Genomic DNA, 72089 nt, shown 5'->3' with positions numbered 1-72089 from the left:
AAATTCCGGATGATCATATATCACCTCTGCACATAGAAGAAAGGGTGATTGTACCAGATGTGAGAAGACATCTAGTTGCCATGGTAAAGGCTTCTAAGGCTTATGCAGAAGCTTTGAGTTCCATAGTCAAGTTCTGGATAGTAGAGAATGTTTGAATGGCAAAGGACTTGCAAGAGGCTAGGTAGAAAATATAGCAGTATGCGGGATCCTCTATAACAGAGATGAAGAAAGAAATAGTGGCATAGATATCGACTTTGGAGGCCACCATGCAGACAGTGTATAGCAGATTTGTCACTGTGCACAAAGCAGTTGTCCATATATATGGCTTTCAGCAGAAGTGCACGCAGAGAGGCCAAACTCTCAAGGGCATTCATGTTGCTATTGTGCACATGAAAGAGTGGATAATGAGGTAGAAGGGAGCTCCACTTTACTTGCATAAGAAAATGAAGCCAAAGGCTGAGCTAGACAAAGCACAGATTCAGATGTCAATCCAGAACTACAAGCAACTCCCTCTGCTCATCACTAGCATCGAGGCTTCCTATGCATGATTTTTCAGGAGTCTGGATGTCATAGTGCAAATACACAAGATCTCTTCCATGAGAACCCTCACAAGGGACAGGAGGAAGAACCAAGTCATGCAAGATGTCAACGAGTACATAGATTAATTGATGCGCGAAGCCACCAGTGATGACTTGCAGCTCAGTGCAGAGAACTTAAAGAAGTACATCGGTGGTCCAACCACACTCAAGACAATGCTGCGCATGCTTTAGGATGAGCTTGACAGAGGTTTCAAAACCATATACCTGAAAGCCATGGAGGCAAGAGTTCGCTTCGACAAAGACATCATCAAATGGTACAGGGACACTATAGTGTAGTACCAAGCTTGATATCAGTTCATCATCGAAGATCACCGCGAGGAGGTTACTGAGTTGATCTTTCCACAAGACCCCGAGTGATGTTGTTTGTCTTGTCAGGCCACTCATGCCTATTTTGTCCCACATGGGTATATGTGGAAATTGTATTATTGTAAATATGTTGTTAGTTAAATTCCAAGTGTCATTAGTGGAATTTAAACAATCACTATTGTAATGTGAAGAGTCATGAGGGTAGTCCAAGAGTCAAAGGGGAATGTCAAGGGTCACCCCGCCCTTTGTTATATTTAGAACCTCATAACTCATAGTACAGGCTTTTGGGAGCCAAGCTTTTGGCAGGCATTGATTCGAGAGGGCTTGGAGAGTATTGTAACGAGTCTTGGCTTCTCCAAAATGCAAAGAAAGTACATCTCCTTGGAGGGGCAGGCAGTGTTGACTGTAATGTTCCACTATTGGGGCTAGTGGATGTCATGCTGTATGTATGGATGGAAATTTCACTTTATATAACATAATAGAGCTAGCACGTTTTCATGCATATGTTGTTATTGTAGTTGGACTAATCTGGTTGCGTTAGAAATGTATGTTATTTAACTTACGCATTCGTGTATGAACTATTTTGTATATGATTGTATGAATCTTGTTGGAGACGTCTTGTTGGTTTAACCTGTCACCTTGAATTATGGACTACTCGGCTTCCATCCCGTGATGTCAATCTTCTCGTGTGATCCTTTCACGATGCATACTATTAGAGTGTTCTAAGGGACACACTTCCTTTTCCCCTTCATGTGTTATAACCCCCATGCATCTCTATTGACTCGTCGCAAGGTCAGACGCTTGCTTCCGGCAAAGTTATCTTACTTACCTTTGTGCGCTACCGCAGTCAAGGCACTACTATACTACCCACTACTGGGACTCATACTCCAAACAATGTGAGGACTAGTTGGGACTTCTTACCAAGGAGATACCCTGACATGTTGGCAAGTCCAACACCATCAACATTTCTGGCGCTATAAGGAGGGCCAGATAAAAAGCTGAGTCCTGAAATTTTGTTTTGAATCTATGCACATCTTTCATGACTTACATTACAATCAAACCTATGACATGTTTGTCTCACAGATGTGATTTTGAAGTGTCGGAGGATCTCTACAATGAATTGTCACATAATACATATGATGGTGAAGGTGGAGCAACCTTGCTTAGACACGGAGTTGCCTTCATGGGATTCTATGAAAGGAATGAAATCCATGAGGATCACATTTCCTGCTCACTGTTCACATTCACGTTCCGAGGGCACACACTGCAATGGTGTGTCACATTACCCGCAACATCCATTCACTCTTATGATCATTTTATCAGAGAGTTGGCCCATGCTTTATATCGTTATGATCCTAAAGCAATCAATAAGAAAATTCTGGAATTACGGAAAGCACCTGATGAATCCCTTTTTCACTTTTGTTTTTGATTTCATAATCTCACATTTCAAATCCCTGAAGATGAAATTGATTGGAAATTTCTTAATGAAAGGTTTCAATATCTTCTTCACATATCTAAAAATCCACATATCTTAGAATAATTCGAACCTCTCCCAGTATACCTTGGTGTTAGAGCTTCTAAATCCAAGATGGACAAGGTTGTTGTCACAGGTGACCCTCTGCCCGCTTCTCATCAAACAGCTCTAGCTCCACAGTGCGAGGTGGGAGAAGTCTCATGCACATCTGTTGAACTATTCTCTCAACCTATGTCCTCTCGTTCTATTGATCCTCTAGATTGTACTGTGTTCTTTTCTCTCGTTCCAGTCTTCACATTCGTTGTTCATAAGGATCAAGTTTTCAACAGAGTTTGTGTTGCGCAACCAACCTGCGCTATCATTTATGATGAGTATGTGTGGGAATCTGAAGAAGAACCCGCGGTGAAGGATGACCTCCTTCTATCCGCACCTCATATGTTGTTTCCTGATATCTTTCGTGATTCTGCCATTTTTTATTTTCCTTGCGAAAAATCATCATCAGATGTACCTACTTCTGATCATTTACAGAATATACCAGATGTCAGATTGTCATTCCACTGTGGAGAGGACACATATTACTTTTCAAATCCAAGCAATCTTTCATCTATCATTTTCGGAAACATAGAGGGTGAACATCCTTGTTTCCCATCAACCCCTTTGTATGATTCATCAGATTATGAGGATGTCGATGAACATATCGAATTTTCTGATTGTGGTTGTCATGATCTCTTTATTCCTTCATTTGATCACGAGGTTGATTCATTCATCGTTGATCTTTCTAAGCCACCGATCTTTATTGATCTACCTACTGATGAAGTGGAAACCCCTCAAGATGTCAAGGTACTTCAACCCGAGCTAATGGTTATGTCAATTTCTTGTTGTCTCAAGGTTAATCCCCTTCCGATCATAAATATGTTGAAACACCCCAGGCTCCTCATCACCCTCCTGTTTGCATTAAAGATCAATTTGATCCATAGATTTTACATCCTCCACTTGTACTGCATGATCCAGTCGCTCATGCATTGCAGGAATCATACACAATGAGCACTCTTGCGAAAATTAATTTGTCTTCCTTTTTTCATGTTTTCTCATTTTTCATGGTCAAAAGAGTGTAAATGCTCATCGTCTACGCACAGTGTGTTGCAACACCATGGTACGTCCGCAGAAAAGTTTGCTTTGTGCTTTTACTCTTTTATTTTCCGTGGACACATTTAAACCTCGAATGTGTGCTAGTTTACATGCTTATGTTTCTTTTCAACCATTCCTTCACCAACATGGGTCAACCAATGCGTCGGTGGCTGCATTAGAAATACCACTTTATGTGAGTAGGCCCATGCACTGTTTAGTTTAGGAGTAGGAGTAGTGTTTGACTTGTTGTTTACTTTTCTTTCTTGCTTTTCTTTGCTTTCATGTTTTTCTATACTTACTTGTTTTTCTTTTGCTTTACTTCTACCCTTTGCTTTCTTATTGGTTTTCTTGTTTGCACCCATAGGTTTAGCTTCACATGAAACTGTGTTTGGCTCTTGAGGCAAGAAAGGCGAAGTTCAAGAGGACTTGTACAACTATCAACACTTGGTTATCTATTGTCCTCTCTCTTTATGAAGAGCTTGTTGTCTTTAGTCGATGATACCCTGATGGAAATATGTTATGTTCAGAGTGAACCTTGGTGAAAAAAACAATGCTTGCGATTTTAACTAGTACCGCCTACTCTAATCGTGTTTTTATATTCAGTTAACCCTTGTCAGCTCAGTCAAGTAGAGTAAGGTTAGGTGAAAAACCATAACAAGTATGTTAGAGTTATATATAACATACTTCTTTGAAGGGACAACCTCTTCTACTCTCAATAATTCGGGATCCCTCTTCTACCTCAACCAAGTGTATTCCTTTTACAAGCTTGGTGTGATGTGTTTTTATTCAATTTTTTCTTTAAGTTGGTTTGTTTTAGAAAGAACGTCTCTTTAAATTCCCATAGAAAATTTTTTAGATCAACAAGGTAGATTTGTTATCTCTATTAAAAATCCCCACAAAAGTACCAGTGTACAACAATCACAGGAGGAAAATGGGCACACTTGGCTTAACTATTTAACTCCCATAGCTAGCTCTCTTGCCAAAAAAAAGTTTGAATCTTTTGTTGAGGGGCCTACGGTCATGTAAGCCTCATCTTCTATACAAATAGAGATATTATTCCCTAAAGGATAGATAGAAGGATAATTCCATTCCAAAGATTCGATCCTTCCTAACTCTCCCAAAGAACCTTCAGAGGAAGTGGGAAAATTTCATTGGCTCGTGAGGATCCTATTAAGGAGGAGGCATCCACTTTTGAATTTCCAATTATAGAATCATAAGAAGGAACTATATAAATAATATATTGTATTCAATCTTGCCCAACTTCCATTGCTTTTATAAAGAAGATCCAGACACCTTCCTCTTCGAGCTCAATGTTCTCTATAGATGCTATGATTATGCATAAGATGCCAAAAAGTTGATATTTTTCTTGTCGTTCTCAAGAATTATGCATTGCAGCTTAGTTCATGCATCTTGGTAGAGATAGTATCCACATTTGGGCATAACTGAAGGGAAGTTCCTAGAAAAATATCAATATTATTGTAAGGACAATGATTGGATGGAGGAAGTCTTCATAATGACTCAAAATGAATATGAATTCATGGAATACCATGTTGAATGATTCAATTACGACCTAGAGTAATAAAGAGAAGGAAAATTGGCTCTAGAAACACTATGTGTCTTGTAGCTGTGCAAAATTTATGACGATTGTATTGATCTTTTGAACGCGATGGGTGGGGATATGTATCCAAGTAGTATTATGATGTCATTCTTGAATTGTGTCAAAAATATTTTGGAGTGACATCAAAGAATAAGAAAGTACTAAGAGATATATTGGATTATTATTATTATTATTATTATTATTATTATTATTGTTATTATTCTTTTATGTCTAAAGGAACCGACAATTGAGCTAGTCTCATGCTTGCATGTCATGGAGTTGATTCCAACCACTACCATTATAACCCTGTAGATGAACCATGTCACCCTGTAACTGATGGCCATAGGCAAGAAACTAAGGATTTAAATATGGGACCTTGTACTCACATTCCATTTACATTTTCATAGGCTTGCTAAGTTACCTCCCTCGTGAGGGGGCTTATTATTATTTTGTTTTGTTACAGTAACACCCACGTGGGATTTGAATCAACGATATTTTTAGGAGTGTCTTAAAAATGAACCCATTCACCATCAATCTAAAGACCCATGGACAACATATTGGCAAAAATTAAAAGAGGTGTTGGTAATGAAATAACTAGAGTTAAGATTTGGAACATGCTATAATAATTCAAGAATATTATACTTAATGCGCTAAATTCTCCATTGGACATGCTACAATTGAATAAGAATGAGGAAGGAGAAGAGTTGTATTTGGAAATATTTTTCCCAATGTCTAGGATAAATCACCCATTGAAGGAATTCCTACTAGATCACATTGAGGTTTGTGTGATTTGTAGCCAGGACCATGCCACATGCAAGTGTTTGTCTTTACCTACATTGAAAGATGTGTATTAGGAAGCTGATGAACCTAAGCAACTGTATTTTGTATCTCAAAAGCACCCATGGTAGTCCAAGCCTCAAGGAATGATCCAAAATCAATATCAATATTATAATTTGTGCTGATTTAGTCTATAGTTGATGATGATGTAGTCTATAATTGCTAGGTTACATTGTTGCTTAGTCCTTATTTCAAGGATTTTTTCTAATTCTAGTATGATTTTCCCTTCTTTATTTATCTTTGGTACACTTCCCAAGTACAAATGAATAACATGGTCATGATCTTGTTTAGGTGGAAGACCCTTAGGCATTAATCCAAACACCTTGGGATGATTGTTGAAAACATTATGGATATTCCCTGACATAGATGATAGTGATGTTTGAACATTTAGTGAACATAATTGTGTTATTACACCCTAGTTCCCATTTTGAGTAATTTTTTCATTCCATTAGAGATTATAGATTTAGAGGATTTCCCTTGGATTCCTCTAAGATCAGTTTAATTTCCTTCTGAGGTAAATCTTATGAAGAGATTTTGAAAATTAAAGGTCATTGTTCCCAATGATTGTAACCATTAGCACCACCCATTTGTATTGCCGATCCAGATGGTTCCAGAGAGGCTCAAAAATCAAAATCTTCAACTCTCAGTAAAATCAAGTCCAAGTCATAGATCTCGTCATTTTGAATCTGGAGGCACAAACAACACTCAAATCCGTGTTCGTATAACCAACTTAATGCTGTTAAAAGTTCACAAATTAAAGCATAAAAATGGTACCCATAAAGCATACATGGTAGTTTACTAGCCAATTTACCAATGACACATGACACTCTATCATTCACTCTTGTCCCTACCGAAAAGACAAAAAAATAATATTAAATAAATCCTATATAAAAACAAAACTATTTAAAAATGGTTATTAAAATAAAATAACCATATAAAATCGAAAACCCATATGATAACAAGGTCATTAAATAGATATGATCCAACTCATATAAAAACCACAATTCAAAAGAAAAAAATATTAAAATAAAGCATAGGGGGTGGCATGTGGTTATAATACCAACGTATATACATATATTCTCGTCTATCCTTTCGGTCCAAGCCTTGAAACTCATAAAATCCGTAAGGACTTAGAAATTGAAACTTAAATTGTTTTCACTGTGTAAGACCAGAACAAGGATTCTCTGCCGAATCTTTGGCCACGTGGAGAACTGTGCGTGGAGCAGTTCGAGATCGAGATCGAGATTTTTAGCCATCAATGGCAGAGGCAGCATTCGAGAACCATAGCTTTGAAAAAACCCAAATGTTGAACCCATTGACTAGGAACCAGATGACCTAAAGTGCGCATAAATTTTATCACTTCCCAGCAATCTATTATTAAAAAAAAAATAAGGGACTTTATTTGGTATCATTATTGTACTTAAACCATCTAATGTTTTATGAAATTGCATTTTTCTATTAATTAAATTAGGTTGTTAATTGTATAAATATATTCAAAGGTTTTGAAAATTTTCATTTACATTTAAATGTTACAATCTCAATTATTGATATTTATTAGTTTAATAATTTTTGTAAATTTTTAATATGATTTTAAACAAAATTGATAAAAATACACTTACCAAAAAATGTGAAAATTAAAATATTTAAATAAATTCAAAAATTCAAAAAAAAACAATTTAAACTAATACCAAAACAAATTGATTAAAAAAATTGTGAACAAAAAATATCCACTTGAAATTAAAAACACCTATACTAAATTAAATAATAAACATTTAATTTTTAAAAAATATCCCATCCTATCTTATCCTTTCCTTCCCATATAAAATTCTAGACGAAATCTTTAAAAACGCCATTTTATTATAAACAAAAATATATTTTATAATATTATTTTGATTATAATTAATATTGATTTAAAATTCTCATTTATACTTTAAAATATTAGTATTTTATTATAAATTATAATAATTTTATATTTATTAATTAATATTTTTAATAAATTTATATTTTAAATTTAAAAATAATATATAATACATGATATAATTTAAAATTTGAATTTAATCAATTATATTATATAATTGTTTTCAATAATATTAATTAAAACATTAATTATAAAATTTAAATTTATTATTCATTGTTTATATATATCTCTATTATTTACCATTTATGTCATCGTCTATCACCTTTGTGATGTTATTAGGTTCTTAATTTAGTCAATGAATCATAGAAACTATTTGCCCTGAATGACTATCCATTTTTATTTCATTGTCTATCAGTTTTGTGATGATAATTATTAATAAGTTCTTAATTTAATCATAACATTTAAATTTATTATTCATTGTTTATATATATCTTTATTATTTACCATTTATGTTATCTTCTATCACTTTTGTGATGTTAATAGGTTCTTAATTTAGTCAATGAATCATAGAAACAATTTGTCTGGAATGACTATTCAATTTTTATTTCATTGTCTATCGCTTTTGTGATGATAATTATTAATAAGTTCTTAATTAATCAATGAATTATAGAAACATAAATTTGTCTTGAATGACCATTCAATTTGGTAAATGATTTAATAAGAAAAATTTACGTCCAAACTAAGACAAGTTGCACCCATAGATCCGATTTAAGTTCAAGTTGCGCCCATAGCTGTTGGAAATGAGCTTGGCTTCAATCTCTTTCAAAAATGACATCGCTTTTTTGAAAGGTTATAACAACACCTTTCGGAAAAAATCACATAAGAGATAATCTCGTCGAAGCGTTCTGAACGAGCCAGTATGGTTCATCTTCAGGACAAGATGAGGAACCAGATCTAGGCAATGCAATAAATAGATGTCTAAAGCTAGTTCGACTTAAAGCATAAATTAATGGAGTTGTCTTTAGTGTGACTTTTTGAAAGCTTTTCAGATGGATTTTTCCAGTCTAATTTCTCTAAAATCCGATAGGAATTCATTGAAATCACAAGATTGATGGGTAAACCCTGCACAATAGAAGTGCCCTAGGGATTTTTCATGGTGTTGAATCCATATATACAGTCAAAAAATTAGTTTAAATAACACAAATCAAGATTTGACCTCAAAATTTTCACCGGATTCTGATCTAATAATCACCCTATGAGTGACCTCAGTTAAGAATTATTCATTGGAGGTATTACAGACTCATGTGCTCGTGTGTGTCTAAGTTATTTAAGCAACGGATCGATCAGATTGCAACTACATAGACACTTGAAATGGAAGACAGCAGAGAAATACAGTAAGCAAATATAAGAACACAAGAAATTAATAAGGAGTTCACCCTATCCTCCAGGGCTACATCTCCGGTCCAGCTTTCAGTGGTGGCCTTCTTTTATTGTGTCTTGAAGCAGAGAATTACAATGAAGGAGCTCAATATGAGTCTCTTGAAACAGATTGGCTTGGCAGGGTGGTTCTTGGATTCCCCAAGCCACTAGAGTACACAAACTCTTTTCCTTACCAGCTCTTTGACCTCTCTGGTCTGACAGATCCTCTCAGGGATGGCTTGAATCTCTCAAGCTCTCTGGTTTTCGACGCTGCATTTGGTCAGCTCGGCCCTCTCTCCTCTTTCTGCTTTTTTCTTCACTGGTTCTTATCATCTTTGTCTTCTGTCTTCGGTGTTCCTCTCCGTGTCCTTTCTATTCTCTGTTCATGGCTTTAAAGCCATTCGAGCTCATGGCAGTTCGATTCCTCTTCCCCTCCGTCGATTCGCCTGCTACAGCTTTGCTTGGAGTTCCCTGTCTCAGCATCATCATTGGACTCACATGGAGTGGCCACTTGTCCTCTTGCGAACTGCGCCAGCCTGTTTCGTCGGTTCGGTTCCTCAATTACGACATGGGGTGAGTCACTCGCCACCTTGGCAGTCAAAGCGGACCTCAAATTATTCTAAATTGCAACTTGCTCCCTTGTTAAATCCAGTCTTACCGTCGAGCGCGATATCAACCGTCAGATCTAGATCCATTAGATCCAACGCCATCCGCTCATTTCGCGCGATGGACTTGCTCGACCGTTAACGCGCGATGAGCGGCAGTTTTCTCTCTCCTCCACTTGCCACGCGTCGGGCGCTGAGTGGAATCGGTCCATTTTCACCAAAACTATGTACCGCCCAAGGATGCCCCCAATCAATACCGCCGGTTTTGGAGCGGGTCCCGCCTTTAGCTCTTAGCCTTTTATCCCATGGTTTTCCTGGCTCCCACGTGACCGAGTGCTCGGGGCCTCTCCTTCTTGAGGGTTTTTGCTAATCGCGCATCAAAAACTCCCTCTGTTTCCCAATCTGGGCTCCCCAGGGGCTAGTTTCGCCTCCCGCGCAGTCTCCATGGGCCTCGGTCAACACGCTTTGACCGAGGTCCTCGTCGTTCCACGCTGGCTGCTAACTGCCACTGTTTTAGAGGTGTTTTTGATTGTTGCTCTCAATTCTTTGAAGTCTGTCCCAACTTGGTACAACCATGGTTCTTTTGATTATTCTTCATGGATCCAATTCGGATCACGACCTTCCCACTGAAAAGCTTTTGGACCACCAAAAGTTGGTTTTCAAGCATCGACTAAGTGAGGGTACTGTTGTCTCACTTGTCCAATCTCAATCCACTTTGCACTGCTCGGCTTTGAACCTATAAGCCTTATTATGAGGTACTCAATATCTCCTCTGCGCGTTGTCCTCATCTTCTTGTCCAAGACTGTGTCTTCCTACAATTCATTCAGATATTCGGGTAGCAGGTCATCAATAGAAGGCAACTGACTTTGCTCTTTAGGATCCTCAATCGTTGAAGGTTCAAACAATCTCAAGCAATCTGCATTTACAATTGAGTAGATGTGCATGTAAGCTAGTAGATGAAGGCAAAAAGGATTTTCACCAATCTTCTAAAGTATTTTGAAGGGTCCATACCTGATAGGCTTTAGCTTTTTACCTTCACCTTGCATCCTGTCCTTGCTGATATACAACCAGACCTGGTCTCCAACTTGAAAACTATGCTCCATCCAATGCTTGTCATGCCTAGCCTTGTATTTGGCTTGGCTCTTTTCTAGTTGTTCCTGTACTGCCTGGTGGATCTCCTGGATCTATTCAATGAACCTAGTTGCCTTGTCCACATCACTGTGTCCATCAACTGTGGTATCTTTACCAAAGACAAAATCCAAAGGAGACCTTGGTGTGAAACCAAAACAGGTCTCAAAAGGAGATCTCTGTGTAGAAGAGTGTTTTTCTCTGTTGTAAGCATGCTGCACATAACACAAATGTTCATCCCAAAGCTTAGGATGTTTGCTGCAATATCCTCTGAGTAACTAGATCACTGTCCTATTAACTACTTCTGTCTGGCCATCAGTTTGTGGATGAAAAGTTGTGCTTTTCTTCAGTTTGGTGTCTATCAGTTCCCACAGACTTGACCAAGACTTACCCACAAATCGGGTGTCTCGATCAGATACAATGTAAGTGGGTAATCCAAAATGAACCCATACATGTTCAAAGAATAGTTTTGCAGTTTGTTCAGCTGTAATCTGTTTATTACAAGGTATCAAAATACACATTTTTCTGAACCTATCCACAACAACATATAGGTAATCATGACCTTTCCTAGATTTAGGCAGACCTCCAACAAAATCCATGGAAACACTTTCCTAAGGGTGAGAAGGTACGGGTAATGGAGTGTACAACCCTAGTTTTCTGTTGCTAGGCTTGCTTTTAGCACACATAGTACACCCTCTTACATATCTAGAAACTGTCTCTTTCATTCTTGGCCAATAACAAAATCTTTGTAGCTGTGCAACTGTTTTACTTACCCCAAAGTGACCTGATATCAGAGAAGTGTGTGCTTCTCTAATTATCTTTACTCTCTCAGTGTGTGGAATGCAGAGTTTCCCACAATGATATAAGAGTCGGTCCTTTACATGATAATCCAATTCTTCTACCCTTTTGCCTTGACTCAAATTTGCATACACATCTTTAAAGTCTATATCTTGAGCATATTGTTCAATGTAGCTTTCATGTAGTACAGAATTATGCTTAAGTATAGTAGATGCATTTATAATGGGTTTAGATAACATGTCTGCAACTTTGTTATGTATGCCCTTTTTATATCTGATGACTAAATGAAACTGTTGTAGAAAACCCATCCATCTGTAGTGTCTTGATTGCTGCAACTTAGTTTGGGAGTGCAGATATTGAAGTGGTTGATGATCAGTATGTATTACTGTCTCTTTGCCCATTAAGTAAAGTTTCCACTTTTTCACACTCTGAACTAATGCATACAATTCTTTATCATATGTAGGATAGTTAACTACTGCAGGATTAAAAGTCTCAGAATGATAACATATGGGTTTACCGTGTTGTGTCAACACTGCTCCCATGGCATAGTCACTGGCATCTATTTGGATCTCAAATGGTCTTTGTAGATCAGGCAGTGCTAGTACAGGTGTTGTACTAATCTTTTCTTTCAAGGTGTCGAAGGCTTTCTGATGTTTTCCTCCCCACTGAAACACCTTGTTCAATCCTGTTAAAGCATGTAAGGGAGCTGCAATTGAGGAAAAATTAGAAATGAACTTCCTCCAATATTGTGCTGCTCCTAAGAAGCTTCTCACTTCTGTAGCAGACTTGGGTTTAGGCCAGTTTACAATGACTGCCACTTTAGAGGGATCTATTTTCAATTCACCACCCCCTACTATATGACCCAAATAATTTAGAGATGTTTTGCCAAATTCACATTTTGAGAGTTTAACATGAAGTTTTTCTCTTTTGAAAACATCTAAGGTTTGCTTAACATGCTTTAAGTGTTCTTCCCACGTTTTGCTAAAAATCAGAATGTCATTCAGATACACAATAACAAAATCATTAAGAAAAGGTTTGAGTACATCATTCATTAATCTCATGAAAGTAGCAGGAGCATTGGTCAAGCCAAAAGGCATAACCAGCCACTCATACAATCCCTGCTTTGTTTTGAAAGCAGTCTTCCATGCATCTTGTTCTGCAACTCTGACCTGATGGTATCCACTGTGCAAGTCTAGCTTGGTGAAATAAACAACTTCCTTTAATTGGTCTAAAAGATCATCTATGCGAGGAAGGGGATAACGATTTTTTATTGTTATCTTGTTCAGTGCTCGGTAGTCAATGCACATTCTCCACGAGCCATATTTCTTTCTCACCAAAACGATTGGTGACCCACATGGTGATGTGCTAGGCCTGATGAACCCCTTCTCGAGCAACTCCTGCACCTGTTTCTTGATTTCTGCATTCTTTAAAGCAGACAACCTATACATTCCAATGTTAGGCAATGGAGCATATTGCTGCAAAATAATATCATGTACTATTTCCTTTTTGGGTGGCAGACCTTTAGGTTCTTGAAACAAGACATCATACTCCGAAACAACCTTTTCTCTATCATCTTACTGCTTAGCATTACAACCCTCAAATACATTGGTTTTTTCAGGTTTCTTTTCCTTTACAATAATCAGTAAGAATTGTTTGCAGGAATTTATCATTCTTTTCATCTGCCCTGAGTTTATGAGAGTATAATTATTCTTGAGCTTATGAGCTCTTACAAAGTATTCGATTCCATCTTTAACAAGTAGATACTTGTTTTCATCTCTATAGAAAATAGCCTTTCTATTATACAAGTAAGGACTTCCTAAAACAATTCCACATATATCCAAAGGAGTTATGTCTAACTCAACCTCATCTACAAATGTTGAACCAAAAGAAAACTTGAGTTTGCACTGTCTAGTCACTTGTAGTTGTGCTTTATCATTCAACCATCCTAATGGGTATGGTTTCTTGTGAGGTGTAGTTGCTAATCCCAATTTCTTGACAATTGCTTCAGAAATCAAATTTACTTGTGAGCCACTATCAAACAAAGTATCAATCTTTTGTTATTTGGAAACAACTCGAATATGGAAAAGCTTATGTCTTTTTCTCTCATGTTCTTCATCAATAATAGATTGAGCAGAATTACTAGTAGATACTTCAGAATTCTTACCTTTTATACCTGTGGTTGCAATGGCTGTTTCATCTCCTGAGTCTGACCCCAAATCTTTCTGGATAGCTGCAGAAGCCTTCTTCTTCTTGCCCTCGGACTTCTTAGGTCTCAGCTCTGGATGCAGAATCTAGAAATGCTCATCATCATGCCCATCCTTTTTACAGTGAGTGCATGAAGCTTTTCTTTTCTGTGCAGTGTTTGCCTTCCTTGCTTTCCACTTCTGCTTTCTTTTCTCCTTGCTCTTTCTTGCAGTGGGTTGGGATGGTCCCCCAACTTCTGGATTTCCATTCTTTCCTCTAACCTCTAGATGAGTAGCTTGTACATATACCTCATCTATACTAGTGGGATTAAACATGAGGATGGTGTGCCTCATGTAACTGTGTAGACCACCAATGTACTTCAAAAGAGTCTCTGGTGAGTCTAATGAGATCCCTAGAATCAATGCTCTCTTTCTAAATTCTTGAGTGTACCCCTGCACACTTTTTCCTTTCAACTGCTGAAGGGTTTGCCTACTCATCATGGCTTGTTGCATGTAGACCAATGGATAGAATTGCTTCTTAATGGTAGAAACAAATTCACTCCAGACAGAGATAGTCTTACCATGTCTTTTCATGTCATCTTGGGTTCTGCTTTCCCACCAAACCAAGGCAGTGCCTCCTAGGCATAGGCTTTCCACCTGAATTTTGCTCTTGTCTGAATCGATGTTTTGTACTCTGCAATACACATCAATTTGTCTAATCCAATTGTCCAACTTTTCAGCATTTAGTTCTCCATCATATACAGGCAAATCAAATTTAACATCTAGCTTGATCAACAATGCTTTCTTATTATGCACAGGGCTATTAGGAGGTGTGAGAAAGTTTTCCTCTTTCCCTTTTCCTTTTGAGTGGTCATGGGAATGAGATTCATCTTCTTCTTTATCTTGTTTAGAGCCTGATGAATCTTCATCCTTATGCTTTCTAAAGTCCCTATACATTTCTTCTACCATAGACTTTATAGCTAGGAAACTCTCTATGAATTGAGGGTTTGGCCCCACAGAACCTTCCTCTGACATGGTCTTCCGAGGATAGACTCTCCCAATCTCAGGATTAGTTTCGACCAACTCTCCTTCTCCTAATTTGAGCTTTGATCTAGTGAGCATTCAACAACTAAACCAACACAAGCTTGTCTAACCTTACAGCCTAAAGCTCTGATACCACTTGATCTGATAATCACTCTATGAGTGACCTCAGTTAAGAATTATTCATTGGAAGTATTACAGACTCATGTGCTGGTGTGTGTCTAAGTTATTTAAGCAACGGATCGATCAGATTGAAAATACATAAACACTTGAAATGGAAGACAACAGAGAAATACAGTAAGCAAATATAAGAACACAAGAAATTAATAAGGAGTTCACCCTATCCTCCAGGGCTACATCTCCGGTCCAGCTTTCAGTGGTGGCCTTCTTTTATTGTGTCTTGAAGCAGAGAATTACAATGAAGGAGCTCAATATGAGTCTCTTGAAACAAATTGGCTTGGCAGGGTGGTTCTTGGATTCCCCAAGCAACTAGAGTACACAGACTCTTTTCCTTACCAGCTCTTTGACCTCTCTGATCTGACAAATCCCCTCAGGGATGGCTTGAATCTCTCAAGCTCTCTGGTGCTCGACGTTGCCTTTGGTCAGCTTGGCCCTCTGTCCTCTTTCTTCTTTTTGCTTCACTGGTTCTTCTCTTCTCTGTCGTCTGTCTTCGGTGTTCCTCTCCATGTCCTTTCTGTTCTCTGTTCATGGATTTAAAGCCATTCGAGCTCATGGCGGTTTGATTCCTCTTCCCCTCCGTCGATTCGCCTGCTACAACTTCGCTTGGAGTTCCCTGTCTCAGCGTCATCATCGGACTCACAGGGAGCGGCCACTTGTCCTCCTGCGAACTGCGCTAGCCTGTTTCGTCAGTTCGGTTCCTCAATTACGACGTGGGGTGAGTCACCCGCCACCTTAGCGGTCAAAGCAGACCTCAAATCCTTCTAAATCGTGGCTTGATCCCTTGTTAAATCTGGTCTTACTGTCAGGCGCGATATCAACTGTCAGATTTGGATCCCTTAGATCCAACTCCATCCGCTCATTTAGCGCAGTGGACTTGCTCGACCGTTATCGCGCGATGAGTGGCGGTTTTCTCTCTCCTCCGCTTGCCACGTGTCAGGCGCTGAGTGGAATCGCTCCATTTTCACCAAACTGCTAACCGCCCAAGGATGCCCCTGATCAATACCGCTAGTTTTGGAGCAGGTCCCGCCTTTAGCTCTTAGCCTTCTATCCCACAGTTTTCCCGACTCCGACGCGACCGAGTGCTCGGGGCCTCTCCTTCTTGAGGGTTTTTGCCCAGCGGTGTGCATCAAAAACTCCCTTTGTTTCCCAATCTGGGCTCCCCAGGGGCTAGTTTCGCCTCCCGCGCAATCTCCATGGGCCTCAGTTAGCGTGCTTTGACCGAGGTCCTCGTCGTTCCACGCTAGCTGCTAACTGCCATTGTTTTAGAGGTGTTTTTTATCGCTGCCCTCAATTCTTTGAAGTCTGTCCCAACCTGGTGCAACGATGGTTCTTTTGATTATTCTTCATGGATCCAATTCGGATCAGATTCCGGCACCAGAAACTCCAAAAAGTTGCACTCTAGACAACTCCTAAATTAATAATTAAGATTTGACCAAAAAAGGGAAGGGAATCAAACTAAATGGATTTTAATTTATAAAAATATTATTAAATTAAATTCTACTGATATTATAAATAAATTCAATTTTTTTTAGTTATTAAAATTATACTATTAGAAAGGTAATAATATTATTAATAATTAGTATTTTAATAAAATAATATTATAAACAATATAGTTATAATGTGTTAACTTTATTATTATTTAATAAAATAACTATTTTTATTAAACTTTATAGTCTTTTATAACACTATTATTATATATAATATTCTAATAACTATTATTAATAGGTTTAGCCGTATTCTTAACCCCACTTATTAATATATTATTATTATTGACAATCCTAACAATTAAATATAGAATATTAAATAATTCATAACTAAATTTAGGATATTAAATCATTTATAACTAATTTTAGAATATTATAAACAATATAGTTAAGCTGGATTAACAAATATTATTTTACGAATAATTAGTAATACTATTAAATAGGTTTTGTAAGCTCCTCCTGATACTTGGTTATTTCACAGTAAGCCTTCTGGTAAAAAAGAATGTCTTCTGGTAAAAAAGAATGCATCGTCAGAGGTATTCTTGTATCCAATAATCTTAGAAGCTAAACCCTTCCCATGAATCACTTTGGTTTTAAACACAGATTGTAGTGGCTATATGACCATTAACAAACTTTGATTAGTCAAAAGATGTCTTGATCTAGTGATTAGAGTGCATCCAAAGAGGAAGAAGCTAAATTTTGATTATGGTTAAATTTTTTATAAATTAAATTTTAAAAAGAGACAAAAAGAAAGAAAAAAAGTTGCAACACTTAATGTTCTATTCAACATTCCCTTCTCTCACTTTAGGGGTATGCTAGTATATTAGTGAACTTGAGGGAAATACATAAAACCATTTGAGTGATTATAATATATGTAATGAAACATAGAAAATTAATAGATAATGTTCTGTTCAATATTCCCTTTTCTCACTTTAGGGGTATGCTAGTATATTAGTGAACTTGAGAGAAATACATAAAACTGTTTGAGTGATTATAATATATGTAATGAAACATAGAAAATTAATAGATCAATTCTTAGAGAAGAAATTGTGTCTCTCCCTGATTTTTATCACCATGTGCCTATTGCCTCTCGCTTATGGCCTTCTTCTCCCTTGTTATACGAGTTTTTCCCACCACTTTCATCTTCAATGGATTGAGGTCAGTTGAACATTGAAGGATAGAACATCGTCCAACTATGTTTTCCACTGCACTATAAACTTTGGGGCAGGCCTTGTCATAGAATTTCAGTGCAACTCCTCCTCCTTCTGCAAATATATAGACAAATACCCATAAACTCACAACTATAATAAACAAATTTATAACGGATTTGTTTGTCGCCTTTCTTAATGCGGACAAGAAGGCTCTATGGGAGCTATTACAATTGCAATCGGTAAATAAGACAAAGTATTGTAGCTGGTATTCTCAACAATAATTCAACATGCCATACTGCAAAATAATTTTTTATTTAAAATATTAACATGTTTTGAAGCCCAACTTTTAATCTCCATACATTGTCTAGATCATGGAGGCATCCTTGTCATTTCCAATTTTCATTCGTTGGCACTTCGACACCTAGCACATCGATGACTCTTCCACATTTTTATATAAGATGTACTATATTAAACTAAAATGTATGTACATGGTGATGGTCAGAGCATATTCTTTCAACATCTTTGTCTCTAAAACACCACCATCATCATTTATATTATTACGATAATGTGTTATCAATAAAATTCTTAGTTATTTAATATTAAATTTATTGAAAGTTATTAGTTAACACTAATTATTCAGCACCAAGTAAGTTTAAAATATTGAATGGTACTCGTTAATCAGAAAAACTTATTTTGAAGATAATTAAGTTCAGTAGCCAATGTATTATAAACATTCATTCTATTACATACAAACCAAATTTTGTTATTAGTTTAACTACCAATTATGCTATCACATACAACTTTGGGTGTTAAATACCCCATTCATTATTTGCTTCATTATTGCTCATTTTTCTTTATCATTATTACAATAATTACATCATAAATATTGACACATTATAAATGCATTCCATTTAAAATGTCAAAATATTCTTAACTTTAATTATTTTCATTATTATTTTACCATTATTAATTATTACAATAACTTTATTTTAAATAATTTTAAAAACTTTAATACATTTTTTAATATTTTTTTTGTCAATCAAATTTCATCTATTATATTCTCATAAAATCAAGTAATACAAAATGTTTTTTTACCACCCCTCAAGCCTCATTCCCACCAAATCTTATAACAATAAGAACCCTGGTTAAAAACTCATGGGAAAAACCAATGATAATTTATTTTTCGTGTTGGAATCCAATGTTTATTTTGGTTTTGTGGTCACATCTAATGCTCATGTTATGCTTTGATACTTTGATATGATGTTTCATGGAAAAGAAATATGTTGATGAGCTTCCGTATGAGTATGAGTATTAAAAAATATGTCACAGAAAAGTAAGAGATATGGTGCTTGCTTGGAAAATGTGATCTTTTATTGTGTCGGTCATGTTATGCGTTGATACGATGTGCAATGTTATCTATATATATATATATTATTTTATTGAAAATTCTAATCACTTACATGCAATTATTTGTTATATATATATTTACTTTTCATCTTATTGAAAGTTCCAATCACCCACGTGCAACTATTTGCTGCAACTTAAAAATAAGTAATTTTGAGTGGTTTTCAGGTTTTCTATATCACAGGAAAAAAATATATGTTATCTTTTATATTAAAAAATATGTTATAGAAAAGTAAGAGATAAGATTTTTGGAAAATGTATTTGTGAATGAGTTATTAAATGCTATTGATTTTTTCTTTTCTTCTAACAAAGATATATAATCTCCATTAATTCCAAAAGAAGAATTTTGAATATAAACACTTATGTAATATTTATAAGAAAAAATTATATATATTTTATTGAAATATAAATTTGGATATAAAATTGTTGAACAACAAGGAGATATAAACTAATAATATGTATCATTATTGAAGCACAAACTTGGATACAAAGAAAGACATAAACTAATGATATGCATTCTATTAAATCAAAAACATGGATACAAACACACATTTTTTCATAGAAAAAAATTGTTGAACGACAAGGGAGACTTTGGAAACTTTAGATATAAACATTCACGCTTTTGTAGAAGTTCTTCATAGAAAAAAATTGTTGAACGACAAGGGAGACTTTGGGGACTTTAGATATAAACATTCATGCTTTCATAGAATAAAATTGTTGATAACCAAATTTGGGAAACTCTAGATGTAAACTCCATAAACAAGTTTTGGACATAAACTTGAAAGGAATAGAATAAAATTGTTCACGCGAAATTTCATTGAAGCTTAAAAAGGAGAATCTGGATATAAACCACCATGCCTTCTGATGAGCACCAGTATTGTAGCAAGAATGCTGCAACTCCTAGGGCTACCAGCTTTACTTTATCAAGTCGAGGTTCATACAAACTTGGAGGTGATAATGTTGTATACACAAGCAGATGTGATGGGTCCACTCTTTGTCATTGTTGAGCTAGCGATAGACCACTATGGTTTCTCAAACCAGCCTTCTATTGATTCAGAAGAAGCTTGATTACCAATGAGAAAAGGGGAATTTTGCACTAATTGGGAGAACTGAAATACTGTCTACTGCAACAAGGAAACACTGAAATCAAATGCTTTAAACACACCACTCATCTAACTAATTGCTAAGAGATTTTTCTTCAAAAGAATTCTAAGTTAACATGTGTGTAATCCTAACTGTCCTAGGCATGCAATCTGAAATAACCAAACATTCTACTGCTGTGCATATGAATGAACACAATAACTCTTTTTCTTTTTGTCCTTTTTTTGTGAAAATGTGAATGCTAAACCCTCTTGGTGATGTGGCAGGTGGGTTAGAGATGGTGGTGAAAGGTCAGATGGCTTGGGAGGCAAGTAGGGGTCTTCTCCTATCCCTCAGGATGCTTTTTTCACAAATTGGCCTCAAAACAAGCCACTACAGGTTGTCCTATAGGATGTCCTAATGCTTCCTACAGGATGTCCTAATGCTCCTACAAGATCCCCTGTATTCCTACAGGATCAAGACGAGAGAAATATCAATGACTTGGAAGGTGGTATAGGGCTTAGGGAACTTGAATGGTGGAAGAAATAAGGCAGGGGAGTGGCTAGGACTTTTTCAGAGCTCAAAACAGAGTTTGTAAGATGGTTGGATTTTCTCAACAAACCTGGAAAGTTGTTCTTATGGAATGATGAATTGGTTGAGGGACTTAGTGGATTTTGGTGATCATGGATGGATGAGGTTAGGCTGGGGTTGTTGGTCATGAGATCTTCCTACACTATTGAAACTCCTGCATTGCATCAATCACTGAAATTTATCCATGAATCATGTCAAACAAGAAAGATTTTCAATCAACTTAAGAAAACAAAATTTCATTATCTAGTTGCCTAGTTCATGCATGGAAATACTTGCAGAATAATGTGAAACACTATGAGATCTAATACAAGGCTGAAGATATCAAAAATGACAATTAAATCCTATTCTTGAAAACTAAAAAGATGTTGGCCTCAATAGCAGAAAACCCTAAATTCCATAAGAAATAAGAATTCTATCTTTTTGGGGTTGCATAGGAGTTATTTCCTTAAACCATGGTCTGTGAAGGGGGGAGTGAGGCCAAATCCACCTGCTATCATCCTTTTTGGTATTCCTTTATATTTCTAAGCTACTGCTAAAGAAATGCACAAATGGAAGCAAACTAATCAAATTCTCAACACCTTGCAATGAAACAATGCTAAAACCAATTCAACCATTAATCTATGAAATCACCTAAGCATAGAAGTACAAGAAGAGGAGCCTTTGCTGCTAGGGTTCTAACCCAAGAGCTTCATCCATCTGAGTCAACTCAGTGCTAGATCAAGGAAATTCTCATTATCATGTTAGAAAAATTACATAGCAATGTTTTTCCACAAAACTTGAACTCGAAAATGATTAGTGCTCTTACATAAAAAAAAACTGAATCCTAATGAGGCTCTAGGCCTCTTTATTTATACAACTGAAGTCTCTAACGACTTCCTTAAATCTAGGGAGGCTTGGCTCCTAAACTCAAGATGAACTGGCTCTTAACTATCACTGGCTCAGCTGCCCATGATCTCCATGACTCAACTACTTGCAACTTTGAGCTAGTGTGATTTGATTGAGGAATATTCGAATGAGTGAGGATTAACTGAGGAGGATATATCTCCTATAATCTCTCCTCCTTGTCTCATTCGAGTTTTTGCCCTTAATTAGCCAAAATTGCCATGATTTTCTCTTAAAAACCTGCAATCAATGCACATTATACCACTAGGCATAACATCTTACTTTTACTCATCTCATTAAGCAAAATATAATTAAAATATGTAAGGAATTATGAGAGGAGTTGATTTTAATAAGCTTGGAGGTGTATTAAGGTCCATATAGTTACCCAATGATGAGGCTCATCATCACCCCCCTATTGAAGGTGTTGCTCATCCTCTGAGAAACTTAATCTATACCCATATCCTTCATTTCTCTGGTGGCCTCCCTAACATCCCATGCTTCTTCTGTAGTTTCTTCTTCTTGTGAATAAAATCTTTCCTTCCTCTCTATCTCCTCCCATTTCTTTCTTCTTCTTCTTCTTTTCTTCCTTCCAACATTCCTAGGAGCAGTGGTGGACTGAGTCTCAAGCCAATCCAATTGACTTGGAGTCTTTGTAGAGTTTGCTTGTACATGGGTGTTCTGTTTAGTGCCTCTCTCATCCTCTGGGGAGAATGGTATTCTCTAATTTTGAGGCTGTAAGGCAAGGTGTTCCATCTCCTTTGGCAAGTTTGCATGTTGTCATCTCCTAGCAATCTGAACATGTCTTCAAAGTGTGTGATTGCTTGCTCTTGTGCAGCAAGGTACCTAGGTGCAAGCTTAGGATAATTTGTAATCAGGTTGTGGGTGCTGATGGCAACCATTGGATTAGATTGCTCATCTCTTATCATGAGGGCTTTTGTCTCTTCTCTTGCCATTACCTTTTTCATTTCTTCAGCTCTTACCTCCTCATGATTCATCCATGATGCTAAGGCCATCAATTGCAAGTCCCCTAGTTTTCAATTTGGGTCCCACACATTCAAATATGTCAAGGCCAAGTTGTGTAGGTAAAAATCAAACATTTTTCTCTATCTTCCAAGGTGCTTTGATCACAAAGATCAATGAATTGTCTATATTCTTGGAAGGGAATAATGCCTCTATGTGCTAAAGTCATAATTTGGAATTGTAGCCATTGTTCATTGAGATACAAGGCATAAGACTTTGCTGGCATCCTGCACTGGATTTCCTCTATGGATAAAATGGCCATAGTTGCCAACTGACTTTCCCTTTCTTGTAGATATCCCTTTGCCATGCATTCTCTACCTCCAACTGAGCTTTCATCATTGCCTCTCTGTCCCTTATGCTGCTCAGTTCTCTACCCATCTCCTTCAATTTCTCCTCCATGTGCCCTACATCCTCCACTCCTTTTGATTTGGCAATCTGCATCCACCTATGTCCTTGCCCTTTCTTTCTCAAGATCAAAGAATAAGGGGATGGAAAACTTCTGTGGGATGACCCTACCCCCTTCAATGAACCTGTAGTAAGAGTTGAGGTTGGGTTGTGGAATAGGTTCTCTCAGTTCTGGGTCTTCCTTTTTTGTTTCTTGTTGAGTGATACCTTCTTGGTCCATTTTCTGAGTTTCCTGTAGGTTTAGCAGAGTTTCCTATAGGATGGCCTCTGCTTCCTGTAGGTCTTTATGTGTCTCCTGTAGGAGACCTTTTCCCTTTGATGAACTAGACCTTGTGACAAGCCTCCTAACATAAGTGATGGGAGATTTGGGAGAGGCTTGTCCTGATGATCCTTCTCCTTGATTTTTCTCAAGAGGAGCTACCTTTTCTTACTACTTTGGTGAGTCTTCAATGACAATATGAATTTTGGTGGGTGTTTGAGGTCTTCCTTTCCTGATCCTTGTGATTTTTCTTGTCCTAAAGTACAATGGGGTTTGTCTCTATCTCTTCCCTTTTAACCTGATAGGCGTACTTAGGGCAGTAAGAGCAGTTGCTGCCTCTTTCTCAGTGGGTTCTGGAGATACCCTTGGTGATTCTTCCCCTTCTTTTCCTTGAACTATAGACCTCTGTTCTTCCTTCCCTTTTGTTTCCTCTTTTCCATTCTCCTTTTCATCCTTGTCTTTCTCTTTCTCTTTTTCCTCTAGTTCCTCGCTCTGCTCATCTGTCTCTTCTTTTGTTTCTTCTTCTGTCTCTTCTTCATTTTCCTCTTCCTTTTCTTCATCTTTTTCCTCCTCTGTTTCCTCTTCATCTTCTCCCTCTGTTTCTTCATCCCTCTCACTAGCAGTGGGGCTTTTGTCATATTCAAGTGCTTGAATTTCTCCCTCTGCTTGCATGTCTCTGAAATTTTTCCATGTCATAGGGAGTCTTAGGTTTTATAGAGAATCTTCTAGGATAATTTTGATTAACCCATGATGAGCTAGTTGTTGATGTTTTCCCTCCTGCACTTTGATGCTCATATCTATCATTGATTGAAGAAGAAAGTAGGGTATACTTAGTCTGTTTTGAGGAGGTGTGTCTGCTCCAAATCTCAGTTCTTGGAGAAGTCTGAAATGGTATCCATACACCACACTGTATCTCCCTTCACATGATATATATTTAATGAGGTGGTAACTAACTTCATTCCAAGGGTATGGAAGGCTTTCTCTTTTGACCCCATTTTTTTCCTCCATTGCCTCCTCCCCTTCCAAAAATAATTTCTTCTTTGCAAGGGTATTGTTACCCTTATTTTCTTTTCTCCAAGGTAAACCTAAAGGGAGTGTGGTGATTCTTCTTATAACTTTAGGGGTGCTTTCTACTGATAGGCCTTTCACCACAGTGGTGGCATGGGTCCTAGTGAGGGGTATGAGTGAAAAAGAAAAGTCTCTGGCCACCTCATCATCGTATCCTCTCATTCTTTCAAAGAAACCCATCCAATTGTGCCTTGTGAAAATTTCTACTATAGGAGGGTGTTGATGAATTCTTACTATGTTTGTGGGTTCTCTCTTGTTAAAACCCCATGTCATCTTTCCCTGGTAATTGTGGAGGCTTGTATGGATATAATTCAAGAATCTAGTGGGTTAGATATATTTAAATGATGACTCTGCAATATAATTCTCCTAAACTAAAACTTCCTTTAACCAAATGGAGAATTTTTTCCCTTTTTTTTAATTGGAAAATATGGGAGGTATAGCTCCTACCTCACTGGTTACTGTCTGATGAGGACAACCTTTGATATCTCCTCCCTTAATGCCCAATGATAATACTGTAGATGATTGCTCTTGATCCTATAGGTCTTCCTGTAGGATCTTGTAGGTTTTCCTGTAGGATCCTGTAGGTGCCTCTGCGCTGCAAAATTCTCACTGTCTCCTATAGGTTCCGCTTCAATAAGGCCGAGGAAATCCTCTTTTCGATGAATTCTTGAGATTGCTAATGCTCTTTTAGTGTGGGAATCAATGTTTTATTTCCTTATATGGATGATCATGTGGGATGGTGTGATGGTTGTCTAAGTACAAGAACCTCCTTTTAGATCGTTAGTCCCACTATTAATCCATCATTTCCCTCACCTCGTAATCATCTCCCACTTCGTTCCTCCGTAACTTAACCATTTTCGGCATTATCTCCTTTTTCTTCTGATTTGACTGTTGCCATGTGTGGAGTGGTCTAACTATTTTCTCCTCATCGACTAGGCGAAGGTGGCCAAGTTAACTGGCCACCTTTTCTTATAAAACCAACTCTTACATAATCCTACATTTTTTATCATATCGTGCTAACGAGAGAACATGAGTAAGATGAAATACCTATGGGTAAGATGCTTTGATGATGATGCTTGTTGGAGAATGATGTCCTTGTGCTGTGTATTTGCTACATATTTTTTTGTATTGGCCTCTTTTGATGCTTGTTTCCTTTGATGTGCAGGTACTGGAGAGTGATGTTGATGATCCTGTTGTTGCTGCTGAGCTCTGGAGGAGCTTCCTTGAACTTGGAATCTCCATGCTGAAGATGGCTGCAACCCTGTGAAATTTCCTTTGTGGGATAGGCTACTACAGGATTTCCTACAGGAAACCTACAGGATGTCCTGTAGTTGCCTCTCCCCTAAAATTTCATTCTTTTTTTTACTTCTAGAGCATGAGGATTGTTGACATGGGTAGAGAAGGGGTCTAGTGATTGGTAGGTGAGAGGTATAGCCTTCAGGTATTGTCCCCTTGTCCTCTGTTCTCGCCCACTTCTATTTGTTTTTTTTTCTTCTTTGAAAACTGTAATCTTTTTGAGTTGACTTATTGGATGGATGCAGGGGTAACATGGTGATGAGGTGGTGGAGTAAACATTTTATTTTTTGACATAGGATAGTCATCCCCTTGCTATAGGGTCACTTTCCTTGGGATTCTCAAGCCACTGTAATTCCTACAGGAAACTCCTGTAGGTTTTGAGCGAATATTGTAGGATTACAGGGAATCTTGTAGAAAACATAGAGCTTGTGTAAACTGAGTTGGAGGAGTTCATAAATGGAGGGATTGATGGAATAATGAAGAATATGGGATGGAGGAACAAAAATATGGATTGTGTAGGTCCTTATGTTCCTCTCAAGTTGCTCTGATCCTCCTCCTGCTGACCTACAAACAACATTTTCAAACTTTTTCTTTTCTCTCTTTTATTATTATTATTATTATTATTATTATTTTGAAAACAACTAGTCTGCCTCCAAGAGGTTTTCATCCTAGTTGCTTGCCCTGGGTGGCTAAAAAGAGGTTTTCAATCAGAAATCTTTTTATTTTTTCTTTTATTTTCAACACCATTGGGCCGCCTCAAGAGGGTTTCAACCCAACAGTGGGACTCAGGTGCCTCATGGAGGTTTTCACCTGAGTCTCTTTATTTATTTTATTTATTTTTTTCTTTTTAGGGTCTTGATGGGGTAGAAGTTGAGACTTTCACCACCACCATCACTGTCTTGCTGATGCCATTGATGAATTTTTGCTTTGACAAGGGCTTCTTGTAGACCTTTAATTTGTACCCATTAACAAGTAAAGGGATAGCCTCTGCATCAATGGTTCTTATCTGTACTGAACCATTATCATGACATTTTTCTATGACATAAGGCCCTAACCATCTAGTCCTTAATTTGACTTTAAAATCCTTGTATCTAGAATCATACAACAAAGCCCAATCACCTTCTTGAAACTGTTTGTCCTTTATGTTTTTGTCATGCTAAATATTCCTTTGAACTTGAGTCACCTCTGTGTGTAGGAGGGCCTGCATTCTAAATTCATCTAACCCATTCAGTTGGAGCAATCTTTCTTGTTGTGCCCTAGTGAGATCTAGATCCAGTTGTGCTACCATTCTTAAGGTGTTGTATTCAAATTCAATGGACAACAGGGCCTTCTTCCCATAGACCATCTCATAAGGAGTGAATCCAGTGGTGGTCTTCCAGGTGGTATTGTAGGCCCAAGTGGCCTCAACTAATCTATCTACCCAATCCTTTCTGCTGTTGCTAATCACTTTGGTCAAAATGCCTTCTAGTGCTCTGTTGGTTACCTCCACTTGCCCATTAGCTTGTGGGTGGTAAGGAGTGGATGTTCTATGCTTGATCTTGTGTTGGATCAACAAATTTTCAATCATGTGAGATGTAAATTGACTGCCTTGATCAGTGACCAATTCTCTAGGGTACCCAAACTTATAAAATACATTTTCCCTTAAGAACTCAGCCACTTTCTCTTTTTTTGTTGCTTTGATGGCCTTGGCTTCAACCCACTTGGTTAAATAGTCAGTGCACACAATGATGTACTGCTTTTTCCTAGATGGAGGGTCAATGGGTCCAATGAAATCCATGCCCCACTTGTCAAATGGCTCGAAAGTCACTTGAGGTTGCAGATGCATTTCATCCCTTGGGGTAGGTTTCCCCATCCTTTGGCACCGATCACACTGACTAGTATACCTCCTCACATCCTGGTGAAGAGTGGGCCAGTAATAACCAGCTTGTAGCACATTGAATGTTGTCCTTTTGGATGCAAAATGACCTCCACAAGGCTCATCATGACAGGTGAGAAGGATGTCAAAGAATTCCTCGTCCCTGACACATCTTCTCAGAATTTGATCCGGGCCTAGTTTGAAGAGGCTTCCCCCAATCCAAGTGAATGGGGCGCTTTTCCTCACAATCTTTCTCTTTTCCTTGGAGGAAAAATTTGGTGGAAACTGTGCAGACACCAAGTAATTCTCTATGTCATCAAGCCATAGAGAGAGAACTGAAATGTCGAATAAGTGTTCATCTGGTAACTGATCATCAACCATTCCTTCCTCCCTTGCAGGAAAAGTCAATCTAGATAAAAAAAGATATGCCACAACATTCTCCCCGCCAGGCTTATCAATAATAGTTAAATCAAATTGTTGTAATAAAAGTAACAATCTAATAATTTGGGCATTTACATTAGATTTATTCATCAAGTATTTAATTGCAGCATGGTGAGTATGTACAAATGTTTGGTAACCTGTAATGTAATGCCTAGATTTGTTCAATGAATGCACAATATCTAGGAGCTCCTTTTCAGTCACTGTGTAGTTCAGCTCGGCTTTTGATAAATTCTTACTGATGAAGTAAATGGCATAAGGTATCTTATCATCTATCTGGCCTAGAGCTGCTCCTATGTCTTTATGAGAGGCATCAACATGTATATGGAAAGGAAGGGCCCAATTTGGGCCTCAGAGAATAGGTGCAGTGGTCAACTTGTCCTTTAGGGTGTCCAAGGCCTCTTGACAGCTTTCTGACCATAAAAATTCAGAGTCTTTGGAAAATAACCCAAATAAAGGAGAAGCTAACTTGCTGAAGTCTTTTATAAATCTCCTATAGTATCTAGCTAAACCTAGAAAACTTCTTACATCCCTCTGTTTTTTAGGAGGTGGGACCGTTTGGATGATGGCTATCTTATTTCGGTCCACCTGTAGTCCTTTCTGGGATATTGAATGACCTAGAACAGTCCCTGCAGTCATCAAGAACTCACATTTTTTGGGACTAAGGGACAAGTTCATTTCAATGCATTTGTTCAGCACCTTACCCAAGTTGGACAGAGCCTCCTGGAAATCACACCCATAGGGTGTAAAATCATCCATATTAATTTCTACTACATCATGGACTAGCTCGACAAAGATAGTAAGGAATACCCTCTGGAAAGTGGCAGGGGCATTGCATAGGCAAAAAGGAAGGACCCTATAAGCGAAGGTACCTCAAGGATAGGTGAAGGTGGTTTTATCCTGGTCCTTTGGGCTGATCTGGATTTGATTGTACCCACTGAACCCATCTAGGAAAGAGAAAAACTTTTTCCTTGCTAGGCCATCTAACACTTGGTCAATGAAAGGTAGAGGAAAATGGTCCTTCTTTGTTGCTTTGTTTAACTCTCTGTAATCGACACAAATCCTCCACTTCCCATTTTTCTTTGGAACCAACACCAAAGGAGAAACCCACTCACTATCCGAGATAGGGTAAATGAATCATGCATCTAGCAGCTTTTGCAGTTATCCTTTGACTATATCCTTGAGAGCTAGATTCATTCTCCTTTGGGGTTTCTGGACTAGTTTGCAACCTTCTTTGATATAAATGTGGTGAGTACACAACGAGGGGTGCACTCCCTTCATTTCTTTGTAAATCCAAGCAAAGGCATCCAGATGCTCCCTTAGCATGTTGCACAACTCTTCTTCTTGGTGTACAGAAAGACGGGTTGATTTTCAAATTTCTCTTAGGGTCGAATTCAATTGTTTTGACACAATTAGGGTTTGAATCAGCTAAGCATAGATCAATATGATGGTTTCTCTTGGTTTCCTTTACTACTTCCTCTAAGGACAAGGTGTTGGGAGTTGGATTTTGGAGTATGTGTTCAATCAAATCATCTTCATTCGGCTGTCCTCCTCCCATGGCAATTTCTAGGGTATAGAGTTGGGCAGAGCAGACTTCATACTATTCCTCCTCTTCTAGCCATAAAGTTAAATCATGTTCTAAGGATGGCTGAGCAGGAGGGTACAAGACAAACTGCTTGGACAGATGCCCATTTTTCATAGTCATATTTCCAACCCTGTAGCTGATGTAGGCATCGGTAGTGGCTAACCAAAGTGTCCCAAGTATGAGAGGATAACCACTAAGCTTGGCCTTAGGCTGGAGAACTAGGAATTCTGCAGGGTACTCCAATGAGTTGATGGAGACCATCACATCCTCAACAATCCCCTTAGGAGCGACTATGGAACGGTCGGCAAGCTACAAGACTGTTGTGGTCTTTCTCAATGAACCCTGTAGATTGAGCTTGAGCATGGTGTCCTTAGTTATTACATTAATGGCAGCCCCAAGATCAATCAAGGTATCCGGGACAATAGTGCCATTAATGTGCACATCTAATACAGGGCTTCCAGGGTCTAAATACTTTAGGCAAATTACCTACCCTAGCATTAAGTCGGATAGTTGTCCAATGACATTAATGGTAGGGGTGTCTCTTTTTCGCCTCCATAGATGTTTGAAACACTTATATTTAATCAGTTTATTGTAAATATGTACATCCTTAATGGCTTAGAGAAGTGGAATTTTGACACATATATTTTTCAATTCACCCAGAAGTTCATTCTCTTCTGGGAAAGGCTAGACTAGCTGAGTTAATATTTTAGGAAAGGGTGGTGGATTCACTCTAGGCATACTTTCCTCTCTTTCCTCCTCACTCTCCCTAGGTGGAGATGGAGGTTGGTTGTCCGAGAGTACTGTCCCAGACCTTAGGTTGATTTCTTGAATTTGCACAGTAGGATGTCTCTCCACTGTATACTTGTTGTGCCTATCTATTGTTTAGGTTCAGATTTGGCTGGGCAGGCATCTAAGGTTGTTTAGGTGGAGTAGGGTGTAAAAGTTATGGTTGATTAGGAGGTGAAGGCAATAAAGCAGGAGCATTATTGTATGGGGGCCTCCACCCCTAGGGTAGTGCATTCCACTAAGGCTGTGGCAGAGTATATGGCTGAAATGACTGGTTTGTCAGTTGGGAATGGTACTGATGTGCAAAAGACCAAGGAGAAGGTGTAGACCATGAGGAATGAGCAGGGGAGCCCCAAGAGGGAATGGATGTGTTCTATTTAGGGTTGTAATATGCATAGGATGACCCTTGCATGCCCTATTGGTATGATTGAGGCCCATGAAGTCTCCTTTGATTTATGTAGAAGAGTTGTTCAGTCACCCCTTCTGTTCCCTGATACACAACTTTTAGTCCAAGTAGAGAAGGACACTTGTCTGTGGAGTGGTTTTCTTCATAGACTGAGCAGATTACTATGGACATTCATTCCTAGGGTGCCTCCTTGTGCATCTAGGGCAGAAGATGGCTAATTCTCTCTTTACTTCCTCCTGCTTCCTCTTGATGTGCGTAGTTTCCATCTGTAGGGAAAGGGTTTGCAACATTTCAGTCTTGAAATCTTCCAGCATATTTCCAATTTCACCTTTTATGGATGTGTTGGAAGAGGATGAGCTTGCCATTGGTTGACTACCGCTACCCTTTTTCCTAGATGCCCTAGAATGGTTCTTAAATACATTCTTGATATCTTCGTAGGGTAGCTGGTAGATGTCCCCTCCTGCTAGTAGGTTTAGGTTATCCAGAAGATCTTCCCTTACCCCCTAGAGTAGGACTAGCTTCAGTGACTCAAGATCAAGTGTGCACCTAGCCCTTTTGTAGCTAAGTTGGAATCTCTCTTCATAATCCTCTAAGGATTCATCATGCCCCAAGGTCATCCTAAAAATTTCCTCTTTAGTGTCTTTGAACCTGTAGTAGTCTCAATACTTGTTTTTCAAGGCTTGCTGCATCTAAGCCCAGGTTGTGATGTTATCCCCAAGTAAACCCATGAACCAGCGCTGAGCTGCATCCTTGAGAGTGGATGGGAATAATTTCAACTTCTGATCATCAGTGATGTAATCATAAGTTCTGCATATCACAACAAACTCAAACAAGAAAATATCTGGATCTGCTGAGGTCAGTCCATGGAAATGAGGAAGAGTAGAGGGGCTTATGTTTCTCATCTTGGTATCCACATTAGTTTCTCTCATGGGAAAAGCACCCTCAATTCTTTCTCTATCTCCTCTGTCATTTCTATTTTCAGCCATTAGGTCAGTTCGAATGGGTTCTCCTTCGTCTTCTCCCCTTGCAAGCTCTTCAAAAATCTTTGGTTGTTAGCCTAAGGGGTCCTCCAATTCACAGCCACCGAAGAAGAGGGAAGGTTGGCTGTTTGAAGTGGTGGCGGTAATTGGTAGAAATTTTTGTAAGTTATCCCTATTCCTACGAGGCATGAAAGAATTGTTTTTGTTTTGTTTTGTGTTTTTTTTCAAGCTTTGAGACTAATTACAGAATTGAAATAACAAACTGAATGGAAAATAACTACTGAATGAAATATCACTTGCAGAATGGAAAAGAAAGCAAACCAATTTACAATTACTTTTGCAGAAATGAAGCTAATAGTGGAATGTCAGAGATAAGAAATGGAAGAAAGAAAGCAGAAATCACATCTTACTTAGACACCTCCCCGACAATGGTGCCAAAAAGTGATGAGCACTAGCATTGCAGCAAAAATGCTGCAACTCTTGGAGCTACCAACTTTACTTTATCAACTTGGGGTTCATACAAACATGGAGGTGACAGTGTTGTATACACAAGCAGATGCGATGGGTCCACTCTTTGTCACTGTTGAGCTAGTGATAGACCACTACGGTTTCTCAAACCAACCTTCCATTGATTCAGAAGAAGCTTGATTACCAATGAGGAAAGGGGAATTTTTCACTAATTGGGAGAACTGAAATATTGTCTATTGTAGAAAGGAAACACTGAAATCAAATGCTTTAAACACACCACTAATCTAACCAATTGCTACAAGGTTTTACTTAAAAATAATTCTAAGTTAACATGTGTGTAATCCTAACTGTCCTATGCATGCAATCTGAAATAACAAAACATTCTACTGTTGTGCATATGAATGAACACAATAACTCGTTTTCTTTTTGTCCTTTTTTTGTGAAAATGTGAATGCTAAACCCTCCTTATGATGTGGCAAGTGGGTTAGAGATGGTGGTGAAAGGTCAGATGGCTTGGGAGGAAAGTAGGGGCCCTTCCCTATCCCTCGGGATGCTTTTTCCACAAAACAGCCTCAAAACATGCCACTACAGGATGTCCTAATGCTCCCTACAGGATGTCCTAATGCTCCTACCGGATCCCCTGTATTCCTACAGGATCCGGCCAAGAAAAATAAGAGTGATTTGGAAGGTGGTATAGGGCTTAGGGAAGGTGAATGGTGGAAGAAATAAGGCAAGGGAGTGGTTAGGACTTTTTCAGAGCTCAAAATAGAGTTTGTAAAATGGTTGGATTTGCTCAACAAACCTGGAAAGTTGTTCTTATGGAATGATGAATTGGTTGAGGGACTTAGTGTATTTTGGTGATCATGGATGGATGACGTTAGGCTGGGGTTGTTGGTCATGAGATCTTCTTGCACTATTGAAACTCCTGCACTGCATCAATCACTGACATTTATCCATGAATCATGTCAAACAAGAAAGATTTTCAATCAACTTAAGAAAACAAAATTTCATTATCTAGTTGCATAGTTCATGCATGGAAATACTTGTAGAATAATGTGAAACACTATGAGATCTATTACAAGGTTGAATATATCATAAATGACAATTGGATCCTATTCTTGAAAACTGAAAATATGTTGGCCTTAGTAGCAGAAAACCCTAAATTCCATAAGAAATTATAATTCTGTCTTTTTGGGGTTGCATAGGAGTTCTTTCTTCAAACCATGGTCCTTGAAGGGGGGAGTGAGGCCAAATCCACCTGCTATCAACCTTTTTGGTATTCCTTTATCTTTCTAAGCTGCTGCTAAAGAAATGCACAAATGGAAGCAAACTAATCAAGTTCACAACTACTTGTAATGAAACAATGCTAAAATTAATTCAACCATTAATCTATGAAATCACCTAATCATACAAGTACAAGAAGAGGAGCCTTTGCTGCTAGGGTTGGGCCCTAACCCAAGAGCTTCAGCCCTCTGAGTCAACTCAGTGTTGGATCAAGGAAATTCTCATTCCCATTATCATATCAGAAAAATTACATAACAATGTTTTTCTACAAAACTTAAACTCGAAAATGCTTAGTGCTCTTACATAAAAAATCTGAATCCTAATGAGGCTCTAGGCCTCCTTATTTATAAAACTGAAGTCTCCAATGAATTCCATAAATATAGGGAGGCTTGGCTCCTAAACTCAAGATGAACTGGCTCTTAACTATCACTAGCTCAGCTGCCCATGATCTCCATGACTCAGCTGCTTGCAACTTCGAGCTAGTGTGATTTGATTGAGGAATATTCGAATGAGTGAGGATTAACTGAGGAGGATCTATCTCCTATAATCTCTCCTCCTTGTCTCATTCGATTTTCTACCCTTAATTAGCCAAAATTGCCATGATTTGCTCTCAAAAACATGCAATCAAAGTACATTAGACCACTAGACATAACATCTTACTTTTACTCATCTCATTAAGCAAAATAGAATTAAAATATGTAAGGAATTATGAGAGGAGTTTATTTTAATAATCTTGGAGGTGTATTAAGGTCCATATAGTTACCCAATGATGAGGCTTATCACCTTCATAGAATAAAATTGTTTGCAATCGATTTGATTGAAGCACAAAGAGATTTTGAGTGGGTATTGATCAAGATACATTTTTTTTTATTTTTTCTCAAAATGTGAATTGTAAGCATAAAAAGTGAAAAAGTTATTCGTATGTAGAAATCAATTAAGATATTTTATTGCATTTGAGCATGCCATTCTAATTGAAAGAAGGATACCCATAATAAAATCAAATGTTTTTACCTTTTTTCTAGAATTATGTTGTCATAATAAGGGATTTGAAGGATAATTTATTCCCATGGATGATGGATATTTATTTATTTATTTATTTATCCCTGCATGCTTAGTTATGGATATTGTGCCTAATTTTGATACTTGATTTTCAAGTTCACTTAGTCATCAAAACATGATCATTCTACGAGTAAGACATATCTTACACAAAAAATTGCATTATCTCATAAATCAAGTGTCTATTAAATCATTGAAATGTAAAAATTGAAGAAGGGTAAGTGTTACAAACCATTTCAAAAATCGATGTGTATATTGTTATAAATAGTTACTTGAAATTGATTTATAAATTCATTTTTAATCAAAATAAAAACCATTGTAATCACACTTTGGGGTGCATGATCTGACACCTTAAGGTAGTAATAGGAACAAGACAATTTGACATAAGCAAGCACAACTAAGTGTGACAAGTGAAAAACATGCAATGGGTAAAGAAATACAATATTTGCAAAATATTAATCTAGAAATCAAAGAAATGCAAGACTCCTTACATGAATTGCATAATTAGGTTGTTGATATTCACAAGAAAATTTATTTAAAGGATAAATTGATTGAAGAATTTCAATTAAAATTAATATTGTGAACACGGTTGATGCAACATGTGCAACAAATTACCTAATACAAAATCAAATGATGAATGCTACTTGTGACATGGATTATCTAATGCAAATGCATGATGCATTGATGCTACTTGTGGCACCAAATGAACTAACAAAAATGGTGGATGAAATTGTGAAAAAAGAGATTGTTGATGATTACTTACCAAGTTATGAGATGGAATTATTATTTAGAAATGAATTGATGAAGGAAAGTTTAATTAAATATGAGTCATAAGAATAAATATCGATCTAAAGTTATATATATATATATATATATATATGATATTTCAAATATTATTCTTTAACCTTTGGAATAATTGAAATTCAAAAAGAATTGAAATGACTTCAAATGTGACAAAGGAAACAACTTTCATATTCCACATTAGTCCAAACCAATTTATTTTTTGAGTGTATGATTTCTTGATGGAAATTTGAATACTTTAGAAATTAATGAAGAAGTTGTAAGAATGTTGATGATACAATTAATGATAAAAAAATTAATCAAATTCTTGCTAAATTACAACATTGTCATTTTGTTAGTCACATAGAGAATTAGTGTTTATATTTCCATCCTTTTATTCATGGTAGGAAGAAAAATCATCAATCACATAAATGTCAAAATAAGAATAAGACTAAAAACCAAATAATTCATTATGGTTGGATATTAAGTTCTTGGCAATAAAATCAACAAGTCAAGAAGTTGCATGAGATCAATGTATAGTTTAAACATGGGCAAAGACACATTTGCATAGATCAAAATATAGTTCTAACATAGGTAAGTCTTGCAGCCTAAAACTTTCCAACATCGGAAATCTCTTGACACTTCCCCGTGTCCCTATTCCTAGCTCCTTCAAGTTAGTGTAGTTGTCTAATGTCATTGACCTTAAATTTGGAAACGTCTCCAAGGGCAGAAGATCCCTGAGTTGAAAAGAATAATGCAAATATAGCCTCTCCAATTGTAGAAACTCACAAATACAATTGGGTAGAATTTTTCCATGGTAATTTTGAAGACAAAAACGTTGTAGCTTCTTCACGATTTACATGTCTCCAGGGAGATCCTCCACCACATGATGTTCTTCCACATCGAATACCAATGTCAGGTCCCTCATCTGCAACCAACTTCCCATTATACCCATCTTAATTCCTGAACGTATTCCCTCGACTTCAATTCCTGCCTTGACATGTATAAAAAGATTCACTAAATTTGAGCAATTTGTGAGATCCTTCAAACTGCAATTTGTGAGACTCTTCACTTCCTCCACCTCATTATATTGTTTTCCACTTTCTCTGATGTACCCAGTAATAATATATTCAATAATGTAAGTTGAGATATCTCTCGGGGAATCCCCGTTAAGCTACAACAATGGTTTAAATCTAAAGTCATGAGATTTCCAAGCTCTCTTAGCTTAGGAGGCAACGACTCCAAATTTTTACAGTTATTAAGATGCAAAAACTAAAGCTAGGAAAGATTACATATGTCTTTAGGTACAACCTTGATTAAGGTCTCACTTAAATTGAGATACTCGAGCTATCTAAGATGCCACAGTGACATGGGCAACAATTCTATTTTGGTGGCCGACATATCCAAAACCCCGAGAGAGGTGAGATTGACTAAAAAGCCATTTGGAACCTCTCTTAGACTTTCATTATACTGCGACATCAAAGTGAGGAGGTTGGGGCAGTTGAAATATGTTGGCAAAACAGAACAATTGTTATTCTTTCGCAATTATGGATCCATTTTTCAGTGGTTGGAAACTCTTGGAGGTTTTCACATGTCCTGAAGAAACATTGCTCTTCATTCTTAGCAATATACATTTCCAAGTCATGGACAACATCGTGAACCTGTATCTTCCTATACCCATAATCATCATAAACACTCTGAAACAAGCAACGTTCTACTAATAAGTCTACGTACCTGAGTCCCAAGTCCATTAAATAGTTAGTCTTTCTGCTATTGACTAGCTCCTCCCCTATCCACATTTCCACCAAGGCGTTTACAGTGATCTGCCAACCTTCGGGAATGGTAGCACAATATAAAAAGAAATTCTTGAAGACAGAGTCAGGCAAACAATCGTAACTACATTTAAACCACCAATAGCAATCTTGATCAATGTTGTTGTATCCTAGAAAACATCGATATTTTTTATCTGACACAAAGCAAGATGCCAGTCATTTACACTAGTTTTACCCCTCATGGTTGCCGCTACAACTTTTATGGCCAACAGAACACTATTACACTCTTCAACAATTTTTGTGACCACATTCTCTATATCATTGTCTGAGCACTGCTAGTTTGGAAAGCTTCTCTGTAGAAAAATTGCCACCCTTCATCCATGGATAGCGGTTGTATTTCTATGGAGAAGTCATCTGCCCCTATTCTTCTCACCACATCAAAGCTGCACGTAGAGATTACGACTCTGCTACCGTTATCATTATCCATAGGGATTCCCAATTCTTCGTCTAGTTGAAGTTCCCTCCATAAATCATCTAATATGAGAAGAAATTGATTTTCCCTCAGACATGCAGAGAGCTCCATCTTTGTTATCTCAACACTAGATCTTCTCCCAAGATTCAAATTGATTTGCTTTGCAATATCAGCCTGCAAGCCTGAAATCCTATAATTTTGATAAAATACAGTCCAAATTACGGTGTCGAACAAGTTACCTTTCTTGTAGGCGTTGTGGATGGTTTTTAGGAGAGATGTTTTTCCGATGCCTCCCATGTCGAAAACACCAATTATGCGAAACTGATGATCTTCATTGTCCAGCCATCTCTGCAGTTGCATCTGGTCAACTTCGATCCCCGATCCCACAAAGCCCGATCTGGTGCAGAGGAAATAGTTCGTTCAGCATTGCCAAGTATTGAAAAATCCCTTTCAAGATCGACAAAGAGTCAATCGAAATTTGTATTCCATTCTCTAACTTGTGTTAAGAGTGTTGGTCTATAGAGGAAACATTGTAGACATCGTTTCTGTCATTGGGCACGATCCACGAGACATTTGACATCATCAAGAGAATGGTGGAGCCTCTGCAACCAATTTTTGACAGTGTCGGGCGAACATCTCTGATCGTGTTGAAATTAATTGGTGATATCACACAAGAGAGTCTTCATACGATTTAACTAAGCTTCGAGAAGCTGAGTATTTTGATCCAAATGAATTACATCATCTACTAGTTGATAGAGCAGAGAAAAAGTAACGCTAACAACGTCGCTAACTGTGTTGGCCGTTGCGCCTGTCAAAACGACCTCCGTGGCTTTTGAACCTTCAAACAAAAGCACAATAGAGAAAAAATGAAATAGAATGAATACTTGGAAATTGTAATTCCTACTTGTCTCAATTGTGATTCTTTCTATCTAGAGGAGTCTGTTCCTATTCCTTATGGTTGTTATATCTAGATGTTCCTAGATTGGTGTGTATTTGAGATATTCTCTCAACCCGGTGATTATGTGTCCAAGATTAGTTTACCTATCTTGAGACAACACTAAATGTATTTATATGTAACATTATTTGATGTGAATATATAATATAATTTGCATGCTCAAATTTTAAGTTGGTAATGGAGCCCGTATGGGCTTGGGGGCTTGGCCCCTCCTCGGCCAAGGGAAATAAGAGTATATGTATTTGTATTGGGCATTTTTCCTTTATATTTTTCCATCGGATTAAGTGATTATGTTGTTGTGACTTTGGAAGGGTCGTCAACCCACGTGTTGAAGAAGTTGACTGGTTGTGAAAGCGGATATGTTGTTCGGCAATTGGAATGTAGTGCAGAAGCATTATGGGTTGTTCCGATGTGGGAAGAGTTGTCGTCGATATGAGGGCATATAAGTATGTTGAGGTACTATGGAAGAAGAATTAGTGGGATGTAATGAGGTTCTTGTAGTGAGTGAGACGCTGGGAATATCGCCAACTTCCTAGTATAGAGAGGGTGACAAAGCCCAACAGGCCTGACAAGGCTCGACCATTCTTGGTTGTTGTTAAGATTGCATAAGAGAGGAAAAAAGAGGTACTGGGTTGTTGCTCTGTTCAGGGAGTGATTCATATGAAGTGGAGAGATAAATATGGGGAGAGCCATGGTCCCAACCCTCTGCAATCTCTTGCGCACAGTTGCAACGACGGCAAAACAACCATCGTGGAATGCATTGAGGGAGTCCTATGTGAGATCCGTATCGACTGAATCACACAACGATAAAACCACCATCTCTATAGAAACCAATCTTCCATTCACAACCCACCAATGCGAGCCCCTTTCCCGCATTATGGAAACCAACCCCGTAGAGCTAATGAAATTCTATGCAGACATGTTCATGATGAGGTAAATGGAGATCGTCGTGGATTGCCTCTAAAAATCGAAGCTGATAAGGGGTTTCTGTCATCTTTACAACGGGCAGGAGACCGTCTCCATGGGTATGGAGGTTTCCATCATGAGGAAAGATTGCATTATCATGGCCTACAGAGACCATTGCCTCTTTTATGGCCGTGGAGGGACTCTGTTTGAGTTTTTTGTAGACAGGATGTGCAGAAAGGATGGGTTCTCTCACGGAAAAGGAGGATCCATGCATTTCTACAAGAAGGATAATGTATTCTATGGAGGGCATGGAATAGTGGGCGCCCAAGTCCCCCTTGGCTACAACTTGTGCCTTGCAAAAGTTGTTGGCCTTAGTTCAAATTGGTTGTAGGAAGAGCGCAAGGGAAAAATCCACAAAATTGCTGAAACTCTTGAATAAGTACAAAAAAGAATGGGAATTTGCGGACACCATGGGTTTTAGTCAAATCAGGCAATCTTACTAATCAAAAGGGAGGTGTGTTGAGGCTACCACTTCTATAGCTTCCAAGCTTGTTTCATCTCGGTGGAAAATATGCTCCAAGTGATTTTAAAAAAATGATTAATTTTAATTGAATATTGTTTTATGAATTTTTAAATTATCATGCCATAATTATGGAAGAGACATTAGTATGGCCAACTATTGTCATAAGTTTGCGTTGGAATTAGCCATTTCAACAATATGAAGGTTTATTTGTATGACAATGATAGAAAAATAGCGAAAATGACATTAGAGAATACAGGCTGGAGAAACCTCAAAGGATGATGGACATCTAAGTAAAAGTTTGTGTGAGTTAGTGTGAATTTGTGGGACAGACTCACTAGCATGTTGTATTATGAATCACACATCCTAACAAGTAAGCAATTCTACACTGTTTTGTAGTGGTCTTTATAATGTATGTACCTGGTAACTCCAAGAATTGGAGTGTGTAATGCAATCCTGATAAAGCATATGTACCCCCATAAAGTTCGTGGTAATATTAAAACCACTTTGTAATTGCAGGTTTTTGGTAAGCTGGAAACCACTGTGTAGTGTTGGTTTGTGGTAAGCTATAAATCACGTGCGAGAGTGAAGTGGACAGGGATTCCAGTAGGCACAGTTTAGCGTGAGCTGACAAAACCCTTGGCATGTCTAAGGGTGAGCCGAGAAAACCCCGAGCCTAGTTAAGTTGGGTCTATGGTGAGCCTTGGTGGCTGAATTGAGTGCCTTGGAGGCACAATTGAGCCTTCGTGGTTGTGTTGAGCCTTTGTGGCCGAATTGAGAGCCTTGGTGGCAGAGTTGAGCCTTTGTGGTTGTGTTGATCATTGGTGGTTAAGTTGAGCCTTGGTGGCTGAGAGCCCTTATTGGCATGGTTGAGGGTAATTTGATAAAACCCAGAGCATGGTTATGGGTAATCCGATAAAACCCATGATGATGATGATGATGGAGGGGGATTTGCAGGTACAAGTACATATATGCAGTTATAATGGTTTACAAAACCATGTATGCGAAGGGCATCCTAGCAGAGTGACGGTTGCAGTGGTTGGCACCTATGCATTCCGGTGGATGGTTGCTCCTTTATATGGACGTCAACATATTCTTTTGTTATGCTTGACCACAACTAGACAGACAAGTAGTCATTAAGGGGGTGACTTGGAAATTGTAATTCCTACTTGTCTCAGTTGTGATTATTTCTATCTGGAGGAGTATGTTCCTATTCCTTAGGGTTGTTATATCTAGATGTTCCTAGATTGGTGTGTAGTTGAGATATTCTCTCAACTAGGTGATTGTGTGTCCAAGGTTAGTTTAGCTATGTTGAGAAAACACTAAATTTATTTATACGTAACCTTATTTGATTTGAATATACAATATAGTGTGCATGCTCAAATTTTAAGTTATGTAGACAAAAATTTATGCAGATTAAGAAGAATAAATTTGCAACTAACTTGTATGCATGTGGATGTAGAAACTGCAATTTTTTTTTCAAGATGCTTTTTTTCACCTTAAGTAGTTGTCAAGAATCTTATGCTTTTTTTCAAGTTGATCAGCGGTCAATCATACACAGTTTTGCCTAAACTTGTGGAGATTAAACCTTTCCACTTAATCTGATCGGATCACTAAATTTGTGGAGACTAAACCTCCCCACCCAATCTGATTGAATCACTAAGCCTGTGGAGACTAAACCTCCCTATCTAACCCTTGTAGTAGGAGTCCCCATGTTTAAACCACAACATCCATAATCTTCTTGACATCTTATGCTTTGCGTGTTTCTTTTTGCGTTGGCATCTTATGCTTCAACTCTCGCAGCTCTGAGGTGTAGGCAGAAAGAGGATGTCAGAATAAGAAAAGCATAATGGGATTTACAATAAAGCATGGATAGATAAGCTTCACAAAGACTGTTTTACCTTCAAATATAGCAAATGTCCTTATAACTAGGGTAAGTGTAGATACTTTTTCCAAAACGTCTAATGAAAGAGGTTATTGTTCCACGTTCAATTTTAGGAGATGGCCTTGCAGTTATGATTATATCAATATAACAAAGCCTCAAATGTTCAAAAAAGATTTAACAAGCCACAAACTTCAACTCTTCTATTATGATATAGTTTGACAATTCATTTGGCTAGAACCATTAAATCAATACATAGAAAGATATGAAAGAGAGAAAAAAAAAATACAATTATAAATCTTTCATAGTCCTATCAAAAAAATGTAACCTTTATCAACATATTTGTAAAATTGGTTTAAGTTTAATTCAAAAAAACAAACATTAAATATCATATGCTTATTCATAAAAGTCACCAATCTAATTATGCTATTCTATATAATTTTAATTTTTAATTAAATATTTCTAATTATTTTTAATTTTCCTTTATTTATATTCAACATTTTAAAAAAATTTAATTGTTTTTTTTTTCTTTATTCATATAAAGAATTATATCTCTTTATATATTATCTCTTTATAGATACCAAATCCAATCGATTAACAATTTACACGATTCTTCGTATTTATATATTTTATGTTTATATTTACTCACCTTTGAATGATTCTTATTAATTATATATGTTATAATTATTATTTACTCACCTTCAATGAATTAAAATTAAAATTCTCCTATAATTGAGAGTTGTTAATCTATACGTAGCCGATGGCATTAGGTTAGAGGTTCAATATTGAGGTTTTATATTTATATTATAATTATATATTTATATTTATATATATATATATATATATATAAATTTGGATATAAACATTTATATCTTTATATAATAAAATTGTTAAACAAGGAAATATAAACTAAATATGTATTTTATTGAAGCAAAAACTTGGATACAAACACATATTTTTATTAAAATATATATATATATATATAATTTGAAATACAAATTTAGATATAAATATTTATGTTTTTATATAATAAAATTGTTGAATGAGAAGGGAGACTTTAGATATAAATATTCATGTTTTTATAAAATAAAATTGTTCATAACAAATTTCATTGAAGGATAAGAAGGAGAATTTGCATATAAACAACCATGCCATCATAGAATAAAATTATTTGTAATAGATTTCATTGAAGCACAAAGAGATTTTGAGTGGGTGTTGATTAGATAATTTTTTATTTTTTTTCAAAATATGAATTGTGGGCATGAAAAGTGAAAGAGATATTGGTATGTAGAAATCAATGAAGTTTTCTTATTATATTTGAGCATGTCATTATAATTGAAAAGATCATACACATAATATAATCAAATGCTTTTACTTTTGTTTTAGAATTATCTTATCAAAATAAGGGAGTTGAAGGATAGTTTATTCTTATGGATGTATTTTTTCTGAATGCTTCATTATGGATATTTTGCTTAATTTTCAAACTTGATTTTCAAGTTCACTTAGTCATCAAAACATGTTCATTCTACAAAGAAAGACATATCTTACACAAAAAATTGAAACATGAGTCAAAGAGAAAGGTAATTCTTGCACTAAATGGGGGAGTGCATTGATGAAATCAAAATGGTTAATGGTAAAAAAAAATATCACATTAATTAATCAAGTCCAAATGGTTAGTGATCAATCAACAAATCCACTAGATAACAATGATGAACCATAAAGGAGAAAAAAAATCCAAAAAGGTCAAGCTTGGATCCCTACAATAATCTTATCACATTGCACATGATAGAGGGGGATATTAATGGTGGCAACCAATCTTCAAGATTTAAAGTCTTATCAATCAAAATTCAATTAGAATTTGGGAATTCCAAAATTAAAACTAGTCTTCTCAACACGATATCTACAATGAAATCAACCTCAATTAATATGTTCAAATCAACATATTTGGGAATATCTAACATGGAATCTAGAATCCTCTAATTTATCTTCAATTATTGATAAGGATTTTATTTGACAACTAATTTCATCTAAATTCAAAGAGCACTTTGGTGATCATATTTGTTCACTGCTAATAGAATGGTGTTCCTATTTGTTCACCAATTATTATGAGAATGTTTAGACCTGACGGTTGTTCACTTTTATAATTTATACTCTATTTCAATATTCATTTCAAATGAACCATTCAACATCCATGCTGAAATTTTTCAAAATATATATTGAAGCTTAGTTCAAATTTTTTAGATGGAAGATTGAAGTAATACTTGTTTATGCATTAGTTCATGTTGTCATGTATAATTTTTCAAACTTGTGATTGAGTTAGGGTGGGAATATTAGACTCTGAGTACTTGGATAATATCAATGTTAGATATCACCTTCTTATTATTTTTTCATCCTTATCTATTGATGAAGTGTTTTCATTATCCACTAACGAGTTAGTGGGATCTAGATCTAGAGGTGGTTAAATATGCATGCTATAAATTAATATCATGAGATAAATACACATGTTCAGTGTTTCCCCTTCAAGAGTAACAACCCCAAAGCCACCTAATTAGTGAGTGTGGCATGCTCTCTCTCACATGAGACCCATTGCTCATATCATTCAAATGCAATTGTTCTCTTTATTCCTCCTTAGTTATATAGTTTCCATCACTCTCATATGCTTCAGCCATAATGTATTAACTCTAGGAGTAATGATCCCCAAGCCACGTAATTAGTGAGTGTGGCATTTTCTCTCCCACACAAGATGATCGTTAAATTATCGTGGATATTCCACTGGACAGTTTGTCACAATAGATCTATTAATATTATATTAGAAATCTAAAATTCTACATTATTATAGTTTTATTAAACTTTAAGATCTGTAAATTTAACTGTAATTAGTGCATGCATGTGAATGGAAATTATGCAGAAAACATAGAATAAAAAAGTAAGCTCACACACACACATAAGACACAAAATATGCTCTGTGAAACCATTTCGGGAGAAAAACCAACTAGAAGGTGAGGGTGCTTTGCTCTCTTTCTCTGTCTGGAAATATGGTTGCAGGTACAAAGAAGTAAGGCATGTGGCCTGTGGGCTACTACAGTGCATAAATCCTCCCTGTGTGCTCTACCTCCTATCCCTCTTGGCTATCTTTCCTCAACTATGGAACAAAATTCTCTTGAAAGAATGGAATGCCTCGTCCTTCTAGTGGCTCGGTTATAACACAACCCGATAACCTACTAGTGGTTAAATTTGACTACATCAACTCTTAAATAGAGTTACAATTTAGAATATTCTAGAGTCTTTTACATCACAAAAACATGGCTAGCCCCTTTTACATCATCTTCCCGAATTATAGGTGTGAAAACAAGAAGGTCAACTTCTGAGTGGCATAAATTTTACATACAAACACTGATTGACGCGCTTCTTATTTTGTTGGAAATATCTTTGTGTGTTAAACAACATGAAGAGGTGTCGCATTAAAATGACAAATTTTTACCTCCAAAAACTATTGTTTGAGCCTCAAAATGCTCCTGGAAGGTTTCAAACCTTGTTTCACCAATTTGGGTCCCTTTGGTAAAAATGGTCCTATGAGCTGACTCATGGACTTTTTCCACTCTGAATGCATCGAGATGGATGAGAAACAATATAATGATCCAATCTGGATCACCTCCCCATTTTGGGAGGATTTTGGTCCCCAAAAGCTTCTACTGAATGAGGTGAGGAATTTTTTCCTCCACCTTCTCTCTAGTGTACCATTTAGCTTTGCCTAGAAGCTGCCCCTTCAACCCAATCTACCTTAAAAGGTCATGCTATCCCTATCTTGTAGTTTTGGACCTCTTCTGCAAAATTGTATCTTCTGTTAACTCTGCTTGAGCATCTGGTACCAAATCCTCCACAGAAGGTAGGACATGTTCCTCTTCCTGATCTAGCATGGAAGGCTCATAGAATTTCAAATTCTCTACATCCAAAACTGAGTAAATGCGCATATATGGTGGTAAACTAAGTCGATAGGCACTATCACCCACATTTTCTAGTATCTCAAAGGGACCATACCTCAGAGCCTTGATTTTCTTATTAGGCCCCTACAGCCTCTCCTTGTTCAACTGTAACCATACTTTGTCTCCCACCTTGAACGATTTCTTTGTTTTGTGTTGATCATTCCTCGCCTTATACCTCTTCTGTGACTTCTGCATTGTTTCTTGTACCTGTAGATGGATTTACCTAATCTTCTCTATAATTTTTTCAGCCCTCAAAGCATCTCCTATAATATATTCCCTCAATCCTCCTTGTTGCCCATATGCAATGTCCAATGGTGAAGGCAACAAATATCCAAAACAAATTTCAAAGGGGGACTTTCCTGTAGAAGTGTGGACTTCTCTATCGTAAGAATGTTGTATATATACCATATTTTCATCTAGGTTTTCGGATGCTTCTGGTTGTACCCCATCAAAATTTGCACCAAAGTCTTGTTGACTATTTCTATTTGCCCATTTGTCTGTAGATGGAATGTTGTAGACCTCTTCAACTTCATGTCCATCTTCTCCCACAATGTAGTCTAGAATGCACTGATAAATCTTGTATCCTTGTCCGAAAGGATGCTCCTTGGTATCCCAAAGTGCAACCAGGCCTGTCCAAATAACTCGTTTGTTGTTTCTTTCTTGTTGATGGTCTTTTTACAAGGCATAAGAATACACATCTTGGTGAACCTGTCAACTACCATGAACAGGTAGTTCTGTCCCTTCCTGGTGGTCGGTAAACCTCCCACAAAGTCCATGGAAATGCTTTCCTAAGGAACACATAGCCCATCATCTACAATTTCTCACCTTTAAAAACACCTCCTTGAAGAAATTGCTGATACACCTCCTTGAAGCCCTCATTCTCTGAATAGGCCTCTCTATATGCATCATGGGTGAATGGATCCATATGCATAAGAGTCTCCAAAGCTGTAATATTTTATGTGGGTGACCTTGAAAGAATGTCAACCAACTTGTTTGTGCTTCGCTTCTTATACTTGATCACCAAATGAAACTGTTGTAAAAACCCCATCTACTTGTAATGCCTAGTCTGTTGTAGCTTACTCTGGCCCGGCCTGCAAGTACTATAACTGCTGGTGATCTGTGTGGATTAGGGTCTCCTTTTCCATCAGATATTGCTTCCACTTCTTCACAGCTTGCACCATGGCATAGAGCTCTTTGTCGTAGGTAGGGTAGTTAAGGACTTCCCCATGAAATACTTCATAATGGTAGCATATAGGCCTTCCTCCCTTCATCAAGACAACTCCCATAGCATACCCACTCGCACCCGTCTCCACTTTAAAGGGCCACTGCAAGTTTGGTAATGTCATAATAGGTGCTTGATTGATATTCTTCTTTAACTCCTCGAAAGCCCTATCCTAACATTTTCCCCACTGGAAACTCTTGCCATTTGTTGTTATGGCATGGAGCGGTGCTGCTACCACTGAAAATGAGGCTATGAATTTCCTCAAGTATTGTGTTTTCCCAATGAAACTCCTGACCTCATAAACATTAGTAGGCACTGACCATTTCATGATGGCCTCCATCTTGGAAGGATATATATTCAACTCTCCTCCACCTATCACATACCCCAGATACACCAAGGATTGTTGCACAAAATCACACTTCTTTATATTTGCTAGCAGTTGATGCTTCTTCAATGTTTCCATCACCTGTGTCAAATATGAAATATTCTCCTCCCAGATAGCACTATATACCAGTATATCATCCAGATAGATAATAAAAAATTAATCTATAAAAGGGTGCAATACATCATTCATTAATATCATAAATGTAGTTGTGCATTACATAGGCCAAATGGCATGACTAACCACTCATACAAACCTTGCCTGGTTTTGAAGATGGTCTTCCATATATCTTCTTCTTTGACTCGAACCTAGTGATATCCAGACTTCAAGTCTAGCCTGGTGAAATATTTTTCTTGATGCAACTGATCCAACAAATCATATATCGTGGGCAAGGGGTATATTTTGTTGAGCGTGATTTTGTTCAATGCCCTATAATCTATAGACATCTGCCAAGTCCCATCCTTCTTTGGCAAAATTATGATGGGTGACCCACATGGTGATGTACTCGGTCGAATGACACCCTCTTCTAGTAGCTGCTGCAAATGTTTCTTCAACTCATTTTCTTTTATAACCGATTGCATGTACAACACAATATTCGATAATGGGGAGTCTGGAAATAGTTGGATCTCGTGCTCTACTTCTCTCTTAGGTGGTACCCTTTAGGCTCTCAGAACACATCCTTGTATGTTTGTAACAACTCCTCTAATTATTGTTTATGTTTCTTATTACACCCCTCCAGGGATGCCTTGCCTCTTATTAACTCCTCTTTGGATTGAATTTCTCTTAAACACAACAAAACATATTTCTTGTTGGAACTGATCAATTTCTTGGCTTGGTTGGAACTTACCAGTGAAATTTTTTACTTGCCTTTGTGCGCATTGATGATAAACGATTTTCCATCCTTGACGAGCAGTATTTGTTGGCTCTACGCATGAATATTGCATCTCGCATGTACATGTATGGAATCCCAAACATGACTCCACATACATCAAGGGGAAACACATCTAGATCTACTTCATCAATAAAATCAGCACTGATAGAAAATCTATTTTTGCACTGTTTAGTTACCTTCAGCTCTACATCCTTATTTGCCCATCCCAATAGATATGGGTTTGGATAATCACAAACTTCTAGCCCCAACTTCTTGACCAACTCTTCTGCAATGAGATTCTCCTACGATCCCGAGCCAAACAGAGCATCAACCTTTGTCTTCTTGACCTGTATCTTTATATGGAAGAGTTTGGTCATTTATTTATCTTCCTGTTGATGAAGGCTACTCAGATTCACCTCCTTCTGCACTGATCTACATACGATCTTCTCATCGACGTCCACGCTGCTTTCAACATGGTTGCTCGAATCAATGGCCATGGGATTCTTCTTCTTATTATCTTTCTTCTTATTCTTTGGGTTTAGCTTTGGATGCAACTTCTAACACTTCTCCTCTGTATGGCCATCAATGTTGCAATGGTTGCAGTGGTTGTTGGGATCTTTGCACTGGTATGTTGTGGTTGTCATCTTTTTATCTTTTCCCCCTTTTTTCTTCTTCTTTCCCTCCTTAGAAGCATCATGTTGCTCATTCTACTTCAACCCAATTAATTCACTCTCTTCAGGCCTATGTTTTCAAGGTATTGTGCATGTATACAAGTCTGGTCCACCGATTTGGGCTTAAACAACATCACTTTCTCATGCAGATGGCAGTGCAGACCCCCCAAATACTTGAGGAGTACATATGGGTTCTTTGGAGAGATACCCAACATTATGGCCATCTTTCTGAATTATGTGGTGTACTCTTACTTGCTTTGGCCCATATTTTTCCTCAAATAGTGCCATTGGATCCAATGGTCCTCTACGTACCTGATGAGATAAAATTGTGAGTTAATGAGGGTTTTTAAATTCTCCCACTTAGACACTGGAGGTTCTCTCTCCAACCTCAAGGTTTCCATGTGGCTATCCCACCAAGTCAATGCATGACCCTCTAATTTCATCCGCGCAAATGAGATATTTTTCCCTTCCTTGATATGATGGACATTAAAATAAAATTCCAGTTGCTGCAACCAGTTGTTCAGCTTTAGCGCATCGATCTCATAATGGTATAACTTGATATAGACTTTTTATTCCATTTTAAATAGGGACTGATTCATAGCACTTGAAACAGGTTGATATTTTCGGGGTTTTTTCTTCGGTTGGTTATTCGTGTCTTCTTGATCTCCCAATCACACTTCTAATTTTTCCTCTGCATTCGAACCCCCATCTTCTCCAAATATCCCAAGCTTATTGCTCAGGGCTTCCTGATGAGGTTTACATTGCAATTTATGTCTGCAACTTGTTGTTCCAGCCGCAAAAACCACACTTCTGCGGGATCACAAGGGTCATTTATAGATTTGTTGTCCATGATTAGGGTTTTACGATTTTTTACCCCGTCGACCTAGATCCCCTACAAACTCCAAAAAATACCCAAAGAAACCTGTCTCTGATACCAATATGATCCGTAAATTGTCATGCATATTCCACTTGACATTTTGTCACAATAGATCTAATATTATTATATTAGAAATATGAAATTCTACACTTACAGTTTTATTAAACTTTAAGATCTGTATATTTAACTATAATTAGTGCATGCATGTGAATGGAAATTATGCAGAAAAATAGAGAATGACAAAATAAGCTCACACACACACATAAGACACAAAATATGCTTTGGGAAACCCTTTCGGGAGAAAACCCAGCTGGAAGGTGAGGTCGCTTCGCTCTCTTTCTTTGTCTAGAAATATGGCTGCAGGTACAAAGAAGTAAGGCTTGTGGCCCATGGGCTGCTACAAAAACCACTACATTCGTCAAGCATTGAATTCTTTGTTAAAAATCACTTATCAACAATGAATATGAATGTTGGATATTGCACATTGTCAACCCTAACACTCCAACTTTGGACCGACTGCAATTGCAAATATGTAAAGAAATATTTATGGGTGAAAATAATAATAAAAATGAAGTGATTGATGGCTCATTGAGGGTTTTCATCTCTTTTCCTTGTTCAACTTGCATAAACAATAAACAAAACATGAGAGCTAAAGATAAAAGTAAGTAACAACCCAATGCACAAATAAAGAGAAGGAAATCATTTTGCCTCTTATGTATTTACTTGAAAACCAATTAGATGCATAGTGTGAAAATTGAAGATTAACTCTTGAATATGACAATATATATATTCAAATCCTCTTCTCTATTCATAATTAAGTAGACTTATGAGAATTAAATCTTGCACCATCACTGAATCCCTTTAAAACAAAATGATATGCAATAGTTAAGAATAATGTGTTGGATATTGGGAAATAAAATCTTAGGCGCGAAACCAATCCAATAGCTTGAAAATAATCCAATATCCAAGTCCAAGAACTAGCTTAATGGAATGAATGTACAATCCAACCTTCACAATGATTATGCAATTAACTTGAGTAATAATGCCATGAAATTCTCATCAATATTTAAGCCTGAAGATGCACCTTAGAGGATGAGGATCAAGTTAAAACATGGTTGGGATCTTCATTCATAATCATGATAGTCTAGGAATTTAAATGTGCATGAGTAAAAAAATAATTTGCCAAAACCTAACATGTTCAACAGAATAAGAGCCAAGGTGAAGAAAGGACATCATCTTCACTTATGCAATATAAATTCATGCTTTGTGAATTGCAATGCATGTCATGTAGACATAAAGCTTGAGGGTCATGGGGCTTAAAATGCATCATTAGAGAAGCAACTTCCCTAAACCCTAATGCATAAATAAGATCACGATCTAAGATTAATCAAGGAAAATATATACAATATGCATTATGCAGGCATGAGAAACCATAGGATTTGATGATAGCTGGGTCAATTAAGGATTTTTACCAATTCAAGACATAAGCACACCTGTTAAACCTTGAAAAGCAAAGGGATCCCAAAATTTGGGTGTTTTTGTATCAACCATAAGAAGTTGTTAATAAGTCACTCTATTTTCTAATTCTTAATCGGTGGTCTAGCTTATTGATTGCATTGATTATATATTTACTCCATTTTCTAATTCTACAATTTTACTTCTATTTTAACTCATTAATTTGGATTTCCTATATTATAATTCCAACAAATAATTTTCTAGTATTATAGTGTCTATTCAATCCATTTCACCACATGTTTTTATGTTATAGAGTCAAGGATTGAAAAAACAATTTGATTAAGTCAACATTTTAATTTCCTACTAGTGTGTTTATTTCAATGAAAGGTTGATTTCATTTCCTACAAAGTGTGTTTCCTTTTTGTAAAGTGTGATTTCCTTTTCTGCCATTGTGTTTCCTTTCAACAAGTGTGTTTTATTCCCTTTCAACAAAATTTGATTCCTTTCTACAAGAGTGTTGTATTTAACATTTCAATTCTTGCAAATGTGAATATTTCAATTCCTTCAAGTGTGCAATTCATTTTTCTTGATGGATTGATAAAGAAAATTAATGTCTAACTCTATAATACTTAACCAATACTGCAACTTCACCAATACTTACAAGATTGTATTAGTATATATAGTGCAAAACACTTTGCAAGTTCCAAATAAACACCATAATGACAATTAAATGTATAGTTTCTCATTTATCTACTAAGGAAATAGAAGGTAAGTGAAAAACCTGTCACTTTTGGTGTCATTTCCAAGGATTAGTTAATAATACAATAGTTATTTTTTTTGCTTGGCTTGATTTAACCAAGTGCATTCCTTTTATAAGCTTGGTGTGATGTGTTTTTATTCAATTTTTTCTTTAAGTTGGTTTGTTTTAGAAAGCATGTCTCTTTAAATTCCCATGGAAAAAATTATAGATCAACAAGGTAGATTTGTTAGCTCTATTAAAAATGCCCACAAAAGTACTAGTGTATGACAATCACAAGAGGAAAAAGGGCACACTCGGCTTAACTATTTAACTCCCATAGCTAGCTCTCTTGCCAAAAATAAGTTTGAATCTTTTGTTGAGGGGCCTGCGATCGTGTAAGTCTCATCTTCTATATAGAGATATTTCCCCCTAAAGGATAATTCCATTCCAAAGATTCGATCCTTCCTAACTCTCCCAAAGAACCTTTAGTGGAAGAGGGAAATTTTCATTGGCTCATGAGGATCCTATTAAGGAGGAGGCATCCACTTTTGAATTTCCAATTTGAGAATCATAAGAAGGAACTATGATAAAGAATTTATTGCATTCAACCTTGCCCAACTTGCATGGTTTATATAAAGAAGATCCAAACACCTTCCTCTTTGAGCTCAATGTTCTTTGTAGGTGCTACGATTATGCATAAGATTCCAAAAAGTTGAAATTTTTTCTTTATGTTCTCAAGAATGATGCATTGCAACTTAGTTCATGCGTCTTGGTAGAGATAGTATCCACACTTAGGCATAAATGAAGGGAAGTTCCTAGAAAATATCAATATTATTATAAGGACAATGATTGGATGGAGGAAGTCTTCAGAATGAGTCAAAATGAATATGAATTCATGGAATACTATATTGAATGATTCAATCACAACCTAGAGTAATAAAGACAAGGAAAATTGGCTCCAGAAACACTACGTGTCTTGTTGTTGTGCAAAATTAATGACGATTGTATTGATCTCTTGAACGTGACGGGTGGGGATATGAATCCTAGTAGTATTATGGTATCATTCTTGAATTGTGTCAAAAATGTTCTAAAGGGACATCAAATAATAGGAAAGTACCAAGAGATATATTGGATTATTATTATTATTATTTTTCTTTTATGTCTAAAGGAATCGACAATTGAGCTAGTCTCATGCTTACATGACATGGAGTCGATTCCAACCACTACCATTATAACCCCCTAGATGAACCATGCCATCCCCCAACATATGGCCATAGGTAAGAAACTAAGGATTTAAACATGGGACCTTGTACTCACATTTCCTTTACATTTTCATAGGCTTGCTAAGTGACCTCCCTCATGAGGGGGCTTATTATTATTTTGTTTTGTTACAGTAACACCCACGTGGGATTTGAATCAATGATATTTTTAGAAGGAGTGTCTTAAAAATGCAACCATTCACCATCAATTTAAAGACCCATAGGCAATATAATGGCAGAAATTAATAGAGGTGTTGGTAATGAAATAACTAGAGCTAAGATTGGGAACATGCTATAATAATTCAAGAATATTATACTTAATGCACTAAATTCTCCATTGGACATGCTACAATTGAATAAGAATAAGGAAGGAGAAGAGTTGGATGTGGAAATATTTTTCCCAATGTCTAGGAGAAATCGCCCATTGAAGGAATTCCTACAAGATCACATTGAGGTTTGTGTGATTTGTAGCCAGGAGCATGCCACATGAAAGTGTCTGTCTTTACCTAGATTGAAAGATGTGTATTAAGAAGTCAATGAACCTAAGCAACTTTTTTTTGTCTCTAAAAAGCACCCATGGCAGTCCAAGCCTCAAGGAATGATCCAAAATCAATATCAATATTATAATTTGTGCTGGTTTAGTCTATAATTGATGATGATGTAGTCTATAATTGCTAGGTTACATTGTTGCTTAGTCCTTATTTCAAGGATTGTTTCTACTTATAGTATGATTTTCCCTTCTTTATTTTATCTTTGGTATACTTCCCAAGTACAAATGAATAACATGGTTATGATCTTGATTAGGTGGAAGACCCTTAGGCATTAATCCAAATACCTTGCGATGATTGTTAACAACATTATGAATATTCCCTGACATAGATGATATTGATGTTTGAACATTTAGTGAACATAATTGTGTTATTACACCCTAATTCCCCTTTTGAGTAGTTTTTTTATTCCATTAGAGATTATAAATTTAGAGGATTTCCCTTGGATGCCTCTAAGATCAATTTCCTTTCCTTTTGAGTTAAATCTTATGAAGAGATTTTAAAAAATAAAGATCATTGTTCCCAATGATTGTAACCATTGGCCTCTTGATACAACATTAGCACCACCCATTTGTATTGTTGATCCAAGTGGCTCTAGAGAGGCTCAAAAATCAAAATCTTCTACTCTTAGTGAAATCAAGTCCAAGTCATAAATCTTGTCATTTTGAGTCTGGTGGCACAAACGACACCCAAATCTGTGTTTGTATATCTAACTTATCGTAATAAAAAATTCACAAGTTAAAGCATAAAAGTGAGACCCTTAAAAAAATACATAGTAGTTGACTGGCCAATTAGCCAATAACACATGGAAGTCCATATTCACTCTTATCCCTGCCAAAAGACAAAAAACAAAAAAATATTAAATAAATCTTATATAAAAACAAAACTATTTAAAAATGGTTATTAACCATATAGAGTCAACAACTCATTAAATATATATAATCCAACTCATATAAAACCCCCAATTCAAAAGAAAAAATATTAAAATAACTAATGGTGGGTTGCTATAATACCAACGTATATATCTATTAAAAATGTCCATGGGCGCCACTCATAATCTCGTCTATCCTTCCAAGACATCAGAGTCAATCCTAGACTTTAAAAGGTCATGTTCCAGCTCAGGACTTGATGGTACTCGTGTATTAATTATACAAGTGGGAGTCATGGTACTTGTGTATTAATTATAATATTGAAATTAATTAAAACATTAATTATAAAATTCAAATTTATTATTCATTGTTTATATACATCTCTATTATGATGATAATAAGTTCTTAATTTAATCAATGAATCGTAGAAACGTAAATTTGTCTTGACCATTCAATTTGGTAAATGATTTAATAGTAGGAAAAAAAATATATTTATCCTGGTCAATATTAATAATAATTTTTTAATTTAATCAATGAAACTTTTTGTTGTGAATGTGTATTCAATTTAGTAACCAATTTAATAAAAAAGAAAAGTTATTTTTCTTGGTCAATTAAATAGATAAATAAACATCACTTAAGTTTGAGAGAAATGTTTAACATAAAGAAAAATGTGGGATAACCACATTATCACTTCCATTGAAATGACCTAAGACAAGATGCACTTATAGATATGATTTAAATTCAAGTTGCACCCATAGATGCTGGAATTGAGTTGGGCTTCAATCTCTTTCAAAATTGACATCGCTTTTTTGAAAGTTTTTGTAAGCTACTTCTGATACTTGCTTATTTCACACTAAGCCTTATGGTAAAAAAGAATGCATCGTCGGAAATGCTCTTGTATCCAATAATCTTAGAAGCTAAACCCTTCCCATGAATCACTTCGGTTTTAAACACTCAGACCATAGTGGCTATATGACCATTAACAAACTTTGACAAGTCAAAAGTTGTCTTGATCCGATGATTAGAGTGCATTTGAAGAGGAGGAAGCTAAATTTTGATTATGTTTAAATTTTTTATAAATTAAATTTTTAAAAGAGACAAAAAGAAAGAAAAAAAGTTTCGACACATAATGTTCTATTCAGCATTCCCTTCTCTCAATTTACGAGTATGCTAGTATATTAGTGAACTTGAGAGAAATACATAAAACCGTTTGAGTGATTATAATATATGTAATGAAAGATAGAAAATTAATAGATAAAGTTCTATTCAACATTAGAACATTCCCTTATCTCACTTTACGGGTATGCTAGTATATTAGTGAACTTGAGAGAAATACATAAAACAGTTTGAGTGATTATAATATATGTAATGAAACATAGAAAATTAATAGATCAATTCTTAGAGAAGAAATTGTGTCTCTCCCTAATTGCTATCACCTTGTGTCTGTTGCCTCTCTCTTATGGCCTTCTTCTCCCTTGCCATACGAGTTTTTCCTACCACTTTTGTCTTCGACGGATTGAGGTCAGTTGAACATTGAAGGATACAACATTGCCCAACTATGTTTTCTATTGCACTATAAACTTTGGGGTAGGCCTTGTCATAGAAGTTCGATGCAACTTTGCATCCTGAAAATACATAGACAAATACCCAGAAAATCGCAACTACAATAAACAAATTTCTAACAAATTTGTTTGTTGCATTTCTTAATACTGACAAGAAGGCTCTATGGGAGCTATTACAATTGCAGTCGGTAAATAAGGCAAAGTATTGTAGCTGGCATTCTCACCAATAATTTCCAAAATAATTTTTTATATAAAATAGTAACATGTTTCGAAGCCCAGTTATAATTAAATGACATTTTATCTCCATACATTGTCTAGATCATGGAGGCATCCTTGTCATTTCCAATTTTCATTCGTTGACACTTTCACACCTAGCTCATCAATGACTCTTCCATGTTTTTATATAAGTTGTACTATAGTAAACTAAAATTTATGCACATGGTCATGTTCATAGCATATTCTTTCAATATATTTGTCTCTAAAACACCATCATCATCATTTATAATATTACGAAAATGTGTTATCAGTAAAATTCTTAATTATTTAATATTAAATTTATTGAAAGTTATTAGTTAACACTAATTATTCATCACTAAGTAAGTTTAAAATATCGAATGATACTTGTTAATGTGACAAACTTATTTTGAAGAGAATTAAGTTCAATAGTCAATGTATTATAAACATTCATTCTATTACATACAAACCAAATCTAGTAATTAGTTTAACTACCAATTAATTTATCACATACAACTTTGGATGTTAGATACCCAATTCATTATTTACTTCATTATTATTAATTTTTCTTTATCATTATTACGATAATTACATCATAAATATTGACACAAGGTAAATGCAAATTTCCATTTAAAATGTAAAAATATTCCTAACATTAATTATTTTCATTCCGATGAGACTTGTTGGCAAGGGGAGACGTAGTTTGCCAAAGATGAACCCATACAATCATTATTTCTGGTAGGCCAAAGAGCCTTACAACAAAAGAAGGAAACAAAATATCCCACATACAGACAACAACATATCAAGGAGGAGGATGGGGAAGAACTACATGAGGTGCAACAAGAAATCCAACCCGTTCATGCATGTGGCAGTCGATGTGTTCAAATCGGGCTTCTAGATCATGAAGACATTCGTTGGTTCGACGTTAGCTCCGACGAAGATTGTTCAACTACTATAGAATCTCATTTTGGCTAAAATGAATGTCATTCATGTAAGCTACCAGTTTGTTATGATTCTCATACCTATGCTCTATAAGAATGTCCATGTTTTCCTGAATTCTTATAAGATGCTCTGTGATGGACTCCAAGGAAGCCGTAGCATCCACTCATCCTCGGGAACGATATGCAGCATGAGCCACCACACCTTCACGATCATCCCCTGCTGAATTACCTAAAGATGGACTTTGATTGTTGGCCTGATGACCTGCAAACACCTGATGTCCACCCCCACGGCGTGGCCACCCTCGTTGGTGTGACATTTCCACCAAACAAGAGAAGTTTATGAACTTGAGCTGAGAGGGATCCCCAAGCAACCAAACTTAACAGAGGAAAGAACGCAAACCTGAGGCATTGTGAGGACAACCTTTCCTTAGAGCACTAGACCCTCAAAAGGATGAAACCCTGAACAAAGACGCAAAGGTCGCACACCACACTAACCCACTGATAACGACACCTTCCAAAAATAAAATGAAAAACTTCCAATCGTGACTATCACCTACCTTACCAAAGAGTCTACCCATGAGGAATTGACATGGGCTAGCGATAACCCAGAGTGAATAGGGAGCGAGAGAGAGAATTAAGCATATACAAACCCAAAACAATGAAAGAGGTGGCCACGAGAGCCTGACCAAGATAGAGAATATAAAAATTCTAAGTTAAAGATAAAACCAAATAGAAACCAAGACATTATCCAGGGCATGCGAAATTGTAACCCCTGACCTAGACACCTGGAAACCCCTTTGAGTGAACTACCAATGTCGCCCACGTTGGCCCAATTCCACACTTCGTATAAAAAATTGAAAATATCTAAGAATTCAACTACTTCACAAATTAAGAACCAACTGGGGACCCAAAAACAAGATAGAGGGGTTACCTTCAGTTGATAGAGGTCAAGGCCATCTTGAAACCCATATTCAAGATTAACTATGGTGCTCCTAAATTCCCAGCCAGGATCGTTGCAATGGAGGAGCTTGCCTCTCAAATTTGTGCCAGAGTCCCAAGTGTTGATTTGAAAGGCGATGTTGAGCCACATTAACGCAAGACATTTGGCCACTGCGCTTCTCCAGTTGAGCCAACACCCAAGCGAGAACATATGGTTCCCGTCAATGGCCTTACTTATCTCCGCACTCCCAACACTCATCGGCCAAGTTCTAACAGTTAATTCCTTATCTAGAGCAGCATTTAACATCTGGTAACTTGCTTCTGGAGAAGTCGAACGGTAATGGTATCGTTGCCTTAACCCATACTTTACTACCCACACGTCAACTGCGTGTGATGAGGGGATAACCCCAAATCACTATTTCCCTCCGTTTTCCCACCCCCATCAGGGGAGGAGTAATCTTCGTCTATTAGTCGGGAAAATGTTTTCAATTTGCATGGGTCCAAGTCAGCTGAGTTCAAAAATTCATGCCAACAAGTGGAAAAACCGTTATGGTGTGCCATCAATCCCTAATTCACTAGCCAATCAACAACCTTATTGCTAGATCGCAGAAAGTGGGTGATGGTGATATACATAAAACTTTCTAAGATGGCCTTTATCTGCCCTACCTAAGATTCTAGACACCAACTTCAGACTAGTTTGGAAGGGGGGGGAGCCATCTATAAGCTTTTGAATCACATGGATGATAATTTTCGAATCTCTGACAATTTGAATCTTTGAGCGTCCTAGTCTGTGCGTAAGATTAAGGTGTTTCTCCATGACAATTAACTTTGTGACATTGTTTGAAGTGATACCACAATAGCATGTCTCTATATACCCACTGGTGAACCCAAGGAGTCTCGTAACACACCTCCATATCCATCTTGTCCTGGCTTTCCTTTGGAGGCCCCATCGAAGTTAATCTGCACAAAGCCCATCAAACGCGTTATGAAAACTAATGGACAGGAAACTAGAGCTTCATGCTTATTAGTTTCTTGGCGGAATATAATTTCACGGGACAAAATGATCTATGCTTCAAGAGGGCCAGCCTACGAGTCCTCATCCCCCCATTTCTCAACTAAAATGGTTTCTCGCAAGCTTTCCTTCACTAATTTCTAGATGGTGGGATTGAAGGATTTTTGATCTTGGAAGATTGCGCAGTTCCGTTCCTTCCATATTTTCTAGAGGAGGAATCCCAATACCAGGTTCCGAGCTTTATTTAAAATCAGGTTCTTATAGTGAAATCTTTGCAATTGTCGATAGTAGCTAATATATCTTCTCGATTTTGATCAAAAGGTCCAAACAGAGTGGCAACCTCTGCCCACACCTCTTCCGCTACCGAGAATGTATTCAGTAGGTGGTGCATTTTTTCCACATGGTATTTAAAGAGGAGGGCATTAGGATGGGCCAATAAAACCTTTTTTGAGAAGCCAGTCCCATGTTAAGATCTGCTTATGCCTAACAAGTCATAGAAAATGAGATAATTTCAACCATAGTTTACAGTTCCATACTTTGTCCCAAATAATTTGGCACGACATGTTATGGATGTTAACATGGATAAGATATTCCTCTCTAATGGAGAATGAGCCCGTGGGTGAGTATCCCCATCAGAGTTTGCCTCGGTCCTAATAAATTGGGATGCGTCTCTCGTGCAACTGTTGATTCAAGGCCTGCAAGCGTTATAGGGATACCTCCACCTGCCAGTCACGATATGTTTTCTAGGACCTTCATTCAGTCTGATTGGTGTCCACTTTCCAGTAATATGCCACTTTTCCATTGCTTCTTTGATACAAAAGCACCTTTATATCTAGTAGGGAATTGTCCATGTCTAAGTGAGGTAATTTCTACCAAGATTCCTCCCAGAAGAGGGTGGACGAACCATCCCTGATTTCCCAGAAGAAGTGATCTTGAATACGGTGGTTGTTGTGATAGGCCAGATTCTAAATGAATGACCCAGACTGATTGGAGGGATACTGCATGAGCATTTTTTGAGACCTTCCCTGGCCATACTTTTGAGTCCATATTTGCTTCCACTGCTTTGTGCCTCCCTGTACCTAGGTTTGGAAATTCATGGTAATGTTTAAGTAAACGTGACATTCTCCTTTATCTTTCATTTTCATCCTTTTACTTAAATTTTTATCATTACCATGAAATGACTCAGGATGTTTGAGAGTGGTTCCAACTTCATTAGATTTCATATGGAGAAAGTATAATTTTAGATTTCACTCAAAATCCAGCAAACTTAATAGTTTTCAAGATTTCAAGATTGGGGGGATTGCAACATTTCCATTGGATTTTGTCATGTACGAGGGTATGGAACTATTATTTAATAAATAGCGCTAAGCCCTCTATGTACTTTGATGTTAGTGGCATTAGTTATTGAACTCCTCTATCATGAACACTAAAAATGTACCCATCACTCAAACAAAATCTTGACATGACATGTTATGTTTTTCCTATCTTATTTTAATTCCTAAATGGTTAAATTGATGACAAAGACCCCAACATAGGAAAAATGAAATAAAATATTGATACTTATCCTTTAATCGATCTTTGCTTCTGCCTTTGTTCTTTCCGTACACACACCAGAATAGTTTCCACACCCGACAAGAACCCAATGCTTTCGCTTCTCTTTAATCATGTACACATACACACAATGTACATCATAACATATACATCCACTCATGGCATACGACACCACACAATACATACACCTACACCCGGTATACATCACAACACAAACACCTACACCTGATGTACAACACAACACTACATACTCCTACATCCGGTGTACAACACAATGCATACGCCTACACCCAAAATACAACACAAAACATACACCTACACCCGGTGTACAACACAACACATACACCTACACCTACACCCAGTGTACACCACAACACAATACATATACCCACACTCGGTGTACAACACAACACATACACCTACACCTGGTGTACACAACAATATAATACATACACCTACACTCGATGTACCACACAATACACGTATGTACATAGAGTACAACACACGAATACACATGTCATGATACAATGACTACGCAATGCACATAACATAGTACCACAGGTACATAACACAACCTGTTTGACGTACACAATACCACATGTACAACATGTACACAACACCACTTGTACAATCATGTACATAACACCACATGTACACAACACCACACATGCAACATGTGCATAACACCACATGTACTCAACGTGCACAAAGTACCACATGTACACAACACCACCTGCACAATGTGTACATAGCACCACATGTACACAATGCCACCTACACAATTTGTGCACAACCCCACATGCACACAACGCCACATGCACAACATGTACACAACACCACACGTACAAAACACCACTTGCATGACATGTACATAGTTCCACCTGCACACAATGCCTCATGTACAACATGTACACAACACCATATGCACACAACACTACATGTACAATCATGCACACAACACCACATGTACATAGCACCGTATGTACAAAATGCACACCAAGCCATATGTACACATCATTGCATATGCAACATGCACAAATCACCATATGTACACAATATCACATATCCAACATGTGCACAACACCATATGCACACAACACCGCATATCCAACATGCGTACAACACCATATATACATAGCATCACATATCCAACATCTGTACAACACCACATATCCAATATGCGCAAAACACCATCTATAAACAACACTGCATAAACAACATATACACAACACCATCTAAAACCAACACAACATAAACAACATGTACACAACATCATATATACACAACACCACATGTACACAACATCATAGGCACAACATGTACAATATATACACAACAATAGTATTGTACATCCATAGACCACACATAGAATCTACCAAGAAACTTTGCTTCTAGTGTCTTCCCATTGTCCATGTTATCCCAGCATGTCGTAGATCACACTGCTTTCATTCCTCTGATGTATCCCTCAGTGTAGCCTGTCCATAACATAAACATAGACATAGTATAAACACATAATATTGAATCATATCCACATGATACAGACCCCGTAGATCTGTCAGGTTTCTCTTCCCACTTTATTCCTCCTAACCAAGAACCTCTTCATGCCATTCACCTACATAAGCAATCATTCCTCCACAAGCAAGGCCCCTGATGATGTTGTCGGAAAATGACATACATACATATATACATACATGTGAACAGTAGTATAAATCATCCATGATCCCTGATGGCCCTGTCAAACAATGACATATATACATATAAACATTAGCATAAAACAATCATGATCCCTAACGGCTTTTCAGTCAACGACAGACATACATACATACATACATATGAACATTAACATAAAACAATCATGATCACTAACAACCCTGTATCTATATATATATATATATATATATATATATAATCACAACATAATTACTAGATATCATAAGGTCAAGGTTAAGAGAACTCCCTTTATCCATGCACAACATGCTCAACATTGAGAACAATAGTTCCCAACATAGCCAAGGCATCTAATATCTGAGATCCATTCAGCTCTTCCCAAGCTCTTCCCAAGCTCCATTAAATTTCCTCCTTCCCCAACCAATTGCAAAGACCCTCAAAACATAAAAGGCAAGACCAAGAAGCAAACAAGAGAAAACCATGAAAAACCAATAACAATACAACACTGCAAACAAAGTGGCATGACCATGTACCAAACTTAAACGAAACTGCAAATCACGCACAAACAAGTCACAAAGGACCGAAAGCATAAAAATCTCAACAAACACCATGACTCAATCCCCATGAGCTCCGAAATCCTCCAAGGGAAAGCTCAAACTGAACCTTCTTCAAGATTTCATGGTAGTCTCTTTACCATGCAATCCCCTGCATCATATTTCCATAAACACATAACTGTCAGTGTATAAATAAACATAACAATATGTTGGTTACCTTACATTGTTGTGCAAATCACAATGCTTCGTAACTGAACACATCCATGCCAACTCTCAAGGGACTCCAATCCCCTTGACAAATCTAGCTATAACTAGAAACTAGTTAATATGCTTGTCAAGTATGTGTTCATGAATATACCACATATTCACATAATGTCAGATGAAATCAAGGTTAAGAAGACTTCATGTACTTATGCAAAGCACTCATTCATTGGGAATAGTGGTTTCCAAACCTAGCCAAAGGAATTCTCACCCAATTCCTTTCTTTTACCTTTTACCTTGCTCCAATTGATTCTTACTATATGCTATCACATCAACCAATTGTTAGTTATATACACAAATCAATTGTTACCTTGTCATACTAATACCAAGCATGTGGCCCTGAAACTGTTCACACATGTCAGTCACATGTTCCAAATATCAAGACATCATATCTATTAATTTGAAATGAACCTTTACCAAGACTAATAACCATGCCATAATCAACTCACAACCATTAATCATGATACTACAACTAGCACCCACTTACACTCAAGTGCATATCAATTGTCTCAACACATATCATGTTAGTACAATCATCCTAAAACAAGATCATTTCTTCATGCAATCTTATAGACTGTTACACGTCAATTTGTCGTCATGACACTTGATCAGTTTATGGATATTTTTACCATCCGTGAACATGTTGAAACTAGCTCCCTTATAAGTCAAACAACTCAAAATATGTTGAAGAACATGAGAAATTTGGGTCAAATAGCTCTCACACATTGTTAAGTTCCACCTGCGCCTATTTATCTAGCATTTCCCGTGCATGCTTTGAAATTTACTTTGAGAACATCACAAATTTATGCTCTGTCTATAACTATAAACCCGCATAGGTGAATTCTAGAAAGTAAAAATAAAAAGTACATTCTAGAAACATAGTTTGTCGAATATTTCCAAACTAGATGCTTCCGGGTGATGACTATTCAAACTATAACCCTCATAAGATGCATCTCCATCAATTTTCTCATGGTAACCTAATCCCTCATTAAAGGAGGTTTATATTCTTCTTAGGGATCTGAAACTTCCCCCTCTTTGATCTATAAAAGGACTAGAAGGTTGAGGGATGAAGAAGGTCAAAATTCAGAGAATACAAACTTATGTTGTCAGTTTGAGTTTGGAGAGCTTGTTATCTAAGGAGGAGATTGAAGGAATTTGGGAGGGACCTCACGGCATCAAGGCGAAGGTTGTAAGGCTCCTCTTATCTTCCGATTAATACAAATGAGCACTTTCTCCCATTGATTTTGTCTTTTGTGAATGATGAATAGTTTTCAATTGTTTATTATGTTCCTTAAGGAAAGTTCAATCCCTAATTTCCTTGATCATTAGACTAAGTTGTTTGAATTAATCTATCACATGTGCTTTTGATCCTTTTATGGTTTATTTTTGCAGGTCTTATTAAGCATTGAAGAGCTGCATCAATTCACAACCAGGGATCTTCATCAGGGATTTCATGAAATCAGTAAGAGGTTTATCCATTAGCTAGATTGCTTATAATTCGAACAAGTTAAACTTAGGGAAAGATTCTGTCCATTTGTCATGATTGCTTCTAGTTTCCATTTAGGATCTAGGGAGATCGCTCTTGTCCGCAAGATGGATTGTTCGGTGTAACAAACTGGTGACTTCACTGGGGAATGTCTTTATTCTCGTCTTTTTCCATAGCCTTGATTTATGATTTTTCTGATTTATCGAGACTTGAGTCTTCATAAATTAATTTCCTTTTAGATCTAATTGGTTGTTTCTTGATTTTTTTTCCTTAGGTTTTCCTCCCTGCGTTGTTTCTGTTTGTACACAGAGCGTAGTTCTGCACCCTTTTTCTGTAGCAACTGAGCGCATGCGCTCTGTTTTCTACTGGAAACCCATGCAGGCCTTGAAATTTTTTGAATCTTTCGTGCTAGCTTCAACCCAAACTTGAATTTGTCTTTCTGAAAGTGTCATTCTATTTGTTTGGACTGTGTGTTCTCTTTTCTAAACTGAGTTGATTTCTTTGTTGATGATTTTTTGAATATTAGGTCTTCTTGAAAGAATACCTTAGGGCTTTTCCTGGTTGATTTGCTCATTGATCAAAACAACTTTGGATGTATTTTTGTAAGTGATATTCTTATTTTGTTATGTCAAATAAACTGGTTAAGCCTTAAATATTGCTTGTTAGTCAAAATCACTTTGAATTGCAAATTAGGGTTTCTGAAGACCTTGTGCTTTTTTGAAAGAATCGTGGTTATTTTTGCTTGACAAAAGGATTTCTTGCTTTCATCTTGGGAAAATTTACACAAAGGCACTGTTATTGTCATTAAATCAAAGCATTCATAGGAGAATATGTCTTTTCTCCAACCTTCTTGATTAATTTATGTATGCTTGAAAGTTTTGAGTGATTAGAAGAAAGGAGTATTTTAGTTTATTTTGATAATTAGGGAAATCTAGAAATTAGTTTGTTGACTGTGTTTTTCATTACAAAATAGTGAAATTGGTTGCTTTGAGAAAATTGGAAAAGTCGTGAGTTGTTGCACTTTATTCCTCAAAATCAAAGAAAGCTCTTTCTTTTCTCTACATAGAATTTCATCGAAATTGAAAGTTGCTTTTTCATTTTAGATTGCATTAAGATTTCGAGTCGTGTCACAACATCATAAGTTTCACCATCATTGCCCATTGAGTAAAAGAATAGCTTAATAATACATCGTTAATTAAAATTCACCTAGAATTTTATATTTTTTAGGGCTCTTTTCACCTAAAGTAGCTTAAGTGTAGGGCTTTGGAATAGGGAAGGAGGTGAACTTTCCAAAGCTAAAAACGAACAATAGAATATTGAGTTAGGGAGAGAAAATTCAATTATTTCCATTTTGCTCGGGGAAGCTCTTCTTAGACATGAGTTAAGCACGAGGTCATCTCGTATCTGGTGAAGTGATCCAACCCACTTCATTGGCCTAGATACAGTGATTACACGTATTACAATGGTACCAAAAGGTACTTGGGGTCACTTGAAAGTAAACCTCCAATTGATCATGTGGAGGAGCCTTCAAGGGGATTGAGCTTGTTACTCTGCCCTTGCGTGTACATTCGATCTACGACTATCCCCCCAGGTAAAATTGTTGTATTTGGTGAACATAGTGACTATAATCCTAGGGATCTACCTAAGGTGATGACAGAGGGAAGGTCCTGTTGTACCTGGAACAGATGTTGGCTAGACTCACTTGGACTCTCTGGAGGGTAATCTTTGCTCGAGATGGTTTATAGTAGAGTTACTTGCACCAGACCGTTTCATTAAGTAGGTTTTCAAGGTAACTAGTTCCAAACACTCATTTTCTATAAAAAATTTCACCTTGATCTCTTCAATGTTGGATTTCATCACCAACTAGTAAATATTGATCTCTGTGAAGAGTAAGTTTGTATGGTTTGAACTCCTAGATTTTTTAGCGCGTGTTATTTTCTGTGTTTTTTTTTTTTTTTACTTTTTAGAGACCTTAGGTGTAATTTAGATATTGTGTGATTAATAAATTGAAAATTTTTCATTGTAGCGGAACTACCAAGACAATCACGTAGGATACTCGGGGATCCCCCTGAGTATACACCGAGTCAGTTAGAAAAGATTAAAGTAGAAAAATCTAAATCATCTGAAACTGAAACTGCAGCAGAAACTGAAACTTCTACTATTATTGATTCTGATGTAAGAGGAATTGAAGTTAATCAACCTATAACATCTACTATTTTAGGCCTTGAAGTAACAAATTCTGAATTTGATCAAACTCAGAATTTAACATCACACTTAGCAGCAACTGATTTACAAATTACTGGACTCGTTAAAACTGAATCAGATACAGGAGAATCTTCTAATAGAAACCTTGTTTCCGAACCAAATATTGACAAACCTGAGTCTGATATTTCTGAGCCTGAAATTCATACACCTTCTACAACACATATTCTGGATCCTCCACTTTCACCATGTGTGAAACTTATCATTACTGATAGTCTCCCTCCTAGTCTTATTGCCATTGAAGAACTTGTTTCGGATGAAGAGGAAGAACCTATAGTTTCTACCAGTGAGCTTGTGGATATCTCAGAACTTTTGTTTCAATCTCTTCACCCTAACCCTTGGTATTTTACACACTTGAACATTTTAGGACAAGGGATTCTGTGTTACACAACTCCTTATTCTACCATACGTGATTTTGACTCGTCCACAATGATTCCTAGAAGTGTCATGTCAGATACATCCATGTATTCCACTTCTCCTGTGTCCACATTGTATGGTGGTTTTTTACCACCTAGATATCACTCTCTCGCAGGAGCTTATTCAGGAGCTTCTTCCTTGAATTCATATTCAAACATGTCAATTGGTGTAATTAACCCTTCCAATGAAGGTTTGGCATTTGAACAAGTCCTTAATATGATTTATGGTAATTTTGGTAATCCACGAGCTAACCCAATAGATGGTTATTATCCGCCTCGGTGGCAACCATCATATCCTCTGTTCGAAGGACAACCTTTTGGTGGACCTTAGCCTACAGCTGGGGGGAAACCCCTTGCCAGAAACTACTTTAATTATGTTCAAATGCCTCAAACTGGTTTTGGTCAGCCTGTTATGCCTCAACTCACCATTGGAATGCCTTACCCTGGATTAAATACAATCTAGAACCCTTCTCAACAGTCAAATCGTGTTGCTTCTCAAGTGCCTTTTTATCAACTTGGCCAACCTCTTGAACAACCTATGCAACAATTGCCTTTTAAAGGTATGTCTTCTCAAGTCCAACCAACCGTCCAGGCTAACCCATCGACACCTATCCAGCAATCGCTTCAGCAACCTGCCCCAAGCACTCATCAAACCGGGGGACAGTCTTCTATGTCAACGGATGTTTAGAACCTAGGTTCAAGTTCACCTAAAACTCCCATTCCAGGAGTATCGCAAATAACTGTCCCACTTACATCACAGATTACTATGCAACCACTTCTTCAGTATTTAGTTCAGGCATCTGGTGTTCAATCCATTCCTATGATTCCTTCAGCACATCAAATACCTGTTGTTCAGCCTAGCGTTCTATATATGCAAGTAACTTTTCAAGGTTTACCCCAGAGTTAGTTTATTCAAGGTATACCTTTTCAAACTCAATTTCTCCAAGGTCAACCCTTGCAAAGTCAACCCTTTCAAGGACAGTTTGTTCAAGGTCAAATGGGTCAGAATCTCCCCTTCCAGAATCAACCGTACCTAGGTCATACGTTTCAGCAACCTATTCAACCACAATACGGTATGGCTCATCCTGGATATCTAGGAGGTATGCAGATTCCAACTGCTCAGGCTATCCCAGGATATCCTGGATATCCTCCTCCTGGTATGGGACTCGCCCCTCAGGGTTATCAATATCCATCGCAGGACCCTAATCACTAGTTTCCCTTCATTGCAACTTTGGATTTTCCTGACCTCTCTTGGTTAACTAATGATCCACTTCTTTATTTACCCTATTGGCTGACTATTCCTAGTAAGTTTCCTAGTGATATTCCTAAGTTCGAAGGTAAGTTGGGTGAAGATCCGTCCAACCATGTCATGACCTACCATCTTTGGTAAGCATCCAACTCATTAAACGAAGATTATATTAGATTACGACTTTTTCAACGAGCCTTAATCGATTCGGTAGCCAATGGTATGTAGAATTTCTGGACGTTTCCTTCAACACGTTTAATGCCCCTGCTATAGCCTTTTTGACCCATTTTTAGTTACCCATTTGGTATGACAATAGAACTGAAATTTTTACTTCTTTAAAGCAGTCACCATCAACCCATATCTCAGATCACATTCACAAATGGAGACGAAGACGTCGCCTAGTTAAAGTTTACATTCCAGACCAGATTTTAGCCGAATGGTTCATAAAGTCGCTTTTACCAGTAATAACTGAAGATGTGGCCAAAGGGGGTGTTTCAACTGAAGAGAAGGTAATTTCCCGCGCTCAATATCTCGATCTTGTTCATACTCAATATGGTATTTTGTATGAAAAGATCCCAAATTTACCCCGATCTACTCCAAGTAATCCACCTCTTCCAGGATCACATGCTGCAGATGGCATGATTGGTTTTGTGAGCTAGAAATTTAAGAACACAAAGAAAAATTCTAAGAATGTTTAAGTTACGGCTCTATCTAATTCACCCGGCGAAGATCCTTCTCCCATAATTACTTCCAAAATCAACGTTGTAGATTCATCTACTAGCAAGGGTAAGCCACCCAGAAATAAGAAAATGGGAAAAGGAAAAACTAAACAAGACAACCTCTCTAAGGAGAAATCAACCAAGAACGAATCATCTGACGAAAAAATGAAACCTCACTACCCTTGCTTGATTTGTGAGGAAGATCATTACACTAAGGAGTGCCCTCATCGGGCCGAAGTTTCCAAATTCGTCAAAAGTTTGCCCACACCCGCTGTTTTGAAGGATCCTTTTCCTCAAGACGGTAAAATGGTCTCTCACAAAAAATCCTCCTCATCCCCATCGGCAGATATCATGATGATGTCTTCAAGAGTTATGGTAGCAACGAGATCCAAATATTACGCGTTAAAGAGTCCTGTTAAAAATGGAGATGACTCCAGTTCACCTGGTCAAACTTACGTGTCTACTCCTCCTTCTTCTGAACCATTACATATTGAAAAACCAAATCCTGATATGGTAATTCGTCCACCTTCTAAGGGTATGCTTCGTAAGTCAAACTTTAATCCTCATGCGAGCGCTACCAAAAATTATAACATCGTCGAAGATTTCAATATGTCACCTTCGACCATGCCTGCACTTGAAGTGCTGCAAACTTGTCCAACACAAAGGAAGTTATTATTATCAGCCATATAAGTTGTAGATCCTGAAGACTCCCATTTGATTGTTTTCGATCTCAAAAATCATGTCCCACTTCTCCCACACCAACTAGCTTTTCATATACCTGTTCACGTCAAAACTCAACGAGTTTTTTGAACAATGATTGACGAAGGAGCATTGACATGTATTATGTCCATTTCCTGTTGGAAAGACTTGGGTTCTCCAACAATAAATCAATCTCCCATGACTTTTAAAGCCTTCTATGGAAGAGGTTTTCGTCTGTATGGACTTTTAAATGATTTTTCAATCAAGTTAGAGGGTAAAACAGTTGCAATAGACGTTGAGGTTGTTGATGCTCAACTTGACTATAACCTTTTTCTTGGTCGGAGCTAGACTTATGCCATGGCGGTAGTAGTCTCGTTATGTTTTAGGATGATTATGTTTCTTCACGAAGGAAGAATTGTGAAAGTAGATCAATTTTCCTACTATACCTCTAACCCTAATTCTACCGACAGTATCCCATTTGTTGGAAAATCCACAACTGCATATGAGGAAGTTGGTGTTGGTCTACTCAAAGACTCATATTTGATGGGAACTTTCACATTCCCTCCACCTGTTCTTCTTCATAATGAAGCACATATTAACATGATTACATTAAGTACTTTTGAAATGGGAGATCCATGGAAAGTACCGTCAGAATAAAAAATGATCTTATATGGCGATGAAATGCCTCGTAGTCCTTTTGAGTTAGCCTATGAGGCCATTAAATCTTTTTCCAACCCATCAACATCTGATGATGATCAAATGAATATAATCATTGATGAATATTCTCATTTGTCACGCTTGGAACCAATCTTTATTCTTGAACCTTTTAATAAATATTTTTTAACTAATGAAGGGATCATGAAAGTTATGACCTTGGATGAAATGTCGTGGAACAATACTCATCATCGTTCAACTTTCTTACCATCCTTTGATAAAATTGAGAAAAATATTTCATCATTATTTTCATCTCAGACCCCTAGCGATCCTCAAAATCCAATATCTACCCTTTCTTCCAGTTATGAATAGAATTTAGGGAACATATCAGCAACGATACCTATAGATATCTCAGTGAAACCTGTAATAATTGAAAATATTCATATAGGAGCCTCTTGTTCGTTAGAAGAGATTTCAACTTACAAAGCCTTATTTCAGGAATTTCATGACATTTTTGCATGGTCCTAGGAAGAGATTCCAAAAATCGACCCTAGCATTGTTGTACATGAAATAAAAACTTATTTGGATGCTAAGCCAGCTAGACAACGATTACATCCTATACATCTGCGAAAAGCTGCTGCTATCAAAATTGAGGTTGAGAAATTGTTGAAAACATGATTCATTTACCCTGTTCCTTTAGCCGATTGGGTATCAAATATTGTGACCGTTAATAAAAAGCAAGGAACTATTCGAGTGTGTGTTGATTACCGAGACATCAATAAAGCTTGTCCCAAGGACAATTATCCAACTAAGTATATCGACCAAATTGTCGATGACTATGCAAGAAATTATTTTTTTTCCTTTATGGATGGATTTTTTGGCTACAATCAGATAAACATACTCCCTGCCGATCAATATAAAACCACATTTATATGCCCATGGGGAAATTTTTCTTATTGCAAACTCCCATTTGGCCTAAAAAATGTTGGAACGACTTTTCAACTAGCAATGTCTTATGCATTCCATGATACCAAGCATATTGTTAAGCCTTATTTAGATGACCTCCCGACT

The 72089-nt window shown here is 37.0% G+C and overlaps 1 pseudogene; it reads right to left on the bottom strand.

The window, feature by feature from the left end:
• Positions 1-35972: 35972 nt before the first annotated feature.
• On the bottom strand, positions 35973-57868 carry LOC149150817 (putative disease resistance protein At5g63020; annotated as a pseudogene).
• Positions 57869-72089: the final 14221 nt, after the last annotated feature.

Source organism: Pinus tabuliformis, chromosome 9, assembly GCF_031772625.1.
Source record: "Pinus tabuliformis cultivar Carrire ecotype Pingquan chromosome 9, CPIR1, whole genome shotgun sequence".
Classification (NCBI taxonomy): Eukaryota; Viridiplantae; Streptophyta; class Pinopsida; order Pinales; family Pinaceae; genus Pinus; species Pinus tabuliformis.
The sequence above is the reverse complement of the archived record's forward strand: the minus strand, read 5'-3'. Positions and strand labels throughout refer to the sequence as shown.